This window comes from Ictalurus furcatus, chromosome 7 (assembly GCF_023375685.1).
Source record: "Ictalurus furcatus strain D&B chromosome 7, Billie_1.0, whole genome shotgun sequence".
Lineage (NCBI taxonomy): Eukaryota > Metazoa > Chordata > Actinopteri > Siluriformes > Ictaluridae > Ictalurus > Ictalurus furcatus.
In genome coordinates, this window is record NC_071261.1 from 21,133,974 (window position 1) to 21,206,062 (window position 72,089).

Consider the following 72,089-nt stretch of genomic DNA (forward strand, 5'->3'; position numbering starts at 1 on the left):
ATTATGGACTATAATCTTGCAGTATACAGTGAAAATAAAGTAAATTCTTAGGGTAATATAATCCGGGGACTGCTAATTCGTAAAACCCATACCAGCTAACTTTAACATGTAAAGTTATGAATGATTAAGGGTAGGGTGTGGGCCAGAGTCAGATCTAGTTTAAAAATGCAGAAAGAGAGTAAATCATCCTCCCATATAAGCTCAGAAATCCATTAAAAATCCTTCAAGAAAAGAACACTTTAGGGGACATATTGTAGTCAATGGAGCAATGAATTGGCTCAATATGAAACTTAGCCATGGTGTTTGCATTTGAGACATTTTTGATGACTGCATGACCATTTCCAATAGATTGACTGAGTCCTTAGACATGTCAAGTGGCACATGTAATTTCTGACTCAGGCATCTGCCACTAGGACACACATCAAATAAAGAGGCAGTGAATTATATAGTAACACACCAGTTAGTGATGCCCCCCATGTGAAAGAGAGAGAGCCAGAGAGAGAGAGAGAGAGAGCCATCAGTACTGTATTGCCATTCGCTCGGTCTCTCTTTCTCTCTTGCTTTCCCCATGAACACTTTGGCGAACAAATGCCAAATGATCACGCTTCTGTGAACACCATCTGCCAGCACATCCACTCAAAGCACTTCTCTCCTCCGCTCCCTTCTCTTTCCATCACTCTTTCTATTTATCTCCTTTCCTCTCGATCTCACCCTTTTTGTTACATGTTCCATTTCTTTATCCATCTGCTGCTCCTTACAATTTCCTTCATTTTAGACTCAGCCTCCCATCAATGGCATTCTCTGATTTTTGGCTTAACTGAATGTTGTTTAAGACTGTGTTATCAAGCCTCGGAAACACCACTCTCTTATTCATGCCTCTGTCTATAAACAGGCCTCTTAAACTTAAATAAGAAAAACTTGTTAAACCAAGATGGATGGAGATGCCGAAAGGCTGGCATCAGCACTCAGCTTTAAACAGCAAGTGTAACAAATGTCAGTGATAATTCCTCACATAGAGGAATAACAAGAAAGAAAAAAAAAAGAGATAGTAATGATCCTCATTCTTTTTCCTTAAATTGCAGGTTCATGCCAGGACATATTTGTTGGAGTTTTGTTGATAGGCTTGATTTTGGCTGCTGGGTCTCAGTGTGATCTTTCTAATCTGGTTGCAGCGCAGTGTTTCTCCAGACGAGGCTTGGCAATGGGCCTAACTGGCCTGGATCCCCATTCTTGATTGTTATAGACCAGTCTTCTGTTGCTCTCTGTTGCGGATTCTCCAATAGCAGTCCTTACTCTCTGACTCACAGGCTGTAAACAAGAGAAATAAAGCACTCAAACAAAGCCTGTTATATTTTTGTTATATGACATGCTTGCCAGTTATATGCTTTATTTTCCTCTTAAAACAAAGGGTTACACCTTTATTGACAAGGGTAAAAACTCAGCAAAATATATGACATGCAATCAAAGAGTATTTCCCTTGCATAAATGTCAAGTTCTTTGGTCCAATGTATGACCTGACAGGAATGTGAAAAGCGGTTTATAGATTTTCTATTGTTGCTGAGATGTGAGGAAGTAGTTATCATGTATTGGGCAAGTTTTATGGTGCAATAGCTATGAATAAGGGTTTTCAGTAACAGTTTCCTAAGGATAGAGCTACATGACATCTACATAATTCCTTTATGACAACTGACATAAATCTACATGACCCACATGTAAAGGCTTATTACAATAGGAATCAGCTGTCATAAAGATTGCTTTAGTCAATTTGGGCAGACAGATTTTTGTTTACATAAGATTGTGTTATGGATTGTGTTTTCTGGGCTGACTTTCCTACAGATGGATGACAAAGTAAAGAAAGAGAAAAAAATTTGGCTCTGTTTATGTGTGGGGTGTTTATTTTCCTGGCATGGTTTTGTGTCTACTCATCTCCTTAGAGGGAAGAGTCACTACAAATCAACACAAACTTTTTCTGACTGATCACCTTTATCCTATGATGAAACATTACTCTCCTGATGTGTGTGGTGTCTTCCAGAATGACCCCACCACCATCCATAGGGCACAAGAGCTCACTGAACAAGTCACTTTAATGAATATGAAAATGATGTAAACCATATTCTATGTCCTTAACACACAAAAGATCCAGAGACATGTAGAATCTATGACAACATGAATTTAAGCTGTTTTGGTGGCTCATGCTGGCCCAAAACCTTACTAAGACATTTTACATTGTTTTGTAGCTCAGTGTACTTCTGGTATATCCTAGTATATTTGAGCTTATAAGAATTTTTTTCATCTGTCAATGAAAATATATCACTTGACTCTTATATCAAAGCCTTATATCAAATTGATAACAAGATCAGAGCAGGCATTATTTTATGTCAGCTTTTGGCAAGGGATTACACATTTATTTAGTCCTATGAACACTGCACAGTGTTAGGGAGCATCACCCTTTGACCATCAATCATGATCCATTCTCTATCTCTCTCTCTGCTTTACAAAAAAATCAATATTTAAATATCTTGATCAGCTTTAATAACATGTTGATAATACAGTGCTGAGAATAACTTTTAAATGCATAATTCTGGGTAATGTAGTTGGTGCAAGGAGGGATGAGTCAATGTAATCTGATACTGCATGCTGAGAGAAGCAGTGTCTCACAGTAACTGGGAAGCCATGCTGCGTGAATGAATCACATAATTACATTAAACATAGGAGAGGCGAAACATCCTCTCTTTCCCTCTTCTCTTCCTTCCTCCAACAACCAAGGTAATATAATAACTTTTGAAATTATGAAAATGTCAACAACTCCAGTGAGATACCTGTTAACAGTGAAAAGCAAAACTTCCTATCTCAGACAACTACTTACCAACAGCTTGAGTTTGAAAAATAATTTCAAAAAAGGTATATTTTTATAGAAATGCATATGGCTGCGGTGCATTCAGATGAGCCTATACATAAGCAAGCATATATACGGATGACAAATTAAAGCCAAATTGTCACGATTTCCCCTCGTCCTAGCACTGTAGCAGGAAGCGTGCTCTGAAACCTAAAGCTTCTGGGTTTTCAGTGACAGTGACTTTGTTTTCTTTTAAAACTTGTGTTTTGTTATGGTTTATGTCCTGTCTCCACCCCTGTATTGTCATTGGTTGTTTCCTGTATGTGTCGTCATTAGTCTCAGCTGATTCGTGTTCACTCTGGATAACGTTTGTCATTTAAACCCCTCATGTCTTTTTGTACTTTGCGAAGTATTGCATGAGTTTTCCGTGTACCAAGCCTTGTTCATAGTTTTCAGCCTATTCTCGTCCTTGTTTCTTGAGTCCTGTTTAGCCTTGTTTATGCCCGTTTACCGATCGCCTGACCTATTGCTTGTTTTTGACCACGCTATTGTCTCATGGTTTGGATTTGTCTGCCTGCCTCTCTTTAATAAACCTCTTATCTGCATTTGCATCCTAACCTTAGCCTCCAATACATGACACAAATCCAACATATGAGAACACAGGTGCAGGTTTGTTTTATAAAACATATTTGAAGCAGGCAAGCCAGAAGGATCAGGCAGAAATCAGAATCCATAAAACAGACAGAAAGTCAGTCAAGCAGAAAATGAGCATAAAATATGTGAGATTAAATGAGTAAAGAACCATCACAGTGAGGAAGACTTAATAATGTTGCAGTGCAATCTGGTGTGAGATTTGGGGTTTTAACTGATGTGGAGACTGGCAGAGGATGTTGGGAAACAAAGTATGTTTGATTTTGATTGTATGTAGTTCCAAGAACAGGTACTGTATGTGACAACTGAGGTGCCATGAGCCACCAGAACTGCTTCAATGCACCTTGGCATTCTACAAGTCTCTGGAACTGTTCTGGAAAACTGTATTGAACACCAATCTTCCAAAAGATTTGGTGACTGTGAAAGCCATAGCATATAATTTACATAATTTTCATACTCATCAAACCATTTAGTGAGCCCTTATATCCTGTGGATGGGGCATAGGATAAGAGTAATGCTTTTGTTTAAGGTTTCTTTGCTGACTTGGACCCAAATAATGCCAGCAAAATGCCATCAACAACATAACAGAGCCATTGTTGTTGTCCCTCTTTAATTCATTGCCTGTCTGTATATATACTGTATGTGTGTATATGAATGTGAATATGGATATATACAGACTTACACATGAATACACCACACACGACTACTCTGCATCTCCACACTGAGATTTTAACTAAGTTAGATGCACACACACCGGTTCTCCCTGCTCTCGGTTCATTGTCCCACGCACTTTGTTACCCGTTCATAGACAGGCAGCTCCAGCCGCATTAGTGTGAAACTCCATTACGCCTTTAGCCAGCCACTCTTTCCCTGCCCTCTGATCAAAGCTGGAATTGGGAGGAGGAAATTGTGTGGCTCTGAGATTGATTAGTAGGCTTGACTGCAACCCACTAATCATTGCTGGCTGCAGTCTCAGCACTCTGTTTAATCTCCTGAGACCCAGCTGCTAACGGACAGTCATGTGGTTTGGAGAAACACTCACCTACACTCTCAGTCTCATCTCATCTTTGCCTCACATACACACCCTGCACACACTCGTCCTCCTCCATAAGCTTATTCCTGCCACATTGCTCATAGTTTTCTATAATCTCTGTTTCATTCATGAGCATCTTTCCTCTCCTGTTCAGCCTTCCACTTTTAATCTCTCTTCTCCACTTGGGTTTCTGGCAAAGAAGTAAGAATAGTACAGAACATACTGATTTGTTGCACTTTTTTGGAAGCCTCTCTCATTTTCAATTCTCTCTCTCTCTCTCTCTCTCTCTCTCTCTCTCTCTCTCTGTACAGAAAGAAATGCTTCTTTAATACAGTTCTGTATCTTCACATCCTTACTTATCCTTCTTCAACACTATCTTTCCTCACTTTAAGGTGTGAAACTGTGCTAACACACCACAGCCTGTATTTCTTTCCGTTCAATAACATTATGTGTATAATTTCCCAACTATCTCTGAAACTGATTTTGATCAGTATTTCCATAATCAAAAAATAATCCATAATAATTTATATTAATCTAAAAATATATATTAAGGCTTACAGAATCTCTCATAGCTCCCAAACTACACAATTATTCTTTATGTTTAATTCTTTAGTGTATACTAATCTAAACCATATACACTGGCCTGAGCCGTCAATGAGCTACAATCAACTAAAAACTCCATCCTCTTCCTCATTATATTCTTTTTTATCGTTCCTCTTTCTATACCTTTGGTAATTCTGGTACTGACAAGAACCTATGGAGTTAATTTTGTGGAAACAAATTACAAGCTGCACAAATGAAAATTACAATGTTAGTCAGTATTATATTATATTATATTATATTATATTATATTATATGATATGATATGATATGATATGATATTATATGATATTAAATTATATTATATTATATTATCCTTTACTTTTTGTTTGTGTGTTTTTTTTTTTTTAAGTCCAAATTTTGCTTCTGCCTTTTATTTAAAATTAAACTATACAGCTTAAATGTATTTTGGTCACCTGGAATTCACTAGCACAAATCCTCTGGCCACCACTAGCTCTTTACAACCTGTGACATTTCACCAAACAACAACCTGAACCTTCTGCTAAGCAACAGATATTGCTGGTCTGAATACATATCTTCTTTAGCTGTTTACAAACAACTAAACAGCACATTCTGTAAATATAACTGTATATCATAGCTAGTAACTAATACTAACTAAAATGTGATTGTATATTAATTTCATTATCTAGCTACCAAACACTAAAATATTTACAGTTGTCAATAATATGGGTTATTCTTTGGGGCAAGAAACATGAACAGAAAACTATTTGATGATAACTCCATATGTAGCATTCTAGGATGTGTGATATACTGCTGAGCTCTCTGCAAATCAAACAGCAGACTGTATTTCATCAATTTTGGCAAAAGAAACCCCTGTTTGGGTGGGGAATATTTCTCATTATCACACGATTATGTTTTACATTTGTTAATTTAATTTACTTCAATAATTGTTAAAGAAAATTTTGAGTTCATGTTAGTTGGATAGCTAGTTAGGTTAGTATAGAAACCTGGTGTGTGAGGGTGTGGAGGAAGACTCGGAAGGCAGGCGGATTTTTAGATGCCAGCTATATCATGCTTTCTCTCTCTCTCTCTCTCTCTCTCTCTCTCTCTCTCTCTCTCTGGCAGTAATAAGACACAGGTCACAATCATCACGTTACCTGTTGGTTTGACCCATCTCCTCTCCGTCCACAGCTGATGCTTGACCATGCCCCCACTGCCTCAGTTAGCTAACTGGCTAGCTGAAGCATTAGTAGCAGAGTAAACCATGTTAAATATTTATGTGATTAAACATTCATGTTAGGCTAAAGCTGGGGCTTCAGCTGCATGTTACTGCTCAGTGCAGATCAGTAGACCATGTTTGGTCAAAATTGTTTTTGAATCATCTTGGCTAAGCAAAAGATGTCATGTCACTACCACTTCCACTTGACAAAAAGATATTTGAGGTGGAAAACATCTTCTTAGACTCTCCCACACATTTAAAACTGGACAAATCTCAGAAGCAAAGCAACAAAAATAGAAAAATTCTAGAAGCAAAAATTTGCAAAGTATGTGTGGCGTTAAGTAGGGGGGAAGCAGGAAGAAATCTAAAGATGTAGCGGACTACACCACCCCGTTAAACAGGGAAATATTAATACTTATTTTATTAATTAAATCACCCACAAGTCATACAAGTTCTTTTGGTTTAAAGCAGAGGGCCAGAGACATGGATAGCAAAATACAAAAGCTTTATTTAATACAATAATCCAGCAATAACTTTAAAACATTAAAAGGATGTATGATCTGGGCAGAAAAATGCAAACATAAAACACATAAACAACACTGCAACAAGGGAGGCAAAGGCTTACCAGTGGCAGGTAGGCTAGCTGACGAGCACAAGGCTCCTATACTCACAAAATCTTACCACCTGGTACACAAGTCTCACCTTGCACACACAAGCACACATATGAGGTCAAGCGTGAATACACATCACTCAGTGACAGAAGTCCCACCACCGCACAAAGAGGCTGGCTAGCTGCCTGCCCTGGGCCTTGGCTCCAGCTCCTGCCGAGAAGGTTCACAAACTTAACGCCCTCCAAGTGCCGTTAGCGGGCAGAAAGCAACAGTGCCATAGAATGTTGTCCTGCAGGCTTAATCAGACCAGATGTTTCCTAGAACACCGATTATTCATCCTAAAAGTTAAACATAAACGATTGTTACGACATAACATTTTAAAAGTACACATCAATAGCGATGGTTTCACATACCTGAATATTTTAGCTACAGTCGTAAATCTAATTGCGCACCTCGTGAATAACAAAAGGCATCAATGTGACAATAAAGCACTGGAATGTGGAGGGAGAGAGTTGAGGGAATGGCAGCTGCCAGCCGATCACAGTAATAAACTGTCCATAGCGAAGCTATCGACCAGATTAATAAATCGATTACATCAAACCACGTATACGTATTAGTGTTAGTTAGTTAGCCAAGAAGCACATACCTCCAAAGTAGAAGGGATCAAAACTGCAATAAGCAGTCCTTAGGCAGTGAATAACAAACAAGTGGTGCTCTGAAGTTCAATTTTATATGCTCTCTAGGAACATGTGATTGGACAACCCATGTACCCAAAGGCATGGTACAATAATTACGGACAAATTGGTGCAATGCTCACTGTTTGTCCCACTACATATGCAAACGAAATAACAAAACAAGATTACAAGACTAAAAAAAACTACTGGCTGTGCATGTGAGACATCATCACTACCAATTGCATTGTTTGGACAGTTTGAACAAACCGCCACCATATCATTGGATTTTTTTGTTTGTTTGTTTGGGGTGGGCTCTTTGTTCACAACACTATACCAAACGCAATCATATAGTGTAATTAGACTGAAATACTCTGTGGAATTAATAATTTATAAGATAATGAGCATGTAGTATACTTCTCTCGCCGCAAACTATATACAGACAGTGATGTAATGATCAATATTTCTTTATATTCACACACGTTTGGACAACACACTCTAATGGATGTTATTTTCTGGACATTTGAGATGGCATTCATATTGTAGCTATGATTTATGAAGTATACATTGGTTAATATATACTGTAAATGACAGTAAACATAGAAAGGGGTAGAAAGGTTTCACCAGTGACCTCATGCATCACAATACTATATATATATATATATATATATATATATATATATATATATATATATATATATATATATATATATATTGTTTATTTAAAAGTTTTTCATCAGTTTTATTTGAAATTTCTATGCCCTTTTCACTTCTGAATGCTCCACAATCACTGATGCTATTTTAAGCCTTTCAGCCTATAAAATGCAGTAACTTGTTTTCCTTTTTTATTTTTTTGTGCTTTTATGGGCTGTGAATCTAATTCAAGGATTACGTATTAAGGCTAGAATTTAACGGGTCCGCATGCACTAAAAGTGAACACGAGTGCAGATGTCGAGTCAGCAGTTTGAGCAAGCTGTGCTACTTGTTTAATTGCTAGGCCTCTGCACCAAACTTCTAATGGATATTTTGGAGCAACGCCCAGACAAATACAACCGATGGGATCAGCTACAGTCAGACAGGAGAAGCATGATTTGGCCTTAGTCAACAGTGACGTCACATAAAGAGATCAATAAAGTTTGGACTACAAGAGGAAATGAATGCTGCTAGCTTCAAAGGCAGCAACCCACTTTGGTCGTGCTGATAGCAAATGAGACAGTAAATGTTGTGAATGAATATATGTGAAAGAGTATGCCAAAAGACAAAGTAGTCAAATTGACCTTTCCTCTGATTGTGATGAAGAATTCTGGAAATTTGGTCTTCATTTCCAGTGTTCGGGCAGTATGTTTTTCAGTTAATCTGCTTAATTCAGACTAATATTCTGGACAGATGTTTCATCTCACTGTGAAGCTACTGCTGTATACCCCATCTGTCTCAATTAGTTTGGGCTGAACTTGTGACAGAGCGTGTTATGCACTAGGTCAGAATAGTCAAACAACCTTCAAGTTGGGATATATGGAAATGATTCTGCAAGGCTAGAGCAATCAAACTACAGTAAATGCCATTAAGTAGGACATTAAGGCTGGACAGGCCTGAGTTACAGTATATACCTTGAAATGGTATCATAAATGCACAGATATAACATAATTTTAGACAGCTCAATTGAAGCCATTATTTAAACAATAACCATGTTAATCCGGCCTTGTAATGTCATGTATGAATGTTACATAGAGCAGTTAAAGCAGATTCATGTAAAAGAAATGGTTTGAACAATAAATCTAACTTTGTTGTTGTGAAAAATCACCTTCAAATGAGGGGCAGCAGTTTAATCATTTTAAGCTACAGAATGTAAAGAGGAGCATTTATCCTAGGCTGTCAGAACCAAGTTCAGGTTATCCACTCAGCATGAAGGCATTAGCATCTGAGCTCGTCCATTCACACCAGCATCAGCTTGGCAGAATAGGCAACAAGTCAACATACATACATTGTTTGAGGTGTAGAAGTTTGACTGTATTATTTCCCTTCTCTTTCTTTACTTTATAGCAAATACTGTATATATCAATTCACTGTGAATTATACTTTTATAACTGTATTTAACCCGATTATGACAATCCACAGTATGATTGTGCAGTTGAGAAGGTATCAGAGAGATAAAATACAGTAAAGGAAAGAGAGACAGTAACTGTGTCTTGGTGTGTATGTCTGTAAATACTATTACGTGGCTCATCGGACAGTCCCCTCCTCTATGGCTGGCTATAGCCTCTGGACATTAAGTCTATCTTTCCAATCTTGAATACAATAGCTGGAAAAAATTGTGTCCTCAGTCCCAGAAGATGTGCATATGTTTTCTGTAGGAAACATATTTTAAGAAGATTTCTAGTGTGGAGGTGGCTGGGAAAAACATTACCATGAAATTGCAACTCGAAAACTTTTAGATGCTAAAAATGTGTGAATTTCTGTGAAATATTGCTTCTGAGAATTCTGAGATTTTGATCATCTTCTGTTCATGTTTGATAGATTAGCGTTCTAAAACAACCCAAACTGAGCAAATCATATTTCTCTATAAATATATGAGAATGAGGGTGTGTGAGATAAGGCAGATTGGAGGCTTCCTGTAGGATTTTGGTGAGGTAGAGATGACAGGAATAGGAAGGGGCATTTAATAGATCTGAATGTTCTAACTTCAGTGCTTCTTCACATTTACTTTCTGTCATATGTATATATACTTGAACTGTTGGCCTCTAAAATATGGCAGGTCCTCCACTTTCTCTCAGACTCTCTCACACTTTTACCAAACAGCTAAACAGAGGGAGAGAGGTAAAGAAAGGACACAAGGGACAAAGTCACAGAGAGTCACAGACAGGGCAGGTAGTCTAACACAGTTCAGATGTGAGTTTGATAAGCAACTCACTGTCCTCTACTTAAAATTACAAATCTCCTAGAAGTTAAAAAAAAAAATTCCTTTTGGAAGGAAGATAAATGTCTATGTCAGATAGCAATTGATTATTTGTCAATCATGTGTCTAATTCAGACTTGTGATGGGAGTTAATCAATACTGGTAGTAAAATTAACTGTACAGAGCCACCCCTTGCTTAAAGTGTTTTTGATTTTTTTTTTTCCCTCTGTAATACCCTTCAAATGCACAGCAAGGGCAATGGTGCCTGTTATTTATTTATTTTTTTTCCTTTTCTTTTTCAGATTTATTAGAATATTTATGAAGAGTCAGAATGCTGAACGGGGTTGATTGCAATTACTTATTCAGGTGTATGGAAAGAGATCAGCAGCTTATTTGGCTGAAAGTATAGCAAAACATATTGATAATTTCAAGGTTGTATCTGACAATAATGTGATTTAAACATATAGAGCCATAATTTTTTACCCTCATTCAGATAATTTTTAATACCTTTATGCATTTTTCACATTTATAAGCAATATACTCACATACAGTATAGTCAGTGGCATGTAAAGAACAGATTTATATCATTCGTTCATGTTTGCGAAAACACATTAGATATAACCTTACAATTTCCTGTGTCTTAAAATGCCACAAAAATCTTAAAACTGTTAGAGTAATATATCTGTAATCACACTTTTTTTTTGTTTCCTATCATTGCCATGGATACCAAACAGGGACCTATGAATAGAACCAAAACTAGCAGATCATTGATGATCATTGCTCAAGTCACATAATCACCATTTTGAAAAGCACATTACTGCTGTATTTCAAATTGCTAGATTTCTAGCTGTCACCTAAGAGTCTGAGTTTTTCTGGTACATGTTAGCAAATGGTCATCTTGCTATAAATAATAATAGTGAGTAACAAAGTCACCATTTCTTTTTTCAAACAAAACTCTGGAATAAGTTTTACTATTATAAATTAACAGTTTTTGGCAAAATGTAATTTTATATACAAAACATCCTCTACATGATTGCCATTTCTTTGTAAACATGTATGGAGTCATCTCTCCCACTCATGATCATCTTGTGTTAACACATCTGATGTTATGCATGTAAATGCACATGGAATGCATTCCATTAAATCTTATTTGTGCTGTTTCTTTAAGGCATTCTTAAAGGCTATCTGGGAATATATATATATATATATATATATATATATATATATATATATATATATATATATATATATATATATATATATAAAGTAAGTATGAAATATTTTGGAAGACATTTTGATAAAAAGTGTTAATTTGTAAAGACTTTTGGGACACCCTTTGATATATGATTACTTTCAAGGATAACATTATGTGTTGGCAAACTGATTGTTTCTGAATTCATATTGTTCTGAATTCAGATTAGTAGCCATACTATTGCATTTTAATCAATCTGGTGGAAAAGAATTGTAAAAAATGGTCATAGTATATCATCTGTTCTAATAAACCTTCATACAAATAATATCCTGTCTAATGTACAGTAAATGCCTTTGCTTTGACTGTGCCTGAGGTCTCATGTGGTTTGTGTGTTTGACATTTGTGGTTAACAAAATACTCTCCCTGAAAGAACGCAGCAACACCTCAGCTAGCAGTGGGAGAAACATCGGCTTAGGTTGGCCTGTTGACTCCCTCACATCCTGTAAAGACGTGATGAGACTGCCAGGCCTCATCACATCTCCCATCATCGTTCTATCTACCTCTCCACCATCACTCTAACACTCACTCTCTCTCCCTTTTGTGGAGTCAGAGAGCTTTGCTTTCCTACCACTGCATTGCCACAGTCCTTGAGTGTGAACCCTGTATGCATACATGCATAACAATTCTTATCAAACATACAGCTTCCATTTGTAGCTCAAGTACAAATTTACCGTCAGTGTTCCATGGAGAGACGGTAACTTCACTGAGTGAACTGAGGTAAGTAAATAGGATTTACATAATTTATAAGATGTTCATATTAGCTAACATTTAAGGTACCTTAGAGGCTAAATATTAAGTACATTAAATTCAAAATGCATTTTAAGATACATCTTCTGTATGATTTGTTGCATTATTTTGTCTTTCAGTGTCTTTCAGTGTCTTTCAGTGTATAACACCATACATAGAAATTAAACAGTTTATTTTGTGATAAAATTAGCCTGTCAAATTTTAAAGAAGTCATTTTGTTCCGATAGTGTTTTCATATCATTTATAATAAGTCAGGAAAACTCCACCCTCTGTGTCTTATTCTATGTCCTCTGGATCTACTTTCTACACTAATCATGAAAGTAATGGAGAGACCTTTACTACTGGCTTCTTATGAAGCAAGGCCTTCTTTGCATATGGAATTACTGTGACATTTACACACTGGAAAGTAATTGGATCACACTGAGACATCAAATGGAGAGGAGGTCACCTGTTTATTCATAAGGACGACGGATGCACATCAATTCAGTGCACTGCACATCTATTCAGTTATTCTCACTGCTCACCTTTATTGTATAATGAAACTGATGGGATTTCACAAGGTACAAGGGCTCAGTGAATGGTTTGATGTGTATGAAAATGATGCAGATCATATGATATGGCCTTCACAGTCACCAGATTTCAACCCAACTGCACATATGTGGGAGATATTGAACCAGTGTTTTAGACAGCCTCTCCACCACCATCATCAAAACACCAAGGTGACTCCAAGGTGCCAGTGCATATGACTGCATCCAACATGGTTTAATGCCATTAAGTAACATTCAGCATTTTTCTTCCTAAGTTTAAACATGCAACATGTTACAAAATATTGCTTTCAGTGAGGAGATGCAAACTTTTTTCTCCCTTCATAGATGGTTAATTAATATTAATGAAAATGAGGCGTCTCCTTTATGAATATTAATGAAGAGTGGGAGGTATTAGTGAAAACAAGCTGTGCATTAGAGAGGCAGAAAAAGACATTCAACAAAAAAATGTATTAAAAATATATAGCCATGAGTTTTAGAGTCAACATTGCTTGAGAGTATTTTACAGACACTCAGGAAAAGAGTTCTTCAAGCGTTCAGGTTCAAGTTCGAATTATTGTCAAATGTTTCCAGAATTCAGAGTTAACAAGAAGCAAAGAAATTCTTGTGGTAAAGTGGTGTGCCCATACAGTTTTATATAAAGTGCATACAACAAACAGACAGAGACATTATACAAGACAGCAACATAAAAGGAGTTCACAGAAGTGGGAGAAAGGTTATTGCACAACTGAGACTGCACATGGAATGAGTATCACAAATTGAGTAATAGGTTTATGAGATAATTAATCATACTGTTTGTAACACTGCTTGTCCGATATGAAAACACTATGTAGTAGGGTTCTACATAGAACCAATAAGGTTTCCAGCAGTGGGAAAACCAAATAACTCTTAAGCACTGTACATTTTCTAAGAGAACAGGCCCTTTAATATGAAAGAATAATAAAATGGGATATTGAACTATGTAAAACTGCTTAAACTGAATATTGCATCATAACATAATCACAGCATCTCTCTCTGTTTCTGGTTTGGCTGATCAAAGGCCCAATTGTTGGTTTTGTTGTTCTTGTTGTTTTTTTCCTGCTGTTTACATCAGTGGTCTTCTCTAAGTCATGAGAGACATTTTGTTCTCAGACTGTAACACCATGGCTGGACTAATGTCAGCTAAATCCCTACAGTAGCTCAGAGAGTTACAGTCAAACAAACAGACACAGGTCTTACTGCCTTAGGCATGAAGAAAGCAGTCCAGAGTCCCACACTTTCACATACCCTTATTGATGAAGGCATGAAGAAAATATTCCAAAGAGAAACTCAAGAAGTTAGCATGCAGCGTTAGAGGTATGAGGTCTCGTATCTGTTTAACTAAATGAAATTATTAGCCAAGCTTCCTTAAGTTTAAATTAGGTCAGTTAAGGTAGGGCAGTGTATATATATATATATATATATATATATATATATATATATATATATATATATATATATATATATATATATATGTGTGTGTGTGTGTGTGTGTGTGTGTGTACATTAGCATAAATCTATGCCCACAACCTGCCTTGTGTCAACAGTTCATGCTGCTGGTGGTGGTATAATGGTGTGGGGAATGTTTTCTTTGTGCACATTGGGCTTCTTAATACCAATTGAACATTGTGTGAATGCTACAGTCTATTTGAGTATATTTGCTGTCCACATGCATCTGTTTATGGCAACAGTTTACTAATCTTATAATGGCTACTTCCAGCATGACCTTGAACCATATCACAAAGACATCTTAAACTGGTTCCATGAACATGACAATGGGTTCCGTGTAAATCAGTGGCCTCCCCAGTCACCAGATCTCCTATAGAGTACCTTTGGGTAGAATGGGAGATGTGATGCAATCATGTAAACATGAAACAGCATCTCAAAGGAATGTTTCCAACATCTTCCATGAAGATCTGAAGCTGTTCCAAGATAAATAACACATTATCATGTACATCATCATTAGAAGAAATTGTGTGACAGTTTAGACAGGTACTGTGAAATGAAACTGAATTTTGGGCTTTTCTTTAAATGAATTCACTACTGTAGATCAAGCTTCTCAAAATGTGAGAAATCTTACAAATGTGGAAATAAAATTCCACTTCTAACCAAAATGATGCCAGAATGTTATGCTTTTTTCATTAGGTATGTGAGGGGTGCCATTAAAGTCCTGTATATACAGTATCTTTCCCTTCATGAATTTACATGTGAAGTGTTTTCAGCACTTCAGCCAAAAAAGGAAATATCATATAATCTAATAAAACCATATATAGCACTAATTAGTAAATATTTTTGCCTCATGCACTTCTAAACAAATCAAATTCAATATATTGTTTACCCCTCTACATTTCAAATAATATTAAATAACAGAAAGTGTATCTTGCAGCTTTTCTGGATGGAAAATGCATGAATTCATATAACATGTTGATAATCTATGTAACTAATAAACACTATTAAACTTCTAATTAGAGATTGAATGTTTAGTTGCCCATCTGCAATGTCATAATCCATTACAACATAAAATCCCTATTTCTCAAAATTCCCAGTACTATGGATACTACTGTAATTGGTGCTTTTTTTTTTTACTATAATATAACTGCCTTGGGTCACACTTATTCACAAGGGTAATTACATTCCTCCGTCACATATTGCATCAAAATTCCTCATATAGACTCACAAGCTTTAATTACATCAGAGCTTGCTGAGAGCGCAGGGGGAAAATACCAGCATGTGCATGCTTTCTTTCAATCAATTATGACCTTGTACTCACAATTAGACTTACGTAGTATGCATATAAAAGTAATTAAATTGATGTTAAAAAAGCAACACTGTTTAGATAATCTAAACTGGACATGCCACATACAGTGAACAAATCTATATCTATAAACTGTTGAGGACCTGTCAGGTGACTGACATCAATCAGCATGTCAGTACATTTGAAATGATATGTCAAAGGTTTAAGGTTGTTGATGCTAAGTAGATCACCTATAGTCTACTAGCTCGTCCCAATCCTACAGTACTATAATTTCAGATTCAGTTCATACACTGTAGGCTCTATTGGTACATGGTATGACACCGTTGAAAGATCATTTGTTATGTTGTTGAGAATTAGTTAATAGACTGCTTCAGGAATTTCAGCATGGTCTGTGAATTCTGTCTCTTGTTCCACAACCTCGGGATGTGCTCGGGAGTGGGGTTGTTATTTTTGTTTGTACCTGCCTGTGATACTGAGTCAAGGTCTTCTTGATAAGATGTAAGAAAAATGTGTGTGCTTGCAACTCTACAGTACCTATCATGTAATATAGTCACATATACACACAGGTACTGAAGCATTTTACAAACTGCATAATTTCACAGTTCAAGTGTTGATATGAGCACCATGCACTGCAGCTTCCTCTTACTTTGTAACACATTCAAGGGAGATGAGACTTAGGCGAGGACAAAGAAGGAGAAAAAGAGTGTTATTTCATGGTTGGAAAAGGTCTTGAGGATATAACTTTAAAAAGGTGGATGAAATAGAAATAGAACATGGTAGACATCAGTTCATTTCCAAAAGGGTTTCATGAAGCCACTATTTGTTATGGTCTTGTGAAACCTGTACTTTTCTTTAAATAAATCCATACCAGGAAACTATTTTGATTTGTATAGGTGTCTCTCATGGGCATTATGAACAAATAACGCGTTGCAGTATATCTATCAAACATCACAGCACTGCATACTGCATATCAGAAAGCTGAAAATGCAAAGACAATATTCCACTCCAGAACAATACCTAAACCCATTTATGCCACACTGCTATATTCTTTATATGGCCATTTTGTTTTTGGATGGAGCTGTATATCAACACTATGTCCTGATCATTGGTTATTTCACAGCTACAGCCCGAGCCTTGAACACTTGTGTTCACCATTTAAGAGCATACACACTGACTCAGTGCAGGTTATGTTAGACAGATAGGCCCATAAAGATGTTTATGATACACAGAACCAGGAGCTGCATGCTGAAAATGTCAGAATTAGGTCAAATCCCTTTGTAAAAGGATTTTGATGGATTGTTAAAGTCTTATGAGGGAAAGTGTCCTTCTGCAACACAGAAGGTGTGAATTGATATGTTTGATTGTTGAATGAGATATGTGCTGCTCTAAATTCAGAATAAAGCCTGCCACAGCCTTTCACAAACATATTCAAGCTCCAAACCTTGACAGCAGAAATTATTCACGGTATAATACTGTACCAGGTTAATGTGTTCTACCTAGTGATTATACTGAGCATAGAAAGTCACAATTATTGGGAATCAGCTGTACAGCCAATCATGTGGCAGCAGCACAATCCACAACATGCAGATACAAGTCAAGAGCTTCAGTTAATGTTCACATCAAACATCAGAATGGGGAAAAATTGTGATCTCAGTGACCTTAACCGTGACATGGTTGTTGGTAACAGGCTAATTTGAGTATTTCAGAAACTGCAGTAACTCTAATAACTTCTCTTTACATCTGTGGTAAAGAAAGCATCTCAGAATGCACAACAGAACAGACAAAATGCTCACCATAACCAGACAGCTGAAGACTTGAAAAAAAAATCAGAAGCCTACCTGGTTTCAGTAGACCTGTGCCCACTGCTGTCTCAGATTCTTGTTCTTGGCTGACAGGAGCCTATGATCCTTAGATTTGGCATGTTGCACATTCTGATATCCTTTTCTGCTCACCACAGATGTAAAGAGTGCTTATTCGAGTTACTGTAGCCTTCCTGTCAGTTCAAACCAGACTGGCCATTCTCATCTGTTGGACCATTGCAGAGGAGATTATGATATGAATGTATTATATAGGAGGGGTGCACGGTGGCTTAGTGGTTAGCACGTTCGCTCCAGGTACTCCGGTTTCCTCCCCCAGTCCAAAGACATGCATGGTAGGCTGATTGGCATGTTCAAAGTGTCTGTAGTGTATGAATGGGTGTGTGAATGTGTATGTGATTGTGCCGTGCGATGGATTGGCACCCTGTTCAGGGTGTACCCCGCCTTGTGCCGATGCTCCCTGGGATAGGCTCCAGGTTTCCCTGTGACCCTGAAGAAAGGATAAGCGGTATAGAAGATGGATGGATGGATGGATCGATGTATTATATAGTATGTATGGTACTGAATTTGATTACAATCACCATTCAGAATCATAACGTTTTATTTAACAGGTCTACACCTACAAGGAATTTGTCTTAGAGGGCACATATACTAACACACTACTTACTAAACAATAGTGACATTTTAGAGAAGTAAACAGAAAACATGAAACAATTAACTATTTATGTAGTAAAAGTAGTAAACGATTTGCTTTTTTATTTCTTTACCATTTAACAACAATTAAATACACAATAATTTAACTTTATAGTCTACATCCTCCCAGACTGCTTATGAAAAATGCATGTAAAAAGGTAATTATGTTCATTACATGCTATTAATAGAAGGTGAAGTCTGGGGGAAAAGTTTTACACTGACTCTGCCTTTGTCCCCATCCACCTAGTGGGAATTAAACAAGTCAGAGTAAATCCTACCAGTTAGACCCTTTCTCTTCACCACAAGCAGTGGCAGGACACAGAGGCTCCAGAACAACATTAAAGCTGCCCATGGACCATGCAGTTTCAATTACCAAAGAGAATCAAAGGGCTGAAAGGAATTGAAATTAATTCCTCCATTTTAAAAATCAACATCCCCCTGGGTGCCACAAGCAGAATCTAATCCTAGAATCGAATCTGTTCTTTGCACATACATCCAAACAATGGGGATATATTTGTGCATGCTTGAGTCAAGAATATATGTTTTGCTTTGTTTTTGTTTTGTTTTTCTTGCTGTATGAACAGGAGCAGGTTGCTTCATTATGGTGACACATAGAGCTGCAAAGTGCCAGTGGGTATGGTTAGAAAGAACATTTGCCTCAGTGTCATACATACAGAATTAACACACAATTGTCAGCACGAAGATGAACGTGCTCAAATCAGAAGACACACACACACACACACACACACATACATACATACATACATACATACATACATACATACACACACACACACACACACACACACACACACACATATATATATATATATGTGTGTGTGTGTGTGTGTGTGTGTGTGTGTGTGTGTGAGAGAGAGAGAGAGAGTGTGTACTGGTGTCGATGACCAGATAATAGATTTATGTGCGGCTAAAGAGATTAATGTATATGCTTTAAAGTGCACTAGCAGATCATTCTTTGCTGTAAACAGCTTTGGAGGAAATCAGCGCGTTAAATGGAAAATGGGTTTATTAATCTAAGCAGCTTAGTTCAGGTTGGGTTCGTCCGGCAAATTAAGTTTGCAGGATTTCACAGGAAATAAACACGGGGTGGTATAAAGCAGGCAGTGGAGATGAGAGCGTGTCAGCAAAAATACTTTTATATTTTTTTATTATATGTTTTATATTCTACCAACTTGTTAAGATGATCCTGTATCCACCACATGATTATGAACAAACTCATGTTTCAGACATATGCTTCAAAGAATCTTTTGTGGCTTGGGTTTAAGAGATGTGTGTACTTGATTTTAGAAGAAAATTTAAACATCTAGCCTGCATTCTGTTGGCACAAATAAGATCTTTGTGGAATGATTTCACATGCATGGTTAAAGAGAGCATGGATAGCATATGAAGAGAGAGAGAGAGAGAGAGAGAGAATTGAAAATGAGAGAGGCTTCTAAAAAAGTGCAACAAATCAGTATGTTCTGTACTATTCTTACTTCTTTGCCAGAAACCCAAGTGGAGAAGAGAGATTAAAAGTGGAAGGCTGAAAAGGAGAGGAAAGATGCTCATGAATGAAACAGAGATTATAGAAAACTATGAGCAATGTGGCAGGAATAAGTTTATGTATGAGGATGAGTGTGTGCAGGGTGTGTATGTGAAAGCAAAGATGAGATGAGACTGAGAGTGTAGGTGTGTATGTGTGTGTGTGAGTGTGTGAGAGAGAATGAACAAGAAAGCAAAGACCAGATAGAGAGTGTTTGGTGGTTTGGTTTGGAGTGTGTTAAGGTTGAGGCTTCAGGCTGATCTCTCACCCAGTATGACACTCATAAATGATGGAACACACCCTACCACAGCCCTCCACGCTTTCCAGCACTTTCTCTTCTCTACAGCTCCATCTCCTCCGTCTGTTTCTATTTTTTGCCTTTAATGCACTCTTAAGTTAGAGATCCATACCTCAGTATCTGTTACATAGATTGGTCTCTTTTTCTTAGCCTTTCTAAAGTTTGCTGAATGGACTTTTATACTTTAATTGGACAATGCTTCAGCTTGATGGAGGACAATCACCCCAAACACAAAAATAATAAATAAATTAAAAAAAACCTTGGTGTATTTATTTATTTATTCATTTATTTATTTAATCAATTTAGTCAACTCACCCAAACCCCTCTGAGCATACTGAAGCATTTACTGACAAAAAAAAAAAAAAACCTCCCAAAATAAGCCAGAACTGAAAATGTTTGCATTACAGGCTTATCAGAGCATTGTCATGGAAGGCTTTGCTGGCAAGTAATAATGCCAAATTTTATATAAAGGACTATGTTTCCTAAATTCTTATGATAAGAATTTGCAATAATTTGCATATTTAATATATTTTCTCACAATTTGTATAAAGTCCAACAATATTTATTTATGTAATTTATGTAAACATAAAAAGAAAAAAATGTTTCCGCCCTACCCCATTGTATTCCTGCAAAACAAATACGTTTTGTTTAATGAAAGCATGCATTCAAATAATGAATTATTGGCTTTGTCTTATTTTCCATTTCTCATTTCCATTCTTAACACAAAAATAGGAAGTACAAAAAGGAATAATGTAAAATGTTTAATGATGGTAGGACATACACCAACATTTCTCCAACATTTCTTGGCTCAAGTGGATACAAAGAATGAGCTTCCACAAGTTTTGTAAATACAAAAAGTTAAGTATATGACAACCTTCCAAAAATTTCAGGGGCCAGATTGATAAATGAGATGTGTATTTTTTATGCTGTGCTGTCATGTCATCTTCATTGAACATGACGCTCAGGAGTCTTTGAAAATAATACATAATATACATATTCCAGAAATAATGGGAAACCAAAGATCGTGTCTAAGATGGCAAACATAATGTTGCCATGCTTCTGCCACAACCATCTGAACTTCTTGGTATTAACAGATAAAGTGTAAAATATAAATCTAAAAATGTTGTAGTATATATATATATATATATATATATATATATATATATATATATATATATATATATATATATATATATATTATATAAATATATTTTTTATTCAATATATTTATATATATTTTTTATTTAATACTATATATTTTTTATTTAATAGCCAAGGGAATAAATCAGTAAATTAAGAAAACAAGTTTTTATTTTCAGCTTTTAATTTCAAAGCAGATATGGATTGAACAAAAGATAGACAGATTGCTTCCTCAAATTGTCCTGATTTGTTCTTGAGAAGACATTCATGTCCATACAAACGAACTAAAGGTAACATTTTTTTTTCATATAACCATATAATTTCCTTCAAGTCCAATCAGTACAGAATCAAAACAGCAAACTGAGTCATACTGACACACAATTACTCATTAGCTAGAGATGATGATATACATAGTGTTTTCTTTACAAAGGAATAACATATTTTTTTTTTTTTACTAAGAGAAAGACTAGACCTCAAAGTGCCCTCATGAGTCTTTTCTTTGTTCTTTTCTCTCTCTCTGCCAAAGTAGTCAATATGTTGATAAACTCCCTAATTCCCTATTTTCACACTTCACCCTTGTTTGATGCATCTGTAGATGATGGAATTGTGGCACTGCAGACAGAAATGATTGATGCTGGTGATGTTGCTAAATCATCCTTGAACAGTAATACATTGCCTCAGCTACCTCCCTGATAATGCTGCACGTTTATGAAAGTACTGAAATTCATATTGATTGGTGCCATTCCCTGGTCCTCAAACTCACACACTTCACAACATCTGATGAATTCCCTCATGATCAATTCCTCTGAGAATTTTTAAATTAATTTTTCAATTACAACAGAGACAGATTTTTCTTGAAATAAACAAATCAGTCAAAAGTATGAAGTGAAAGATAGGAGACAGACAGACAGACAGACAAACAGACAGAGCAACTACAGTCTCAAGTAGAGACTGTTGTGATTAAAAAAAAATAAAAATAAAAAATAAAAATAAAAAAAAAGGTTGGTTCTATTTCCAAAATGAAAAATAAACTAGTAGTATCACAACCCTGACCAGGCAGTTACTTAGGATGTTTATAGGTAGGTAGGTAGGTAGGTAGGTTTGTTTGGTTTTTGTTGGTGATAAACATTCTTTTGTCTCTAAATGGACCAGATTTTCTTTCTGTGTTTGATGGTTGCTTGCTGCTTTTGTCTAATGTTTTCTGATAGTTCATCATAGCTCCCTTTATTTATTTTTTATATTTTCAGTACTGGTTTGAGAGAATTCACTTCCCTTGACAGATTCAAGAATTATATTAATTCTATTCTGTATACTTCCATTTGATGCTTGTGTTGCTCCCCCTGTCTTCTGTTGTCGTCCAGAATTGTATAAAGCTAGCTTTGCTTTCACTTGATTGCTCTCCTTTCTGCTGCTGGTACTGAACCGAGTGGCCTTTACTGTGGTGTGTGTGTGTGTGTGTGTGTGTGTGTGTGTGTGTGTGCAAGAAAACCCTCTGCTTTGTCATACATTTTAATTAACATCCTCATCAAAGTGCATCTTATCCGCTTTGGGATAAGTTGTTGTATATGTTGTCAGGTTCTGTACATCTCTCTCTTGTCCTACAGAGGAACTCTACTGAGCTGGCACATGCAGGCAGAGCTGACCTTCTCATTCAGAGTTATTTTCCTTTTAAGCTGCTACTTTTAAAAAGTGATTAGTGACTAGCAATTTCCTTATTCGAATCATATATTAAAGTCATACCTTCTTTGACATTTATTGTCTGACTGTATTTTTGTGGTGAAACTATTACTTTGGCCATATATATATATATATATATATATATATATATATATATATATATATATATATATATTTATACTACCAGACAAAAGTTTGGAGACACTGAAATATTTCTCATGATCTTAAAAATACTTTGATCTGAAGATGTATGATTAAATGTCTGCAATCGATGTTGTAGTCAAAAATATAATTGTGCCAATATATTAATTTCTTTTCTTAGAAAGCTAACATTTTATTTCCAAAAAAAATAAATAAATAAATGGATGACTTGTAATATTCCAAAAAGCAGCCAATACGTGTCCAGCCTAGGTGGGAACTCATTTAATACTGTTTAAAAAGTATCTCAGGGATTCCTCAAGAAATTAGTTGAGAAAATGCCAAGAATACATTTATGGAAATTCTATGTAAAAAAGGTGTCTACTTTGAAGATGCTAAAATATTAAATTATTTTCATTTATTTTGGATTTTTTTATCACAACATAATTCACATAGTTCCATTTGTGTTATTCCAGAGTTTTGATGACTTTATTATTATTGTAAAATGTGGGGGGAAATATATAAATAAGGAATGAGTGTGTCAAAACTTCTGACGAGTCGAGTATGTGTATATATATATATATATATATATATATATATATATATATATATATATATATATATATATATATATATATATATATACTCAAAATATGAGTATGAATATGAAGCACTTGGATTTCATTGGATTTTAGTATGACTTAAGCCCTAAGAAAAGTTACAAACACTATCCTTCACCTTCATCACTTGCGAATTAATTGTGTATATTTAGAAGTGTGAAATCATGTTGCTTACTACAGTGTCCCCAACACTACCTGAGTTTTATTTTCATATATTCTCATTTATATGTATAGATGTATAGATTTGCATGTATAGATTCTCATCATAATCATCGTAAAGCCTTAAAACAGTAAGGAATCATTTGAGCACAATCTCTGTGTAATGTAACTCATTATCAAAATCCAATTAGAGTTCAACAGTGAATGACAATAGAGACAGAGGAGAGAAAAGCTTTATTATGTGTGTATTAGGTCCTCTGTGGCAGATCGACGGAAATGAAAACTTTTTAGTGTCATTACTCTGTTAATTAATAGAGCAGGCTTTATTTTCAGTGATGTTAATAGACCCATATTCCTTTTATTCTAAACGTCATCCTACCAAAAATAGTTTTCATTTGTACTTGGAGAAGAAGCTATCTGGAGTAAACTGCAGAGTAAAAATATTGGTGAAATAATTTTAATAGAAATTAAATCATTATTTCATGGAACTCTGACAGTATGGTGTGTAGTTGTGGTCCTAAAGAGCTGAAGAAAATTGTCACGATTTTCTGAGTGCCCTATAAAATCAAAAACATATTACAAATGCACACACATAATCATTTAAACAGTAGAGAACAGTTTGATCCATTTTACATTTTTGAAAGCAAGGCAATGGACTTGAACAGTATTGAAGAAATACACACAAGTATTAACTCATCTCCTTATTCCACTAGCTGATTTCTGAGAAGTGCTTTCGTCCAATGTGGAAAAGATCCAGAAACTCTGCTGGCGATCATTACTGCTGAGGATCTCAGAGCATGTTGGAGATGAAAGTCATACAGCCTGAGAAAAACAATTGACTTTTATTTCACTATATTCTCTTCTTTACTTTAGTATCTTGAGGTTATTGCAGAAGTATGTATACAAATTTAGAAAACATATTCTGGTAATACTTTCAACGATTCCTATATTCTTATGTTCTGCTGGGAAACCTTGGTTCTTGGCATTCATGTGTATGTTACTTTGACGCGTACCACCTACCTAAACATTGTTGCAGACCAAGTACACCCCTTCATAGCAACGGTATTTGCTAATGGCAGTGGCATTTTTCAGCAGGATAATGTGCCCTGACACACTGCAAAAATTGTTCAGGAATGGTTTGAGGAACATGACAAAGTGTTCAAGGTGTTGACTTGGCCTCTAAATTCCTCAGATGTCAATTAAATCGAGCATCTCTGGGATATGCTGGACAAACAAGTCAGATCCATGGAGGCCTCACCTCACAACTTACAGGTCTTAAAGGATCTGCTGCTAATGACTTAGTGCCAGATACCACAGCACACCTTCAGATGTCTTGTGGAGTACATGCCTCAACGGGTCAGAGCTGTTTTGGTGGCACAAGAGAGACCTACACAATATTAGGCAGGTGGTTATGTTGTGACTAATCACTGTACAGCATACATAGTGCCTTATAATATTTAGCATCAATTGTGTACATGAACATAAGTAGTTATAGTGGCATGCATAAGACTTTAAAAAAGCATGAAAATATATGACTACATTATATCACTACTGAGTTTTTATGTTCTCCCCGTGCTTCAGGGGTTTCCTCTAGGTACTCCAGTTTCTTCCCTCACTCCAAAGACATGTACTGTTTGGCATTTCCAAATTGTCCACAGAGTGTGTTATTGCGTCTTGCGATGTGTTGGCACCCTGACCAGGGTGTGCCCTGAGTTCCCTAGAATAGTTTCAGGCTCCCCTTGACCATGTGTAGGATAAGCAGTATGGAAAATGGATGAATGGAAGGACACTCCATTGTCAGTGCTTTATAACATAAAATAGGATAAACATTATGATAGAAATACATCATTATTTAATAACAAAATGACTGGCAAATTACTGTGGTTTAAAAGGAATAAAACCCTTTGGACATACTGTTATTGTAAAATAAACATCTTTTGTGGTAGTAATGATCACAGTACCCCATAATTGATTATTTCCCTATAACAGCACATCCTGTTGAGCTTTATTAATAAATTAAGGAATTCCTTAAACTTACTTAACTGGACAGGCAGACATAAAAAAAATAAAAAATTAAAAAAAAATCATGTAAGCTATTGTAACACCTTAGCCCACAAACAGCTCCTTCCGCCACCAGCGCGAGCCATCACCTGAGTTCTAGTTCACTTCCGATTTTCTGCTTTATAAGCCATTCTGCTACCACTTCCCATTGGGAAGTATTGTTAGCGTTATTCTGCCATACCAAGCCATGTTACAGACGCTGTATCTTTGTGCCCTGACATTTTGCCTGTTTTGTGTTTTCTGTCGTTTGACTCTCGTATTGGATTTGTTTGCTGATTATCTGCCTCTGTGTTATTATCATGCTTCCCTCTTTCGACCACGACTCTGTCTGTCTGGATTGTTTGCTTTCTAACACACCTCCCGCTACGTACTTGTCACAGCTATATAACAGGATATACATACCTTAATAATGCATTATGCATATATAATTAATAAGGATGCATAAATGTTTCAAGCCTTTTTAGAAAATAATAAATTATTACATTATCCTGAATAAAGAAAAAATCTAATTATGTGCATCACATTTAAGCTTTAGCAATTGAATTGAACTGAAAATGAATTGTATTTTGGAATAAGCATGAAAAGATCACTACACTACTTCCCTCCCCGAACTTTCACAATCATCCACTTTCCTACTTGTGACTTCTTCATGAGTAGTGCTAAATGATATCTCAATTCGAGCAGGCAGAGCTCTGTCATTGTTCACAATTGGTCATTCCCAGCTGAAATGCCAGTGGTGTCATGTTGCCCCAAAAGCAGTCTCTCGTCAATGCACAATGGGCTGCAAGGTTATACTACAGCTCTGCACAGCTAATTACGCCCTCTCACTTCCTCTAGCTGCTGAATTATAAATGACAAGCTATCAGAAGACAACATTCATAATTAGCATCTTGCAAACAAGTCTTTTTTTCATTTATCTGCTTTTGTCACAACTAAATTGTGTGTGAGTTTTGTTTGGGCTTTGGTAGAACACTTATTTTGCTTTCATGTTTTGTGTTTCATTTTTAATTTTGGAGTTGGAGAAATGTCTTAACATTCTTTGGCTGTGAGTCGAACTTCTCTTATTCTCTCTCTCTCTCTCTCTCTCTCTCTCACACACACACACACACACACACACACACACACACACACACACACACACACACACACACACACTTGGAAGAAAAGACAGAACTGGGAGGGTGAGGAGAGACAGCAATCTGTCAGGGCCACAGGTTACACTGTGCCATCTGCCATAGCATGTGATTATTGGAGCATGGGCAGTTTGCATTGTTTTAGCTGCCGCTTCCACTTCTTTCCATCAGTTAAATATCAGAATGTAGTGCACTTTTGTACATTACAATGCAGAATGTAAGCCTCATATCTGTACAAGGTTTCTGTACTAAGAATTGCTTGTTTTAACAATTCCAATTATGTGTTGCTCTAATGAGCACATAAGTTTATAAGCATGTATGAATCAATCAGACAAAGACATCTTGATTCGATATAGATCTGTATGTACAGCCTCAAAGGATATAGATCTGTATGTAGAACAGAATGTTGCCTTAATTCCTGTCATTGATTCCTGCCATTATTTTTCTATAATGGCAAAGTGGGGAAAAAAAACCTTGCAGTAATAGCAACCCAGCACCTTTAGCTTCAGGCCTGCAACCATACTGAATGAATGCTTCCAAAATGTTATGCTGCACAGGATGTGTGTGTGTGTGTGTGTGTAGCAAGACCCATGCTGTATTGCCAGAGGCAACTGCCAGAGCTGTGGGTAGAAGCATCACTCTGAAGTCACTAATGTAAAGCCTAATCTCATTCTACTCTCTGTTATCAACAAACTGATTCAGTTCTACCTAGCCAAGGGATTCTTACAGCGCTGCCGGCCATGGCTATGAACAACCAAACCTTTCCTAAACACTTCACAGACACTGGGCTGGGATGAATCTTTCATCAAACCATCAAAATGTTGCAGGAATTACAGTACTGCTGTATATTAAACAAAGTGAGAAAAGAGAAAATCTGAAAAAAAAAAAAAAAAAAAAGAAAAAAGTGTAAGTCATAAAACTCTCATTAAAAGCATTCAAAGTAAAGAAATCAGACTTTGAACTAAGGTAGCCAGTGAAAGAGACTGTTGAACTAAGGGTACTTTTACACCTATTAGTCATTTTTGTGAGCCTGAGTCAAAGTGAATTGAATACTTTAGATTTGTTTTTGAAATTACTTAGTCTGGTTTAGATTCACACAAATTAAACAAATCGAAAAGCAAACCAACACTAACTAAGGGGCATGTAGGGCTGAAAAAGTTCTCATAAAATGCTTTCATTCATTAGTCACAAACATCCATCCATCCATTTTCCATACAGGGCACAAGGCAGGGAACACCCTGGATGGGGGGCCAGCCCATCGCAAGGCACAGATTAACACTCTACAGACAATGTGGAAATGCCAATCAATCTACAACTCATGTCTTTGGACTAGTGGAGGAAATTGAAGTAGCCAGACGAAACTCCCGAAGGACGCGGAGAAAATGCAAACTCCATGAACATAGGGCGAAGGTGGGATTCATACCCCCAACCGAAGTGTGAGGCAAACGTGCTAACCGTTAAGCCACCATGCCCCCAGTCAGGAACATGCTGATGGAAAAAGGTAAACAAAACTTTGCCATTTCATGCTTGGACCACTAACTAGTTAAAAACATTTTGTGTATTGCATCCAACATTTATTTTCTCAAAACTCAAGAACACACTGTATTTCTGCAGCAGTACAGCTCTGTGCTTTGGCTCCGTGTGCATATAAAACATTGCATCTACAGAAAAATGTAGGCCAGAAGCCAGCATACACTGCATGTTTGGTTCACTTGCTGCAGTTGGGTTACTTCAGGGTTGAATTTTTTCTTCTCACTGCAATCGAACCATGAGTTCAACTGGAACTGAACCAAGATTGAAAGGTTCAAAAGATGTACCATTGATGGTATGACAGCGACAAGTACAGTTTAGTGCATTTAGGTCTTGGAGTGGGATTTTATAGATTTTTACATTGTATTGCATTGGATTGCATTTCCATTGAATGCTGGGGGCACTTCTGGCTTCCGGTTGATTGGGTACGCTGGCGCGTTTTGGCTGGCGCTCCTCTCACCGTCTGTGTGTTTGTTTGTTTTAAGCTAACATGGGTCCTGTAATCCTGCTGTTTTCAGTTATTAAGTCATTCTCTACACTTGCAATGTGACGGGACAAGTGTTGGGTAAGTTACTCAGAAAAAGTAATCCACCACAAATGACTAATTACTAATTACTACTTTAAAATTGTAATCTGATTACTTTACTGTTTACTGCATGTAAAAAGTAATCAGATTACTAACTACTTTACTTTCATGCTACTTTAAAAACCTATCAAACCTACAAAAATACACTACAAAGTGAAACTCATAGTTTTATCAGTACTTTTAACACTTGTCAATGTATGACATGACCAGAAAAAGTTGGATTTATCATAAAACCTGCCTCGTGTGTTGTCACTGTTTGTAGGACTACCAGACCAATAAAATATAAAACTTTTCTAACTAGGCTCATTTGGAGTCAAGGGAGGCACAAGCTAAGCTGTCATTGTTTGGGTTATAGTTACAAGTATAGAGTTGCAATCAAAATTATTCAAGCCCCCGAATAGAATCCCTCACAACAACACAAATATGCAAAAGAGGTATTGTCTCAAGCACACCTGATGCAACTAATCAAGGGCTTCATTAGTTGCACCAGGTGTGCTTGAGCTGGAACACATGAAATACCTGAACTGGCTTGGAGCAGAAAATTCATTAAATATATGACGGGGCAGAAAAGGAAACTATCAATGGCTGCAACCAGATTTCTGATAAGGCAGGTTGTGAAAAACCCTCGAGTGACTGCAAAAAAAACCTGCAGCAAGATTTGGTGGCAATAGGCACTGAGGTTTCAGTGAACACAGAATGGTGTATACTAATCACAGAACGTTTCCATGCCAGAACTCCAAGATGTACATCATTAATGACCCAAAAGCACGAGAAAATTGAATCAAAATCATATAAGTAAGACACGGAAGTTTTGGGATTCTGTTCTGTGGAGCGAGGAAGAAAACTGGAACTTTTTGGCACGATGGATCAGCAGTATGTCTGGAGAAAGAAGAATGAAGAAATAACACTCTGTCCACAGTCAAGCATGGTGGTGGCTCTGTGATGCTCTGGGGCTGCTTTGCATCCCCTGGCACTGGAAACCTGTAGCACGTGGAAGGCAAGATGGATTCATTGAAGTATCAGGAAATCCTAGGAGAAAACATCATGCTGTCTGTGAGGAAGCTGAAACTTGGGCGTCACTGGATCTTCCAACAGGACAATGATCCAAAGCATACCTCAAATTCCACCAAGGCTTGGTTGCAGAAAGATGGTTGTACTGTCCTGGAAGATTCTACAGAGCCATCACGGTCACCTGACTTGAGCCCCATAGAAAATCTTTGGTGGGATTTGAAGAAGGCGGTTGCCGCACACAAACCCAAGAATATTACTGAACTGGAGGCCATTGCTCATGAGGAATGGACTAAGATTCATCATGAACGCTGCCAGACACTGGTGTCTGGCTATGCATCTCATTTGCACCAGGTCATAACAGCAACAGGGTGCTCTACTAAGTACTAAAGATTCTTGCCATGAAGGGATTGAATAATTTTGAAACTGGAGAAATCATTATAAGTTGCATTTTCAGTTGAATTTGGGGAAACCACTTAACTATTTCAATTGCTTTTGTTTGATTTGTTCATTGCAAACAGCTGAAAGTCTGTAAATTTTGACAATTAACCTGATTTTCAATGGAATTGCATAATTTTGATTGTAACTGTATTATCTTTCCTTATGCTCTGCTCATATCATGTTCATGTAAACTGAAACTCATATAGACATTTATACACCTTGTTTTCCTGCTCAGCAACAGAGGATGTTAGTGTTTCGGTTTCCCCTTTACTGGTTGAAAAATAAATAAATAAATTGGTGTATATCCATTTTATCCATATCTGCATATATCCATATCCTCACATTGACTGTGAGCTACAATTTGGCAGAATTGAGAGCTGTCAGCCAATAAGACATGAGTGTTTCCACGTATTTTCCTGTAAACCCTGTCTGATTGGTTTCGCCTCTGTTCACTGAAGATATACAATTTCAGGCGGTATCCATTTACTGACGTTTAGATACGTAATGACAAACCACTCCAAGTGGACAATTATTTGGGGCTAAATTAAAAATCTTTGGGGCAAAACGTGATTTATTTTAAAATCACGTTCATGAATTTTACTAAATATTGTTTTCTTAACAATAAATTTGTTAAGAAAGTAACAAGTAACGTAATTTTATTGAAATCAGTAACTATAATCAAATTACATTCATTTAAAATGTAATGCATTACATTACTGCATTATGAGAAAAAGTAATTAGATTACAGTAACGCGTTACTTTGTAACGCATTACACACAACTCTGGCAGGACTATTACATACACCTTGGATTTTTTGCTTTTATCTTTCTGAGTTCTCTGGAGGACTCTGTAGCTTAATTGGAGGAGTTTCCCCTGTGGTGGTACTGAAAACATACGCTGCCTTGGGGCTGCTGTGGTCCAGGATTCACGGAGCATGGCTTTAAGGTACAGTGCACACCAGCTGTTGAACTTAAAACAGAACTATCCTTTGCAAAATTATGCTTATGAACTCAGTCGAAATGCTGGCCTGTTGAGACAAAGGCGGTATATACATCAGAGTTTTGGACGCAGTTACAGCCTTTCTTCTTCTTCTAACATCAGTGTTCCTATGAGTCGGTGAAAGACTAAAAGAGTGTCTCAAACTGGTGTGGTCCTCAATAATTTATCATCACTTGCCCGATCGGAGCTGCCTTCTGCGGTGTCCCAGAGCGCGGTAAATGTTGCGTTATTTAGTGCACGTTCCGTAAACAACAAGGCTCTGCTTTTATCAGACATCACTGCAGATAGAAAACTGGATTTACTGCTCTTAACCAAACATGGCACAAACAAAATGATGGACTTCTCTTTAACCAGATTATTCTAGCGGGTTATGGGCTGTTTGATCTCCTGCGACTCACTGGCAGAGGTGGGGGGATCACTGTAGTACACAAACTGCAATTTAACATCAGCACTGTGTGTGTACCACAGTTTAAATCATTTGAATACTCTGTGTTGAGTCTTTCCACCTTTAAAGCAACTATCATCGCTACCGTCTGTTCACCACCAAAGGCAAATGAAGCTTTTTTGTCTGAGTTTGCTGACTTGTTGTCAATGCTATGTTTTAAATTAAAGAGAATACTTACTTGGGGGGATTTTAATATACACATTGACCAAAATGACTGTGTGATGAAAAAAAAACTTTTTATTTTTACCGGATAGTTTTAATCTTACACAGTTTATTAATGGCCCAACACACAACAAAGGTCATACTCTAGACCTTCTGATTGCAAATGATTCATTTGTATCTCAGCTGTCTTCTGTTGATATTGGTCTTTCTGGCCATTTGGCAATCTTTTTTAATCTGGAACTGCCTCTTTTTGTACATCATCTTTATGCACTGTTAATTTTCATAAATGGATATCAATTAATCCAACAGATATTGCAGACTCTGTCATTTCCTCTCTTTATGGTCTCTCATCAGCTCCTCTTGAAGATAATATTTTACAGTTGAATAATGTTCTCGCCTCTAATCTGGACTCCTTTGCAATGTTACTGTTGCTCGTTCTGCTCCTTGGTATAATGACAACCTGCACTCTAAGAAGGCAGCTTGATGGAAAATGGAGCGCAAGTGGTGTGACTCTGGCTTGAATGTATTTTTTCAAACTTGGAAAGACAGTTTGGGGGAATATAGAGCTGCAATTGAGTCTACAAGATCTGCCTATTTTTTCAGATTATTGAGAATAATTAAAGCAATCCCAGGCATCTCTTCTGTACTATAAACAGACTCCTCAAAGTTAATGTTGGCACCTCTTTGCCTGTTTCAAATCAGTTATGTAATAATTTCCTTCATTTTTTCAGTTCTAAAATTGACAATGTTCATAAACTAATCCATTCTACATCTGTTTCCCCTTCAACACTCTGCTTGTCTAGTTTCTCTGGCACATCTTTCACTAATTTTACTCAAATTGACTCAGACTTGCTTACTAGGGAGGTATCACATATAAAAGCCACCATTTGCATGCTTGATCCCCTCCCTACAAGCGTATTTAAATTTTGTTTTAACTCATTGTGCCCAGCTGTTCTCAGCATTATAAACGACTCTCTGCACACTGGTGTTGTACCAGCAGCATTGAAAACCCCAGTTCCAAAAAAGCACAATGTTGATCTGGACAATTTAAACAATTTTCGCCCCATATTTAGCCTTCCCTGTTTGGCAAAAATTTTAGAACATGTTGTGGCTTTGCAGCTGCACAATCACCATACTGTTAGTAATCTTTTTGAGCCCCTTCAGTCTGGTTTTTGTAAACTTCATAGTACAGAGAGAGCTTTGGCCAAGGTTACCAATGATCTGTCAATAGCCTCAGATTCTGGTTCTCTCTCCATCCTTACTCTTCTTGATCTTAGCAATGCTTTTGATACGATCAATCACAACCTCTTACTCAACTGACTTGAAACAGTGTTTGGTAATTCTGAAACTGTTATAACCTGGTTTAGATCTTATCTCTCTGATTGCCACCAGTTGGTGTCACTCTGTTCCTACTGGTATCCCTCATGGTTAAATTTTAGGCTCATTACTTTTTAGCATTTATATATTTCCTCTTGGATTGCTCTTAAGATCACTCCGGCTTAATTATCACTTCTATGCAGATGATACTCAGATTTATATTCACTCTAAGCCTGGTCAAAATGTGGATGTTTATTTTCTCTCACATTGAATTTCTGAGATAAAAAGATGGATGACCCAAAACTTTTTGTGTCTTAATAGTGATAAGACTAATGTTTTGTTTATTGGCTCTCCTCATCTGCTTTGTAAAGCTGGTTCCCTGATGTTAAACGTAGAAGGCTCTGTTTTAGAGTTCCAAACTAAATAAAAAAAAATGTAGGAGTGTGATTCAAGTTTGTCTTTTGGCCCACACGTGCAGTATGCTGTCAAGAATATCTTTTTTCATCTCAGAAATATTGCTAGACATCGCCCTATGCTAACGTTTCCTGTGAATGAAAGGCTTATCAACACTTTTGTTTTTTTCTCATATTGATTACTGCAATGCACTTCTTGCTGGGTTTCCTAAAACCACACAAAATAAATTGTGTGCAAAATTCTGTTGCTAGGATCCTGACTGGTGTCAGGAGAAATTAACACATCACTCCAATACTGAAGTCCTTGCACTGGCTCCTGGTCAGGTTTTGTGTTGATTTTAAAATCCTTATGCTCATATATAAGGCACTGCATGGTCTGGCCCCTCAGTATCTGTCTGTGCTTTTAACTTTACATGATCCTAATCGTCATTTGCTCCCCTCTCAATCTGGTTTACTGGCTGTCCCACAGACTCCTGTGCGATCTGTAGGGGACAGGGCTTTCTTGTCCTATGCTCCTAGACTCTGGAATGCACTCCCTGCTCATATCAGAGATGCACAGAATTTAAGCATTTTCAAATCTAACCTAAAAACTCATTTTTTTTAGGTTAGCTTTTTCTTGATGGTTTTAAACATTTTGTATTCGTCTGTGTTTTTTTGTATGCTTTGTGCTTTTATCTGTTTATTTTTATTTTCTTTGTATTTTTTATTGTGTAAAGTGCCTTAAGAAGCTGCTTTAAAGGCACTATATAAAATAAAGTTTATTATTATTATTATTATTATTATTATTATTATTATTATTATTATTGCCATTAGGGACAAAGCAAATTGCTAATGCAGTAGATGTGCTCTTGTAGCAGAGGAGAGGCAGGGAAAATCTGAGGCTATAGCAGTGGTCACAACACAAACAGAGGAAGAGCGAGAGAGAGAGAGAGAGAGGGGTGAGCTATAGGAGTGTTCTCTCCCTCTGACATCTGGACTGTGGTAATAACATGATACGCAATGCCACAGCAGCAAACCAACCATTAACATCTGTCTTTTGGCATGTTAATAGTAGTCATCAGAGACAATTTTCAGTGGCTATTCTCAATGAGTTGTGGGCATGTGTGTGTGTATGTGTGAGTTTGTGTGGTCCACAGAGGTGAGCAATGATGCATAGACTTCAAGAAGGAAATGGGCTTAGCATCTGTTGCAGCTGCTATAATGTTATGTGTCCTTATATGCTGTCCTTAAACAAAAAAACAAAAATTCACTCAATCACACAGAACACCATTCTTTAGCTGATTTATAGGCTTCATTTAGGCTGAGTTTCACCAGTAAATGGGTTTATTACGATTACATATTGCGTTTTGGAGAAGTAGCAACTGAAATCTAAACATATGTGCTACTCCTTGGAACAAAATTAGAGATGAATAGTGATGGAAAGAATGGATAGGTGCAGGCAAGAGGAAAGCACTAAATAATAAACTTTCTCCTGGAGCCATTTCTAAAAGGAAAAAGAAGTTCATTTGACTTGGAAGAAGGCATGCATTTGTATTTCGTAAATTACTCTTTGAACACTGTCTGTCCTTTTTTGGGTACCAGGAACAAGTACAACTGTAACTGATTTGATTTCTTATATTCCATATGGCAAAGCTTTTGCTGTGATGTAGAACGGAGCTTTGTCTTTTTTTTTGCACTGCATGTGTGATTGAGTTTAAATTATATTATATTAATTGCGGCCTCACTGAGTAACACAGTTTAAGCCTTCATCCTGATCATACACATATATAAAGGCTTAAAACAAATACTGAATAAACTTTCATTATTGATGCCAAGTTGGCTTCACTTTTAAGCAGATTTCAGGCTGCTGTATGTGTGAATTTGTAGCTCACTGCATTTTTGATAAGTCACATAAATCACATAATGGTGATTACATGAGCAAAGCGGAAAAAAAAATAAATAACAAAGATAAGGTGAGCCTCTGGACTTCAGGAATATTTATTATTACTTTACAATAGTTTATTAAAAACTCATCTTTATTTATAAAAAAAAAAAATAGTGACATGTATGCTTAATGTATTAAGAATTGGCAATATTAACATCATCATCATATAGAGATGTGTGAGAGGAATAAGTTTGTTTGACATCTAAATATTCTATATTCAAATTCCACCTAATTTCTTCTTTTTTTCCCCAAGAGAATGTATGTGGAAATTACATGTCAAAGACATGTTTTTTTTTTTTTTTTCTTTCTTATTTAATTTGTGTCACTCAGATGCAAACAAGCCTTTTTAGGAGTGTGACAACATTGGTAACAGATATTTAAAATCGTCATTTTGAGCTTTAATTATGGACAAGTGCTCCAAGGTATCTCTAATGGTGCTTTCCACTGAATTCTGGGGATGTGTAGCTCAGCAAATTACCCATAATCCTAATTTTGTCATTTCCACCACCAAACGAGCGTGCGGTACTGAATTTGCTTAATTTTCTTGCCCAGTTACCACATGAGCTGAGCTGAGATAATAAGGGTGGAGCTAAAAAAATAGTGCAGACCATTGAATTGATCAAACACAGTCACACAGATGTCCTGATTAATGTCTCTGGCTGGAATTGCTTTTTTAACAGCACACAAATCTTCAGTAGGCTAATATTTAGAATAGTATCTTGTGAAGTTTCCCATGCTTTTGTTGGATTTAAGAATCCAGCGAATTAAATCATTTAATCAGTTTTAAACAACAATTCAATATTCATGTGGTTTAGTTTATTTATTTTTATTTACCCACAGTAAAGTTTTTTTGTTTGATTGTTTGTTTGTTTGTTTTTTATTATCACTATTTAGCTTGATCTTATATTTCTTCTTCATGATTCAAGCAACAAAATCTGCCATTTTCTTATTAGGGCAATTCCCAAATGGCTTTCTGTTCACTATGTTTGCACCTCATATGTGAAATACAGTAACATAATGAAGGCTAACATCCTAACTGCCCTCACGAAAATGGTAGAATGACATTTAAGATTCAGAGCCATAAAATATACTTATGTACGTTTGTGTGTGTGTGTGTGTGTGTGTGTTGTAACATCATATGGTAAGCTTTGTACTCCTCTCTATTTTCATGAAAGATTAGTATACTTTGGCACACTTGGCTGTGTTCGGTGTGTGGGCAGCCATTAAGTGAAGGTCTGCTCCTCATTACTTTCACTACACATTATTGTCACTAGAAACTATTGTCACACTTGTGTTTGGAAGAGTGATGCCATTAAACTGTGTCTCATGCTTACTAGTTCACTTTGTCAGGGAGAAATCTGGCACAAGTGGCGTTTGATGAGAAAGTGCCATACAATATATATGCAGATATGCAGGAAAAAGAAATGCCACATTCATTAATGTGAATGTGAGTCACTGCACTGTGCATTTAGCATTCATTTATTAATCTTTAGTATCTGCCTAGTCAGGGTCAAGGTGGTTTAAATTAGGTTACAAGTTTCAAAAGTTGAATTAGAATATATTGTAAGCAGGTATAAGTAAAACTAATAACTGCTTAAGTAGGATAAAAAAAACAGTCCTGCACTCTACAGTACTCTCAAGTGATTAGAGCCAGAATTCAAACAATGCTGACTGTGTTGGTATTTCCACTTCTGAGATTTTTGAAGTTCTTCTTGGGGCTTAGTGGTAGAGCTCATGTTTGAATAATAATAATAATGATAATAATAATAATAATAATAATAATAATAATAATAATAATAATAATAATAATAATAATAATCCATGCCCACTTCGGGTTTAAATCTGAATACATATGAAAATTTGGAGCACTATATTGATATAGACACAGATAGCAGCATTGTTTTAGACCACTAGTGTATCTGTATCTGTATACATGTGTGTATAGATGTATCTGTGGCTGAGAGGGCATTACTTTGGTACATGTTGTTGAGCAATTCATTATGCCTTCCAGAAGATTTACTTCATGTGGTACATTTCAAGATGACCAAGTGACTAATTTTCAGTAAAACGATACATTTTTTTCCCCTGCTGGGCACTAAGCTTAATATGAACATTTTCTCAAATAAAAAAGTATTGAGCCAATCAAAGAGGCAGAACATGTCTTCCAGGTCTTGCCCTTAACTTAGATCTAAATGTTAAGCTGAATGGATGGGGCATGATATGATATTATCCTTATACACAGACAGCATGTCCCTTCTGAAAAGATTTTGAGAACAGCTAAAAGCCATAAGCTAAAGGCTTACTGAGCACATGACCCTGGGTGCTGGCCTTTGAGTACGAGATAAGACAGGCTGAACGTGATAACCACATGAGTCAGATGAATATGAGTCATAGGAAATGGTGAGTGAATCAAATGATTTGGATTTTCAAGACTAGAGAGAAACAGCATAGGGATGTACTGAACAGCAATATGTATACAAACAATTATAAATATGCATAATCATATGCCTAGACTGTTTTCTCAATCTGGCATGCCATTTTCTGTTTATGTTTTAGTGACACTGTCTGTAACATTCTCTAGCAAGCGGCCTCAAATAAATACAGTGATAAATAATCCTAAAAGACCACAACAGTTACTCCCTACTCTTTTGTAGTTTGGGTAGAAGTTGTTTTCTGCAATATTTTGGCGATTCTTTGCTTGCCAGAGCAAAGCAACTCATCCAATGTAGTGATGTCCCACCTACTCTTGGCATCTGCTAGGTCACAGAGAGAGTGTTGGACAGTTTGTGTTGGCCTACAAGCAGCTGCCAAAGTGGCTGGCAGTCTGAAAAAAAATTTCTGTTGATTTTCATTGTTGGATCATATCTCATTATTGCAAACAGCCAATTCTTAAATAGACATAACTGTAGATATTAAAGAAAATGGTGCAATCTCAGATTGTATACATACTCTATACATACTGTGTGTATGTATGTATGTATGTATGTATGTATGTATGCAAAAATATAGTATATCATTAAATGATGGCATGGTGGCACAGTTCCACGTTACTGTTTGCATGGGGCTTCACAGGTTTTCTCTATATCCATGTTCTCCTGGTTCTATGTTTTCCATCCATCTACCAAAAGTATTCCGGTAGGTGGACTGACTATGCTAAATTTCCAGTAGATGTGAATATACAGTACGTGTGCTTGGTGTCCTGTGATGGATTAACCATCCACTATGACCCTGACCAGGATAAAGTGGTTACTGAACATGAATGAATTATTCACTGCAGCCCATCTGTTTCAAAACATGATTTGCATATACAGTAATCTGCATACACATGTGCAAATATTTATTAGCAATGCATTTTATTGAAACCTGTAACCATCAAAACCATACTGCATAAACCCTCACTAGCATATTTCTCACTACCACAGCAGAATAAAGTTCCTGCCACACTCCTGACAACACTTGTCATTCCCTATTCCTCCACAGGGGTGAAAACACGCTGTATCTCTGGACCTCAATCTGTCACAAGCTTATACACATGTCCTCCATAAATGGAGCATCTTCAAGTGACAGTAATGAGAACATTTCTTGGCCGTATTTTTTGTTTTGCATTTTTTTCCACTGCTTTCTTTGCTTTTTTATGAGCCTCAGTCCTTGCGGCATCTCCTGACAGAATGGAGAATGCATTCTCCAGTGCTGTTTCATTTTTTGTTATGCGGCCACTGGCAGGCTATTGTTCTGCACTTCTTGGCCTGATGTGTGCTTGATGATATAACAGTCTGGGTTAAGCATCACCTACACAGAGAACAGCAGTGTGGTGCAAATCAAGGATGAGCAATGGTCCTGAATTCACTCCACACACACTGGCTTGGGTTGAAAAAAATAACTTTAAAATGACAAGCAATTTTTGTTACACTGAAGTAACTTACATCATATACGGTTTTTAATAAAGTACAGACATGATCCTGCTATTTTTTTTTTTTTCAAAACTGCCAGTAAAATACAATGTATGTGAAAAAACAATGCAGCATAATGCTAAACATAACACTACTGCAGACAATCTAGGATAATTGGCTTTTGTACTATTATATATGTACTTATATATGTCTTAAACAAGATGTACATGTGGCTAAATTGTGAATAAATCCCAGAATTACACACAAAATAAAAAGACAGAAATAAATGTGACAGTTTATGTTAGAAGATGGTTACCCATAACAACCACCTTCAGGTTGAAAAACCACAGCTGACAGTTTCTCATTAGTTGATGCATGTGCTTAGCATTGCCAGCACAGAGAAAGCAATTAAATCCTTGTCATCACATGATATGATTCTGAAAAGGTGATATAAAATAAGAGGTAGCATATGTTTAGAGCATTTCATTTGTGACCTAAACACTAAATTTAACATGTTCCTTTATTATGTATTTTATAAGTGCCTGTTCAGAAAGCTGCCTTGGTTAGATTTTGATTTGGATTCAAATGAGATCTTAACTGTTTATGCACAGTTGGAGAAGAAAAATTCATTCCTTTTTACTGTTTACTCGGGAACTTTGAACACACACACGCACACACACACACACACACACACACACACATTTGTATTATTGTGCTTGTAAGGACTACCCATTGCTACACTTAAATATAACCCTAACCACGCTATCATAAACCAAAAAGAAACCGTTGGACCTTTTAACATTTTGTCTGTTTGTTTTTTAATAAAAGCTTTTTAATAGAAAACGTTTTTAAAAAGCCAGTTTCCTTGTGTAGTCCAGCCACATGTTCCCAAGTCAAAACTCTCATATGCACCTATCCATATGGGCAAAATATAATAACACACACACACACACATACACACACACACACATATAAGGCAGCCATGGAATTGAGCAGTGGACCATGGACACCCCTGCGACGTAATACCTTAGCCTAATTTATTGTTTGTATGCCCGGGTTTTGTCAAGTGAGCATTAGGCCTAATTGGAAATGGAATCTTAATGAAACATTGATTAAAAAATGGCTGAGGACCCAGACTTGACCAAGTAACACAAAGTAATCATGCCTTATTTGGTTTGCTGACAGTTTTTGTAGAAAACAAGATGGATCTTTTAACGCTTTCCCCAGGCTAAAGAAGGTCGACAAATGTTAATCGCAAACACATTGGCCAAACTGATGGGATGATATGTGAAGGGCTAGATGAATCAGAGAAATAAGTCAAAGAACAACAGGATGACACAGGGAACCACGTTCCAAATAAACCTCAACTACATTAACAATTGCAGGTGTTTTTTTTTTTCTTCAAATGAAGTGCTCACTGGAAAATTGTACTCATGTAAGTGTTCTTCCTGAATACTACTGACTTAATTAAATAAGCCATGGCAACAAAATCATTATTGGGTTCAAAAAGCTGTGGCTAAGTAGAACATACATAGAAATAAGACAACAGAATAAAAATAAGGCTTTCCATTACAGTTATACAGAACAACCATAGAGTAGTATTGCACTTCTTCTTCTTCTTCTTCTTCTTCTTCTTCTTCTTCTTCTCTCTCTCTCTCTCTCTCTCTCTCTCTCTCTCTCTCTCTCTCTCTCTCTCTCTCTCTCTCTCTCTCTCTCTCTCTCTCTCTCTCTCTCTCTCTCTCTCTCTCTCTCTCTCTCTATGTCAGGTTTTGTTTGTGCAACTGTGCTACATGCATAATCAGAGACCAGAGAAGTACATTGTTAACGCTGACCTTTATTCCAGGCTTGACATGAACATGTACAGATGTCATATGGAGACATATTGACATAATATCATTACCATAGCAGTTCAATCAATGTTCAGATCTGCTGCCATAGTGAGAGTCCCATCTTCCCATTCCTGATTCAATTATTCTCAAATGTGCAGGTGACCCCAGAGAACAATTTTGCCCTCTCTCTCTCTCTCTCTCTCTCTCTCTCTCTCTCTATTTCTCTCTCTTTTCCATTTCAAGGTTTAACTTGATTCAATTCCAGATCGAGATTGTACCCTTGACCTCCCAAGCTGCCTCCATTAATAGCGTCTGCTGAAGCGTTTAATAGGTTTCAGAAGCTCTAAGTAGGCAGCAGACAGACTTCTGTGAGTAAATGCCTGTTATTTTTGTCAGCCATTTTGTGTGCCAGATCTAGTTGTTAAGCCTTTATCATCCTGACGTGTAAAGTGATCCCTGTGAGAGACATGCCACCCACTGACCCAAGGCCAGACACAAAAAAGGCTAAACACTGACACAAAAAATACTCGAATAAGTATAGATCAAGCCTGCTCACTGAACTAAATGTTCAACTAAACTAGTTTCAACAGGAGACATAAATGGCTTAATAATATGCTAGTAATATACCAATGCTGTGCTAATATTCTAACATTTAGGAGGATAATAATGAAGAAAGTGGACAGTCTGTCAGTAGGCATGAGTGACTTAATCCTTTGTTGCAGATGGGAAACTTGTGGGGATCCTTTGTCAGTTCTCTCATACTGTGAAAGACCTAATACAGCCCATATGTTAAGTCTTACAAAGTCTCAATAAAAGTTGACATTTCAACCAAACTGTCATTTTTGTCATTTATAAACTAGTGTTAGGTCAGAAAAAAACCCCAAAATATCAGCATCTAACCAGAAGCCTGCTGATTTGTGGCATATAATAGATTGTAATGGCTGTTTAGAATCCCCAGGCTTATGTGAAAAATTATGAAACATTCTTGGCCAAGTATCAAGTGTAAATACTTTCCAAATGTTTTTTCCTTATTAAGCAAGTCAATGTCTGTGCCATATGCAGTGTAACAGACTTTTGGTTGATTGCAGTTGTGTCTAGAGGCAATACTACATTTTTCTGACCAGGGTCAGGGCTAAAACTGTACAGGAATCTGGCAAGCAGCAGAAACAGCACATGAAACACCCTACTTTCTTAATTAAAAGTGTTTTTAGGAGGTTTGGGAGAGAAACTCTCTCCTCCTTTCTTGAAATGCTGAAGATGGATTTTGTGTGCTAATATTTTGAAATGTTACTGGGAGTCACATTCAGACAAGTCATGCTTAAATTTATAGGATACATGTTATTTTAGTATTCATTTTTTTACTATCCTAACAAGCTGCACTACCATAGTTCAGCAATAAAAATGGACACATTTCCCAATCCACTAAACAAATTAGCATTGTGTCTCAAATCACATACTTATGTACTATTCAAGACCATTGCTTAGCACTAACATGATTATTCCCTACTATGGTTCAAGGTTGAATTTTAAAACCTATCTTGTGGCTTCAAGCCTACTGAAAGGTCTGCATACCTGCCTTCTGGCAATTCTAGATTAGACAATACTTTTGAAGTATTGAAGTGAGGTCAGAGTTTTCAATTTGAGATGCAGCTCATGACAATAATCACCACGACAATGGAAATGTTTAAAGAGAGTTTAAAGAGCTTATCAGTGTGTTTAGCATCACTGTGCATAAAATCAATAAACATTTTACAGTTAGACTTTGAAGCCTGAAGAACTGCTCTGACGTGCCATTTAAGGAATGTCACTATTAAATCTTCCAGATGTACATAAGATTAGCGCAAGTGTGTAAACTATGCCGCTCACATTGGCACTGCTTCTTCATGTGTCAAATACAAACCAGACCCTTGCATTGGGCTGTATCATACCACCCCATCATGGATTATTATCTGCAATAACACATCACTTCCCCCTAGACTGGTAAGTCAGTGCAAGCAAATGCAATAAACATTTATTTGTTTGTTTGGTCAATTACATTACACATATGTATGTTACTGACATAATAGCTGTACTAACAGTAGTATTAATCTGGAATTTAATATAATGTAGGATGATCAAAGCTTGGTGTAACAGAAAATTCCTAATGTCCATTTGGGGCCATTTGCCCAAAACGTTTGGGAGCCCCTGGTTTAACCCTTACCCTTTTACATACAGTAAGGGTATCTGGGAGACACTGTGATCCATCAGCATTTCTCCTGTGTGTGACATTGCATCAGTCATCAGAAATTACATAAATCGTATGCTATGGCCTTACATCAGGCTTTATGTAACACATCAGATGTTGCTGTGGCTGAATTCTAGCAAACAGCCAAAAGTGATGAAAAGGTGAGTTTTCTGCCTATAATAATACTTTGACTACTTTTCTTTAAGAAACCATAAATATATTTCACCATCGTGACCTGGATGTATTTTTTATTTTTTTTTGCATTCTAAATAACATATATAGTGCCAGCAAAATACAGTTCCTGAGGTTGAGTCTCAGTCTGTGTGCACTGCAAAGCAGGGAGGAAACGCAAACGTCATCATAATTTAGTGGCGTTTTTGCTGAACAACAAACTGCATCTCAGAGAAATGCTGTTCCTATATGAGAGTGCTCATATCCACTGCCTGAACTAATGTTACTTCAGATAGTAAGCACAAACTCAATGGGCCTGAAACCAATTGCACCACAGTAGGAATCTCTGCACTTCTTCTGAAAGAAATTTGTAAAAAAAAAAAAAAAATTATCCTGGTGTGTTCTATGTTCTTAATTAACATTTGGCATTAATGTTAATCTTAGTATACTACCATATGGATTGTCAGGTTAAATAATTATAACAATGGTATTAGAAATATTGTTTTAATTAGATATTAAGTAAATATGAAATTGAATTGAATTACAATTTTACAATACAGTTATATATTAATTTTAATGTTCGACCTCCTAAATTAGAGGTAAGAAATAATAATAATATACCAGATAATAATATATCAGAACCTCGTCTTAGTAGGAAAGAGTGGAATCTAAAAAAAAACTATATAAACAGCTCTACCCTGCTCACATTGTTTTTGTGGTTCACAAAGCAAAACAGTGATGACAAATGTTTTCCCTTTTGAGACAATAGTCCAAATCCTTTTGAGGTGTCATTTTAAATAAATAATAGAGCCTGAGAGTTGAAACGGGGTTATATAACATTAACTCTATAACATAACCTCTATAACATTTAAAGCAAGTTTTCAAATATATTGTACTGGTCAGTGTATTGCCTTTTTATTTATTGGTTTGTTTCAGAAGTTACAATACAATGGTAAAATGCAGCACTTGCTTCATCTTGCAATTGCCACAAATATGAATAATTTAAAATAAATGTATAAATGCAAAGGTTCAAGTAAGGACTTACTTGTGGGGAACGGGGCCAAACCTGTCAGATTAGTTTTGCATCTATGTAAAATTCCTTACTTTTATAATACTTTTTTATAATAAAAAGTGGTGAAAAAATTGTGTCCAAAACTGTGTGTAAAGGTTTTTCACTGCAAATTAATTTCCAATTCCCATATTATTATTATTTTATTATTATTATTTATTTTTATTTATTTATTTTTATTTTAAAAAATAAAATAAAAATCCACATGAAAATGGCAATTTTAGTTCATGGAAAAATGAAAACATATTCAGCTGTTTATATGACACATATGACAGCTGTCTGGCCAGTGTTATTAGCCAGCTGGAATTGCAGTGTGTTCTGTCAGGCATGTAAGTATTACAAGGACTGTGCAGTAATTGGAAGACCTCTGACATTGTCTTAGTGTGTTCTGACATGGCATGGGTCTGCCCTTTATCACTAATTCCACCCATGTTTGTGTGGTCAAACATTCAGGGTGAGAAACTATACAATGTTTATTTAAATTAAATGTTAGTGATTCCAGTTGAAATCACAAACTCATTGACATACACTCAGTGCCAAGTTTACTAATTCGACTTCCCTTGGAGCTACAGTATACTAATTGAACACTGTATCAGCCATATAGGTCATTTGGTAGGTGTGCAGCTACTGACTGTAGACCTGTTACTATGCACAATTTATCAATCACTTCCACCTCGTCCATAATGGAAAGGGAGGTAGCACTATTATTTGATTGTTAGTAATAATTTAATGACTTTTTCTTTCAATTATTTATAAATAACTGTTTAGACCTCAACTCCAGTCTTGAAGTCCTGCTGCTACATTTCATTTTAGTTTAACCCCCTATATTTGCTTCATTTTCTTCTACCAAATTGCCCAAGGCCCCTCCTCAAGAAGAACAGGTCAGCCAAATCGAGATATCCACATGAAGCCTGTTACCTGTAAAAATACACAAAATCAACAAATCCCTAAAAAAAAAAAGTCATTGAAATGCTTCACTTTGTAAGAAATTGCTGCATCATGACAAGCAGCAGACTAATGCTCGTGTGTCTAAACAGATCGATAGCCATCTTGCCTAATCACAAGTGTTTGTGATTTCAGTTGCAGACATGGTGTACCTTCCCAGCACCCTCATATATAAACCCGTTTAGGTCTGCATCGTGCATGCCAATGATTCCATTTGATCCTAAACAAACAGCAAACCAAACTCGGAACACATAAAGGCAGAGACTCTCCACTCTAGGGGAGTGAGCGAGAGAGAGACAGAGTCGACCCTACTTCTGTCAAACAATAGAATCGATTCTAAACTTGACCTGAGAAGAATGCATGATCGATTCCTTGGAAGTTTGCTTCTCCGAGTCACGAATTCACTGCAGAGGGGAGTGAAAGGATGGACAGAGGGAATAGATATAGTATGGGAGGAAGGAATCCAGATAAACAAGGGGTGTGACACTATTCCTACAGCTTTCTCTAATGCTGGTTTACTTCCCCTCAGACTCCTACTATCTCCTGACTGTATATCTTGCTTTTACATCAAGATTCCAGATTACCTTTTTCCCCCTTCAAGACTAGGCTTGCTTTCTGGGCAGACTGCCAATAAGTGGGTCTCTGACCATTTCCAATCTCTCAGTAGCTCCTCTGCATCTTCTAACCCCGGTCCTCCCTTCAGCTCAGGAGAGAAACTCTCTATTACTCCTCCATCTGATCTACCCCTCAATCTCTCCTTTTCTCATCACCGTTTCTCCTGCTAATCTCATCTTTCATCAGCCGTTAGAGCCTAGCCATGCAGATTCACTTATTAATCAAACTGACAGCAAAGCACATACACAGGACTACTGAGGCTCTACAGGATGCACAATATCTTGTACACGCAGCATCCCCAAATGAATTTGTGCCCCACATTACATTATGAGGGGGGGGAAAAGTTCATGCTTAGTATTACAGAGCATATGTAGATTACTGGTTCAATGCCCTTTTGGGTCAGGTTTGTATCTTTTCTTATTCATTCAAGGACTGAGAATGACCTAAAAAAAAAAAAAAGATACCTAATCGAATATTCCACTTTTCCACTACACTGAATCTTCTGCCAGAACATGGCTGAAAAAGACTGTCCTGTCATGTTAAATCATGCTAATGTCTCTTGGGGAAAGAGGCTAACAAGGGAGGATACTCTGAGGGAATAGAAGCCTAAACCCCCTTTTCATCCTGCCTAACCCTGCTTCACAACCTTCACTCCCTATGAACCTCATATAGACAGTGGCTGGAACTGAAAAGTATATCCTGCAGTAACTTGGGTGAGGGGGGAGGAGAGAAGACAGCCGTGTTCTTTGAACCACGGGTTTTGGCAAGAGGGTTGAAAGAGCATTTTTATTATTGTTGTTATGCTCTTTGGGCATGCAATGAAATATACAAAGGTTATAACTAATGTCCTCTAGGGGGGAAAAGTACAAAAAGGAAGTGAAATGCTTGTGGGGTTGAAGGTTAGAAGGATAGAGGTGTCAGCAGTAGAGGTTGCCCTTTGAAAAGAAAATGAGTAGTTCAGGTAACAACATCACCATGTTTCTGGGAACAAAAAAATAAATAAAATAATTTTAAAAAATCCAGACATTCTAGGAAGGTATGTAAGGAATAACACAGATCAGACTGCTGTAATACAAAAATGATTGGTGTGACGGTGGTGTGATTTGCCCTGATATAAAGTGGCCGAAGAGGATAATTTTTGCTTAACAACGCAGTCTGAAGTATTACAATTTCAATGTAACTATTACAATTTCAATTTAATTCCTTCATGAATAACACATAACACTTGTTTACCTGTGGAATGTCCACAAGACAAGTTAGTTACTTACAGTCATTCTCTCACCAGACTGTATCTTTTTTATCAAAAGATAAAACAACAACTTGTCATGTGACTTAGAAACTGGAAAGCACAAACTCCTCTGTCCTTAAGACTCTCCCATGACTCTTAAAACATCCCTTAAAAAGATACTCTTAAAATGATGTTTGTTCATTAAACAAAAAGATGTGTAAAATTACACATCTATTCATGTGAAGCCTCTGCCATACAAGTCTATGTGAATAAGCTGTTCCTATATGAATAACATATAAGAACAGGTGCATTAATATATATTACAGCCAGCACTACTGTCAGAGCTTCTGTTTTTGAGAATTAATCAACATATTCTAACCAATTAGATATGAGAATTCAACAGCATAGTAGTTTAATCAATGCTTTAACACATTTGAATGATTAACTCTCAGTGACTATCAATCCCTGCCAGGCATCTGTTATATATTGTCCTTTATGTCATTCCTTTAATGTAAAAAATATATATATATATATATATATATATATATATATATATATATATATATATATATATATATATATATATATATGATTCTGTTAATCCAGGCTGTTGTTCTCTTCTCCTGATATTGAGGAAAAAGAAATCTGAAAGCCGTTGAGATCCATAGACATCCATCCACAAAACAACAGAGCTGCTTTCAAATATCCTCTAGATAACTATGGCTAATTCCTCCATAAGATGCAGGCAGTGGAGATAGCAGGCATCACATGCTTTTCTATCTAAGCTGCAGCTTGGCAAACACAATCAAAATGGCCAAGGTTATAAAATAGAGAAGAACAATGCATTTGAAACCCACGGTTTCCTCCTATTTGGATTTTCTGAGCCTCACATACAATTCTATGTTTGGCAGCTGACCTGCTTATGTGATAACAGATTGAATTAGAACAAATCAGTGAGGGATGTTGGGCTTCTGGTGAAAAGGGAAGGAACTTCTGGGATCAGGGTTTAGGAGAGGCTATCCAAGCACATCCTGACCCCTACTTCAGCCAAGTCAAACTTGGAATGATGTTCAAAAGCTTGGCATATGTTCCAACTGTTTCAAAACCTGAACTTTCTATTTTCCCCAGCCTTCTCATTTTTGTTAAATAGCATGCATGCATTCAGTCCATTTCCCCTCCTTCCCAAAATGTGATGTGGATATAAGCTAAGCTCTTCAAAGCCCCACTATACACCATAGACCCATCACCACTCAGGATTTCAGCTTCTATACTGCCTATTAATGTATTGATTATAATCATAGTATTGAATATAAACTCAATTCTCTTTTACTGAACAGCACAAAAAGGTGCACAGAGGCTAGCCTGCACTGATTCAAGCACCCCAACCACCTCTACTGGTAAATTAATTTGCATTCAGAGATGAATTTATTATTATTAAACCAAAGTTCTTACTAGCATATAAACTTAAACTCAAATAGGGTTTTTGTTTGTATAAAATTGTCACTAAAATAAAGAGCAAAAAAACAATCCACTATTTTTAAGAAGTTGACAGAAAGGGACTCTTTGCCATTCACACACATTACATATCTCACACTGCATTGTGTTTTCTGATGTTTTACTGTAAACCTATGTTCTAATGCACTGCTCTAAGTGGCCAATTATTTACCATACACTCATGTAAAAATAATAAAACAGTGTCTGCACTTTGTTGCCTTCAAATAACAGAAAGCTTTTTCAACCGCCATAACTCACACATATACTTTTAAATGATATTAACTAATTATAATGCTCCAAAACATGACCATGAATGGTCTAATGAGGTATGACAATTACTATCCTGCATAATTTGGAGGCAGGATGTCCTTTAAGGAACATTAGGAGCACATTCTGTGATCAGTGGGTGCAAGCTTGTTTAGCTTAATTAAAATCTGTAATTACAGGTCTTTCTAACCCTTGTCCCTATCACAAACAAATCCAAGTAGAATCAGTTTTGGGGGAACACGTAACTATCTAAACAACCCTCAAAGAACCCCTGAAGAACTGTACTTGTACCTTTTCTATTCCTTAGAGTTTAGTTGCTAAATAATTCATAGTAGATACAGAGTGATATTCTTTAAGATGAATATTTATCCACATGATCTCATGTGAAAGGTTCCAAAGGTGAGGTTAAGAGTGAAGTCAGCATGCGTAGCTTTTCTCATAGTTTTGGTATGAAATCAAGGGAAATCCAACCACAACACCTTTACTTGTTTATTCATTTAGTCATTCATCTTATCCCAAGAACACTGGGTGCGTTGTTGGAATACACCCTGGAATGATGGACGCCAGGCCATTGCAGGGCATAACACACACTGTTAGAGCCAATTAAATGTGACAGCTAGTTTATGTGTATATATATATATATATATATATATATATATATATATATATATATATATATATATATATATGTATGTATATATATGTATATATATGTATATATATGTATATATATATATATATATATATATATATATATATATATATATAAAATTTAGGTATTGATTTGAAAGAGCAGCCAATTAAAAGTATTCTTTTGTATTTTGTTAATACCGCATACTGACACTTATTTGTAATAAAGTTGTACTTGTTTACAGACTTGTAGCCTCGCGCACTGAGGATTAACAACTTCTTCTTCTGCATAATAGATACAAGGAAAGGTAATTTTGGACCTTGTTTCTAAACATGCATTCACACTTTCATTCATAACTAGGGGCAATTAAAGCAGCCAGTACACCAACTGACACTTTTGGGAGGTGGGGAAGAAACCAGAGAAGCCTCATGTGGAAATGAAGAGAACATGTGAATCTGCAAATAGACAGTAACCCAAGCTCAGCATTGATCATACCGCCCTCTCCTCCTCATAATTTCTCATGAGATCACATTTGAATAATTAGCTTGGACTTTAATGGGCTAAACAAATTCAGTTAGGTTGAAAATTTGCAGTTGAAGAAAAAAAAATCATGTGATTATGAAAAATTTAAGTCACAAATATTCAGGTTGTAGAAATTCTGGTTGTGGAAGTTTATGGAAAATATCTCAAGTCAAGTCAAGTGGCTTTTATTGTCATTTCAACCATATACAGCTGATACAGTACACAGTGAAATTAAACAACCTTCCTCCAGGACCATTGTGCTACATAAAACAACACACTAACCACATGAGATGACACAGAACTAAATAAAACCTACGCATTTCTACATAAAGTGCACGTGCAAATGTGTGCAAACAACAAAATACAGTACAGTAACTTCTAAAACAGCACAACGGGCACAGTAAGTGACAGAGTAGTGCTGACCAGTACACAGTTCTAGTGTGGAAGTGTCCGATATAACAGGTAGTGCAGATTGCAAAAGAATAACAATGTAATAAGAATGCTGTGAATGTAAACATACATACTGTGACATAGTATTCAACAGATTAGCTTATACCATATATGGACATAGCAGTTATTGTGGTAGCAGCCAGGTAAAGAGAATAGTGGTGACATAAATATCTTATTTTTTAAGTACATTAGCAGCAAAACTGCATGTTGTCATTACAGAAATGTGTAAAAATTGCAAGGGGAGTGGGATGGTGTTCAGCTCAGTATGCTTGTTTGTGTGTGTGTGTCAGTCCTGTCTCTGAGTATTGAGGAGTCTGATGGCTTGGGGGAAGAAACTGTTACACAGTCTGGCCATGAGGGCCCGAATGCTTCGGTACCTTTTTCCAGATGGCAGGAGTGTGAAGAGTTTGGGTGAGGGGTGTGTGGGGTCATCCCCAATGCTGGTGGCTTTGTGGATACAGTGTGTGGTGTAAATGTCTTAAGAGATCAACAAGCCTCTATCCAATGCAGTTGAAACCTATAATTCACACCTGATAATTTAAAAATGGTTTGCTGTTGAATGTATTTTTATATTATTATTATTTTTTTAATACATTTTTGACACACAACGTGCTACCACAATGTTACATGGAGTTACAACAGATTCAGTTTCAACAGACTGCATCACGATTTTCACACCTATCTCATTCATAAATATTATTTAAGTATTATATATTTAATCATCAGTGATATATTTTACATTTGCTATATTTACAGGGAAATAATTCCATGGTCAACACTACCACCATTCAAATGTATTATACATTTTATAGATAGATAGATAGATAGATAGATAGATAGATAGATAGATACAATGCCCTCCAGTAACATTGGCACCCTTGGTAAATATGAGCAAAGAAGGCTGTGAAAAATGATCAAATCACAAAAATACTCTGCTCTCATGGATATCAAACAAATGCAAACACAACATAGGTTTAGCAAAAAAAAAAAAAAAAAAAAAATCTTAGTTAAATATAGGTGTGTGACAATTATTGGCACCCCTTTGAATTCATATGAGAAAAATATATTTGAAGTATATTCCCATTGATATTTGAAATGATATTTGATATTTTTTTTAATACTGACTAGGAACTAGGACTAGGTCAGTTTTAATACTGACTAGGGTGACTAGGAACAGGAAATTGTTCAACAATGACTGTTTCACAGGGTTATAAATATGAGGTAACACAAATTCCCTTAGTCAGTCATAACAATTGGTGAGACCAAGGAATATAGCTGTGATGTGTGGAAAAAGGTTGTTGAACTTCACAAAAGGGGAGGTGGCTATAAGAAAATAGCACAAGCAATAATTGTTTGATATCCGTGAGCGCAGGGTATTTTTGTGATTTTTTTTTAACAAAAGATCAAAAGGTTAAACAATAAAGACAATTTTTCACAGCCTTCTTTGCTCATATTTTCCAAGGGTGCCAATATTAGTGGAGGGCACTGTAACTCTTCTAATTACATTGATTGGTTTAAAATGCAGAACTACAACCATAATTGCATGAATACTGCATTATTTATGTACAGTACAAGACAGGACTGTACATTCAGTCTGGCTGTGAAAAAAGTTCCTATTTGTTGTATATACGTATCTCAATGTAAGTATCTTTTCAAGTCCTAGTGGTGTTTTTCAAGTCTCATTATGTTTTCATTGTTATAGGAATTTACAGTCAATTCTGCAACAGCAAATCTTGTCTATAGAATAAAAATATAATAAAAATAAAAATTTCTGGAATCATATAAAAACTGCATAAGTACTAGCATGAACTGTTGCATCATGTCTAAAAGGATTTAGCCTGGAACAAGACCAAAAGTTAACATATTTTGATAATAGTGCCTAAAAGCAAGCAAAGGAAAAATAAAGTCTTTGAAAGTCAGCCACGGTTATAATTCATGTGACATTTACCAATATTTTTTCTGCCCCTTCTGTAAAGGCCTTTCAACCTATTATTTGTCCAGCCTGTAAGCCCTCAACCTTATCTCTGAAGATTACTAAGGTTATTTGTCATGAATATTTAATACTGTAAGCTGTGAAGATCTGCTGGTGGACAAATTGTTTGAAGATGTATAATACCTTCTATTAATACATCTAGATATGAAGAAATTATTGGTTCTTCAGATTTTTACAATGAACAAAGATTAACATTTCATGAATGCTAGATCATCAATAATTGTAGAAAACTATGAATAAGTATATGACGTGTCATTTATAAACATTTGTTAGTTGACAAATTCTGAGTAATTAAGGATTCATTCATATCTATTAATGATTTATTAATTAAAGTTTTTAAGAAATTTGCCAGACTTTTTTTTGACTGCTGGACCATAAAATGAACACAGAAAATACAGAAAGGGAAAATATCAGAAGTTATTGCATGTATTACAATAAACAAAATGAGGTTTAGTTTTCATGAAATGCTCATTGCTGTACACATAAAATTGACATCTGCTTCTCCTTTGCTTTTTAAACCAATATTAGAGTTGTTAAATAAATAGTACTGAATTACAACATATCTGCAAATAATAATACCTTTTTAATGAATTCTTAACCATATTTAATTAAATAGAATTTAAATTTAAGCAAAATGATGTCACTGTCCTGATTGGCTGCCTGGGGCTGAGGTTCTGTTAAATGAAAGGACAATGTAGAAATATGGCATCTCATTCATGGAGATTTCCAAGGTCAGGAATTTGTTGACCTCAAGGGCCATTATGATGCTTGTGTTCAAGTCTTTTATAGCACTACAATAGCACCAAATGTTCTTTTAATAGTTCTTTGGAAGGGACAAATTTGATCATATGCAGTCCATGGTCTGTTCATATATTAAAAAGGAATTTTAGCAAGGAAGCGTTGAACTTTAAATGTTTCCAAATTCTTACAGTCCTTCACATTCTTAAGGGTTCTTTGTGAGACACTCTCTGATAGGGGAACTGTAGGATTCTACATAGAACCATTATGAGTTTCCCCAAACTGCCCACAAGGATAAGAATATCTGACAGTTTTGTCTTTGTGGGGACATTTGGCTGGTTCCAGTTAGGTAAACTTTTTTAAATGTATTTATTTATTTTTTTTTACTTTTACAAAAACTGTAATTTTATTAAAAAAAAACTAAAAGTCAAAAAGTTTCCATCAAACAGAGTGTGCACTCTGTTATATGGTAGAATTCACGTTAGATCAGTAGTCTTAGTCCTTCAGGAAATTCAAGGAAAGCTTTAACTTCTTTATCAAACCCTTACCTCTTTTTTTGGCTTCTTTAATTCCTTTATTTCAGCTCTGTGGAAACTTTGGTCTATGTAACCTTCAGGGGAAAAAGGCTCACACTCTGATTCCTGATTGAAAGCACTGGTGATCCATGGCCTGCAGGTTGAAGCAGGTCTCTCTGAAAAGGGCCGTGATCTGAAGGGATCATCTGATTGGAGGATTAAGGGTGCTGAAGGTTACATGCTGGCCTAAGGTCAGTAAGAAACGTTTTAATGAACACCTTGTCTCCAGCCATGTCTGTGGAACCAAGCCAAGTGGCACCAAACACTAATTATCTAATAACCTTTCTGCTTGGGTCAAAGGGTCACTACCTCCACAATTTAATTTAAGAAGTAGTGGAAAGGAAGAGTGAACTTTTAAGTCCAGTTCTTTGCATCTAAATTTTGCCACAATATGACTGTTGCAAGTAACTTTTTCTGTTGTAGTAGTAAACCCTTGGCAAATGGAATAATAATAAAAAAAAAACAATCAGCAGATTCTTAATTTATTAACATGCATAGTATTGATCTGTGATGAGCTTTTAGTTTTGGAAGGAATTAAACTCTAAATATGTTAAAATCTTTAACACATTTGCAATGCCTATTCTCAGTCTCTCACACTCTGTCTAGAAATTTTAGCTCTAATTGTGTGAATTTGAATTGTGCACCACTCAACACAACTGGAAGTGGCATCTCTGATTATTAGCTGACTGTTCACACCCTTTCAGTGTCTTACATGAAGTAACATGTAACATGAAAAAAACATTTTTTTTTTTAGAAAATAATTATTCTTATTAGTTTTCTCAAAATACCAACATGATCTTAAGGGAAACCATGAATAGCAGGGGCAGTTTTGTAGGAATTCATGTACATAGTAAGAAAAGGCTCTGCTAAACCCCCTGAACATACCCAGAATTCCATGTGTTGTTTCAGGATTTTATAGCTATGCAAATAATTAAATATTTGCTTAGTAGTGATGCTACTTGTTTGAACCTTTTCTCTTCCACTGTCATCTTAATGCTTAGTTATTAACTATTAACTTTTATATTATTGTCATTTGTTAAGCATTATAATTGGGCTCTGGTTAGTTGAGTTTATCATGTACTTCTAAATATAGCACTTGTTTGTGAAACAAAGTGTCACTGTCCGATAAAAAAAAACAACATGTAACTGCATTTTTGATGGTTTTCACTTGCTCCTCTATCTAACCCATATAGTGGTTGACATTTGCATGATCAATGGAAAGCTGACAAATCATGTAATTTATCTAACTAGTAAGTCTATTGGCTCTTAATCAAAACTGCATTTGACTTGAGATTACACCAGATACTGTAGAAGTCAGTGCAAATCTGATTAAACATGGCCAGAGTAGGTACAGAGCCTGAAGTGTGCACTTTATTAACACTTACTGTGATAATCCCTCAACAAGAGCACAACACTTGTTTGTGAAAGGCTCAAAAGGACAAAAGACTTGCTTGTTAATTAAGTTACTAAAACCTGCATTTACCTCCTCCATTTTCTTTATCCTGTCTCATGAAGTTTAAGAAGAAAAAAAATCAGCTGCCCCTTGTGGATAAAGTTCATATATCACACAAATTGTTAGCCAATTAGCTATTTTTTTTATAGGCTACACTTTTCAGCACATCAACACCAAAAAAAGAAAGGTGCTTCATTTCCAGAATAGTAAAATTAATGCTTGAATAGTTTTTCACATTTGTTATACAAGGCAATAAATTTGTCTCAGGAACATGCTTCTGTATATATAACTGTTAAATAATTAATATAACTTCAACTTTGAGTTTAATATTAATCACATTTACCATTATTGTATAAACTAAACATTAATTGTTTGAAAAGCAGTTTGTGTTAATTTGTGTTTAATGAATGATTGGCCCTTAATTACTTTGTTTGAGTAATGCAAGCAGGTAATTTGTAGTGATTTAATAATTGGTTGATAGATTATAAATGTTATTTAACTGTTTGTAAAAGTTAATACATGCATAGTACATTGTTTCCACTTCAGGGTACTGCATTGTAATCCATTAATGCATTATAAATAAATATTAAACATATTATTGAGAGCAATTGCATTTTTTTTTTACTGGTTTAATATTCTTCTCATTTAAGAACAGCAGGTAGATACATACCACTTTCATCCTTTTAATTCACTCTTAAATTAAATCATGATGGTGAGCTATCATTTATCTACAGTAATAATGATATAATATTGCATTGTACAATTGCAGATTTTTCACAGTTGTGTACCAATTGTGTGCTTTGACCTGTATGTAATGAAGGCTTGTAAAGTCTGGATTACAGCATACAGTATCGCACAAAAGTGAGTACACCCCTCACATTTTTGTAAATATTTGATTATATCTTTTCATGTGACAACACTGAAGTAATGACACTTTGCTACAATATAAAGTAGTGAGTGTACAGCTTGTATAACAGTGTAAATTTGCTGTCCTCTCAAAATAACTCAACACACAGCCATTAATGTCTAAACCACTGGCAACAAAAGTGAGTACACCCCTAAGTGAAAATGTCCAAATTGGGCCCAAAGTGTCAATATTTTGTGTGGCCACCATTATTTTCCAGCACTGCCTTAACCCTCTTGGGCATGGAGTTCACCAGAGCTTCACAGGTTGCCACTGGAGTCCTCTTCCACAGCTCCAAGATGACCACCGCCTTGCTAAAGAAGCTGAGGGTGAAGGTGATGTACTGGCCAAGCATGTCTCCAGACCTAAACCCTATTGAGCATCTGTGGGTCATCTTCAAATGGAAGGTGGAGGAGCACAAGGTCTCTAACATCCACCAGCTCCGTGATGTCGTCATGGAGGAGTGGAAGAGGACTCCAGTGGCAAGCTGTGAAGCTCTGGTGAACTCTATGCCCAAGAGGGTTAAGGCAGTGCTGGAAAATAATGGTGGCCACACAAAATATTGACACTTTGGGCCCAATTTGGACATTTTCACTTAGTGGTGTACTCACATTTCTTGCCAGCCGTTTAGACATTAATGGCTGTGTGTTGAGTTATTTTGAGGGGACAGCAAATTTACACCGTTATACAAGCTGTACACTCATTACTTTACATTGTAGCAAAGTGTCATTTCTTCAGTGTTGTCACATGAAAATATATAATCAAATATTTACAAAAATGTGAGGGGTGTACTCACTTTTGTGAGATAATGTATTATATGATAATATTTTACAAACTGACTTTTTTAACTAAATTGTATTTGCAGACATATTTTTAAAAGGAATAACTTTTTAAATTTTACTTTAATATTTAATATTCAATGTGAGTGAATATGTATAGACAGAGATTAGTTTGTTTAGTTTGTTATATTCAGTTGTCTTTCCACCACATTTTTTATTGTGGCTTAATATCAGTTTTTGTACAAGGCAATTATGTTGTACTCTATGTACAGAGCATGAAATATAGGCCAAATATGTTTTGTTTTTATATATCAGTCAGTGTTATGTAAAGCATATATTATTATTTTCAACTATTGTAATTAGGACTGTTAATATGTAAGCCATGTTAGGAACATCTGTATACCTGTTCATTCATGCTTTTTTCCAATCAGCCAATCATGTGGCATCAGTACAGTGCCTACAATTATGCAGATACAGGTCAAGAACTTCAGTTATTGTTTACATCATATATCAGAATGGGGAAAAATGTGATCTCAGTGATGTTGACCCTGGCATGGTTGTTGGTGCCAGATGTTTGAGTATTTCAGAAACTGCTGATCTCATGCACAACAGTCTCTAGATTTTAAAATAAACAGCATCCAGTGGGCAAAAATTTCTTGTGGATGAGACAGGTCAGGTGAGAATTGTCACACTGGTTCAAGCTGACAGAAAGGGTATGGTAACTCAAATAACCACTCTTTACCACTGTGGTGAGCTGAAAAGTATCTCAGTATGCTTCAGAGGAGCCTTTAGGCAAATAGGGTACAACAGCAAAAGACCACACTGGGTTCCAGTACTGTCAGCCAGGAACACGAATCTGAGACTACAATTTTACTGAAACTGGACAGACTGAACAATTGAAATAATAATAATAATAATAATAATAATTATTATTATTATTATTATTATTATTATTATTATTATTATTATTATTATTTCAATTTTTCAGTATAAATATAAAAATTGTATATTTGTAGTTTGTTTTTTGTTTGTTTTTTTCAAATTAGAAACATTTGATTGTATTTAAAAAAATATATTTTTTAACAAATGTGTGTATATATATAAACCAAGAAATGCATCTTTGAATCATGTTTTATACATTAATGTTTAATCATATAATTATTTTTTTTAAATTCTGAATGTATTACTATTTTTTATTAGTTTACTGTATGATTTGTTGACCATTAGTGGTGGTAGCATTTCATTTAGTTGGGAGAAAAACAGCCTTTATCTCCTCTGCTAACCAAATTTTAAGAGAGAGGCTGGAAAGGCCTCCTTTATCTTAGTTTAGCAGAGCCCTTAAGACTAGCTGAGAAAATGGTTGCTTAATCACAGGTGTACGTTTGATACTACATGTTTGATTCAGGCTTACAACTCAAATCTTTGATGCCAGCGTAGGTCGCTTAGTAGCTATTAAGCCTAAGTAAGCTATGTAAGTTGCTCTGATATGAGGAGAGGAAAAAAAACACTACATCCCTTTGGTGCCATTATCACCTCTTTTCTTCAAGACAGTTACGATTAACAAGAATAAAGGAAGACAGATGGATCTGTTGGCATGTTAGGCTCAGTTGAGGCAAATGTGTGTTCATCTGGCTTAAATGCAGTGCACTACAGCCAGCTTAGCTGGTAATCCGCTAATGTATGTTTATTCCGTTATATTCTGTTGCACTCAGACTACATGCTGGGCAATGAGAGGCTCTTGAAGAAAGGACATCAAACAGCCAATAGATGTGTGGAGATTTGTAAAGCCCCCTGGGTCCCCACATGTAAGGTTGATGTGAAAATAATCATAATCGTTTGTCAGTCAGTAGGAATGGACTCGCATGCCTATGTTCTAACCAACATGTATGCTTACTCTCTTCCTTGCTCTGTCATACACATACAAATACACATACACGTACACACACACACACACTCCTTTCCATTCATTCACTTACTCTCACATCCTTTTGATGTTTTGAAACCAAGAAGCAGTTGGTAATTAAAGCTTTGAGGGGATAATGTCGGCCTGAACATGTGTCTGTATGAGACACAAAGGCAGCCAATTAAAATTTAAAATGGATTCCACTCTTGGTCTTTCATAGATCCTCTTCCTGGGGAAAGAGGTGACAGGGATGACAGTGGTAATACACAAGAGTGTCTATGAAAGACCTAAGAGTCAGACTATAAAAAAACAGCATATGACCTTTGTAGAGTGTCAGAACTGCAGCCCTGAATCCCATCATCGCAGTATTGTTGAAACAGGTGACTCTCACTAGCGAGCTGGTAGCTGATGGCAATGTTGAAATGAAATCTCATTAACTGAGAAGGAATAAAAGCCCAACATATTTTGTCATTTCCAATAAGAAGTGTACTGCAGTAGGACTTGTTTAAGCTAAGGACTAGTTTTTAATAGCTAAAATGTACTAATTACAAATAATGCAGTAATGCTGGTAAAAACATTAAACATTTGAACATGTAAAATGGATATCAATATTAATAGATATGTATGATAGTAATTGGTGCAATTGATTAATGAATAAATATGTAAATCTTATAAGTAATACTCTGCATGTTTTTCAAATCAATGGAACTAATTAAAAATTATAGCTGCAAGCAGCAATTATCAGGGCTCAAGCCGTTTAGGGCCCTTAAAGACGTTAAAAAATATTACCTAACATTGTGCAATCCTATAAGCACCTAAGTCAAGAAAAAACAAGATAATTTTAAGAAATTTCATCCTTCATTAACATTGTCTATTAACTGCTGAACATTGATTGACCAATTGCGGCCATGTTTTTCAAGATTCACAATTGTCCCCATATACTCTGATTGGACCTTGGACAAGGACAATTCTTGCACGATTAATTTATCAAGTCTATTTGGACCAATGGTTCCAAATTTAGTGCCAATTCCATGTTTAGTTCTGTTGTCGCGCCACCAATTGGTCATACTCAGTATTTTTTTACTTCTCTCCTCAGTTTGAGCCTATAAGTTTGGTGAAAATATCACATTCCCTTCAAGAGTTATAGCTGTTTAAGTAAAAGTGGCCACGCCCACTTCAAAAGTTTTGATGTGCCCTTGCAAAGTTAAATCAAAAGTTATCATTTTTTAAATAATTATTGATCTAAGGCATCAAAAAAATTGTGCTGCAATATGATTATTTCAATTGAGCAAGAAACCTAGGACTAGGTTTTTAAAACAATCTCAAATATTTAACAAACGATTTAATTGACAGCAGTGGCGTAGAGGCAAAGTTGTTCAGTATGAGGAGATTTAATGTATGATACAAAGAATATGCGTATGTCTGAAACACTGGATGATATACAATCATTTACACACCATTCATACAGCCGTTTTCAGTTTTTTTATAGCTCCATCAAGTGGCCAAACTCCATCACCATCATGTGACCTCAGACGGAGTCCTTACATAAGTATACCAAGTTTGGTGAAAATATCTCATTCCGTTCAAAAGTTATAGCCGTTTAAGTAAAAGTGCCATGCCCACTTCAAGCGTTTTGATGTGCCCTTGCGATGGTAAATCAAAATTAAATATTTTTTTTTGATAATTGTTGATATAAGAAGTCCAAAGAATTGTCCTGCTATACTTTTATTTCAGTTGAACGAAAAACCTATGACTATTTTACAAAAGTAGGTTTTTCACATTATCTGAAATATTTAACGAATGGTTTGACAGACACCAATGATCCTTGAGGCAACATACAACCATTAACACCTACAAAAATCGTGATAGTGCCACCTAGTCACCAATTTCTTAAAACTTTGCACAAACCTCTTAGACCAAGAGTTAAATAGTCCAACCAAAGTTAAAAGTCCACCAAGTTTCGTTCCTATCAATCATTGTTACCCTTGTCTAATAGCTGCTGAAATCTCATTGCCCAATGGCGGCCGTGTTTTTCATCATATATTAAATGTCCTCCTAAATAATGATGGCACCTGAAACAAAGACACTATATGTAAATATTGAAGTCAATCGGATTAACCGTTCCATAGTTAAAGCCAATTTCATATTGTTTGGTATTATCGCGCCACCATGTGGCAAAACCCTGCGTTTTTTTTTTTATGCAATCATAGAATGACCTTATATATAAGTATGCCAAGTTTGGTGGATATCTTATTTCGTCAAGAGTTATAGCCTCTTATGTAAAAGTGGTGATGTCTACTTCCAATATTTTCGCATACCATAGCTACCTCAAGAAACTTTTTTTGATAATTATTGATAAAGAGACTCCATAGAATCATTTGGCACTGGTTTGGACCTGATGAAAAACCTAGGACTAGTTCACAAAAGTAGGTTTTAGAAAAAATTCAAGGTGGCGGAACAGTTTTAATTACAGAAATGAAAGTGGATATTTATTTTATTCATCTGGTCCCAAGGATTCCAGAGATACAAGACACTTGAGTCTGTGACAAATGGTTCAACAGTTATGGCCATTTGTATTAAAATGCTCACTATAGCGCCAGCATCTGGCTGATCTGGCCAAAACTTTGCGACACTGTAGTACCCTGGGGGACTACGTTCCCTCAGAGCTCTCTATGACTTACGGTTTGGTCTACACGATCAGTTTTAATGCAGAATACTAATAAAAATCCTTAAAATTACAATGGGATTTCAGCCCTTCGGGCTTGAACCCCTAAAAATCCTTACAATTACACTAGGGTTTCAGCCCTTCGGGCTTGAACCCCTAAACATGTACAGCATTATTAATATTACATAAGTCCATCCATGCATTTATGTACTACTTATTCTACACAGGGTCATGGGGAGCCTGAAGCATATCCCTGGGAACTCTGGGCACAAGGCAGGGGACACCCTGGACAGGGTGCCAACCCATTGCAGGACACAATCGGACACACCTTCACACTATGGACAATTTGGAAATTCCAATCAGCCTACAGTGCAAGTCTCTGGACTAGGGGAGGAATCCGGAGTATCCGGGAATCTGGGAATCGAATCCCCAACCCTGGAGGTGTGAGGCAAACGTGCTAACCTCTAAGTCACCGCGCACCCTATGTACTTGTTATACTGTAAAATAAATAGCTACCAAGTATTCTTTATTAGCACAATATTGGCATCCATTATAATTCATAATTACATGCTGGTATTGATGTATTGCATGGCATAATGGTCTGGTTCTTTACATTTAACCAAGATAAGGAAGCTATTAAAATACAAAGGGCATTAAAATGTATGATGAGATGTTTGAAGCCTCTTCCATTAGAGGAGAAATATGATGAGGAAACACCAGTATTTGTTAATATATTTGTCTATATTCACCTTTAGAAGATCCATGTGTTTATCAGACCCTGAAACCCAGCTTGAGCTGTGTGAGAATGTATTGATGCATTTATTTACAAATCAAACTCATTGAATCAGTATTGAAAGGCATTCAGGGGCTGTTGAGAGGCCCATTTGTGGTAAACATCTCATTTCCTAAAGTTCTCAGAGATGGAATAAATAACACGGGTGTCGTCTTTATGCGAGCTCATCGCCATCCTGCGCAGCTAAGCTCTTGGCGGCCCTGCTCACTCAAAGGCCCATTCAGCAGTATTTATGGCATGACAGCAGGTGTCATTGAGAAAGAGACCGACACTCACCGAGAGTGAGGAGGGGACATGGAGAGATTATAGAACAGAAGACTTTTAAACTAAAATAGGGGGAAATATTCCAACAGTTTCAGAGAGGTGAGTGTTCAGTGAACACTTACATAGACTACACAGCTGTTTAATTCAGTCAAGTTGACTTCCACTTTTGAGCTAATGTTTTGCTTGTGCTGTCTGACAGTGCTACCAAATATCATGTGTTGAATATAAATCTGGGGCTATAAATAATAACAGCTTCATCTGTTTTACTGTGTTGTCCTAGTCCATGGAGTTAGAAATAAGCACCCAAAAAACATAGAAATCACTGACCGTATACCAAATATATGAATCGATACAAGGTTGTTTTGCATAGCATATTACTTAATATTGTATTTATATCCACATAATTCTCTCATAAATCTCATATCTGCTCTGGTTATCATTTAATCTCTGCTTTATTCTATACTGCTATACTAAATATACTATTACCTAAGAAATGATTTCTCCTCCCTACAACCAAAATACAAAAAGAAAGGCAAGAAAAAAAGTCCAAAGTCTGGGCTGAACTGATAATGTGCAGGCCCATAGCAAGTGGAACATTGCCAGTCTCCCTGATCCCCAATCAGTAAGAAGTAAACACTCCGCTGAGAATATTGCAACAACATGAAGGAAGTCTTTGCTAATCAACCTGCCAAACAGGCAGGGATATAATTTTGAAATTAAAGCTGAAAACACACTCTGCTTTCCTTAAACACGGGGGTCGGGGGGGGGGATAATTAAATAAAAAATATCAATCATTAAACATTTTAACTGAAAGCAGTTAATGATCATTGATTGACAATAATTAGCAATGTAACATTTTGGCATGACATCATGATTTAACAAAGAAGTCCATGTTTTAAAAAGACTGTCTCACTGAAACCGGCCCCAGGTGATGTGTCTGTAAAAAATGACTACTGCATCTTCTCTCAGTGGTGTGCTTTTGCTTCTTTGGCACACAAAGCTTGAACAGAAGAGGACAGGGAGAGATGGGTCTGACAGAGCCAGTGTATAACAACCAAGAAAAAAAAACATATAGCAAAAGCGGAAAAGAGATAAACAAGATGGGGAGGTAAAAGACAGCCTAGCTCTATCAGCATCTAACAGCATGCAGAGGTGGACAGGATCTCTTTCACTGGTAATACTCAAGAATGATATTTTCTGATGACAAAAAATAGATGCACTGAGCCCCTAAAGGGTCACAATGGGATTTATTTTTTATATATAATTTTACATTCCCTCACAATAATTTTTGCATTCCATCGCAACATTTTTGCATTCCACTGCAATAGTTTTCAGTTATCTTGCACTATTTAGTCTGTTCCTTAGATATAGTTTTGTGTTACCTTGCAATAATATTTGTGTTCCCTTTACAATAGATTCCTGTTACCTCGCAATACATTCAGGTTGTTGTGTTATACACGCAGCACTGTCCTGTACCCCTATTGCTGCATTTACTGAATTTGACTTTGAAGCTGGCTGAATATAGTGATATATTGTCATTAAAGAACTTTTGTAAGCATGAGGATGCAGCCAATTATATTCATGATCAGTTACAACACTGCTGACAGCTTCACAGGTACAAATGGAAGTGCAAAGAATAGGTCTACACGTGAGAAAGGAAAACGTGTCTTTAATAATCACTGAGCTGAATCCAAAAGGGGTATTACTGAGGAAACAAAGTTGTCAAAACTGACACAAAGGAAACACAAAACTATTGCGAGAGAAAACAATAATTATTAGTGTTGGGTGCGAGTCCACCTTTGTCGAATTCAAGTCAAGACAAAGTCCCTAACCAACTGAGTCCATGTCCAAGTCCAAAAGGGGCAAAGTGGGACTCCAGTCCGAGTCCTTGCTTTGAGACAATGTTTATTGTAAAAAGTGCTATACAAATAAATAAAATTGAGTCCTTATTGGCAGAGTCCAAGTTAAGTCTGCCTGAGTCCAAAAAGTATTTAAACTGAAAAAAGATTTGAAATTACAATTGTAAACTCAGGACTGAGCTGTTACATTTTAAATTTTAACCTTCACAAACTAATGGCAACATAAAAGTAACAAAAAATACCTCTAATACATCTTGCCATTGTCATTTAATATTTTTATTTCATGTAATACAATAACAAAACAGGTTGATTTGTATTTTCATACACTTGTAATATAATGAAAGTTTTACATATACCTCTACATCCCTTTATTTTCCATTGAAACCATTTTTTTTTTTACAGGAAACTAATTGAGGTGCTGATGACACTATATTGTGTCCTCCAGATAGAGACTGGAATCACCAAATGCTAATGTTTAGGGGTGGGCGATATGACTACAATCTTACTTCATGATAACGATACGTTTTCTCAGGTAGGTCTATCAGTAGTATTCAAGTAAGAAATACTACGGAAATTGAATAAAGCAATTAAATGTAAAATAAAATAGACTTCACTGTATGAACAAGTCTGAGTTTGTTCCTAATTGTCCGGTATCGAGTACCCCAACTACCCCAAATACCCCAAGAATTATTGCGAAGGAATGCAAAAGTAATAATAATGGAAAAAAGAAATCAATGTTATGCTTTTGGGGCTCAATATAAATGTGAGAAATGGGAAACATTTTAGAAAGAGCCTTTAGGTTAGACACATGAGAAAACATGATTTTTTAAAATGTGATTGAATAATAGCCTGTTAAACATTACACAATTTTATTTCCATGTAAAAGAAATGCTAAGTGGCCTGTAATTGCACAGCTAATGCTCATGAAATGATGTTATAGTTTTTATCTTCAGTGTATCGTTAATGGTAGTAGTGCTAAATTGAGATCGACAACTAGAGTCTGAGCTTGAATCTCTTTATAGATATATACACTTGTGTTTTCTCTGTTAATTCAGTGCAGTCCTAACCAATCAATGCTTATGTTAGGTGACATCCAGATTTGAACAGTTAGCACCCTCTTCCATGCTTGTTCAGATGTCCTTTGACAATGTGTGAGCAGCACTTTGAAGTTGTGCAAATGAATGTGCATGTGCCAAAGCTGCCAAGTCTCTGTCTCACTTTTTGTGCAAAAAAAGGGAAAGAATATGGACCAGGTAGAAAATGAACATGATTATTTAGAGAAAATTGGGGGAAAGACAAGCTTCTCAGGTCTACAGAGAATCAAGATTGTAAATTACAGCATAAAAGTTTTCTTAATGCTTGCATTAGACTTTATCTTGTGCTTCATCGTCCATGACTAACCAGATTCCTTCAGTATGATCAGTCGTGACAATACCTGTCATAAATATATGGCTCACAGGTGATGATATTTAATTTGGTGTCTAGCTCACCAGTTCTAGAATGAAATCAGTTAGGCTAGCCTGAATGCCTGACTGCCTCATATGATCATATTTTTTAAGAGACAAAAGCTGAAGTAATTTGGTTGACATTTCTATGTCAACGAGGCCTTCTTATGGTGTACCTGTACATGATGTTCATTCTTCATGATTCAAATACTATAGGAGAGGGGTATTCCAGGTACAATTCATAAAAATCCTTTCTTGCAAAGATATGGATAAACAACTAAAATGGCTGAATGGTGATAACAGTTGCATTATAAAGCTTAACCACTGATGATAAGTTTATAGCTATTAATAAGACTAATCAATTTGAAGAGGTTATGTTTTTGTTTGTTTTGTAGTGGTGCTTCATGTTACCAGCACCACAGACTGTAAACAGATTATATACTTGAAGCAGGGAGAATAAATGTACACATTTGTATTTAACCATTCTGTTTCCATTGTCAACTTTATTTTTATACAAGCCATGGCACCATTTTACTAATCAGAGGAGAGAGCATAACTGAAATGAAATAAATAAATAAATAAATAAATCTGTGAAAATCCCCCCCCCCCCCTTCTGACTCAATGTGTCTAGCTCTATAGCTAGTCCGCTGAGCTGCCTTCAGCTAAATAATTTACATAAAATTCATGTATTTCAATATGCAGCAATAAAGGATCTGCTACAGAAGCCATACTGGTTTATGTTTTGAAATCTGGAATGACAGAACTAAGCCGGTTTTAAATGGTTCTGCTACAGTATATTTTTCAGTACAGTCCACTAAAATATGTTGCTCGGTCCACATCCGTCAATCAATGACCCATGCTATTGATGCTTTTACATTTGTGTGCGTGGTGTTATGGGAAGGGTCCACAGTCCCTTATCAGCAATGCCTAGATTCACTGAATCTGGCTGTACCCCTCCTTTCTTCTACATCCTTCTCTGTCCTATAATTCTCCCTTTACATCTCTGACTCTGCTCCTCTCTTATTCTCTACCATTATCTTTCGCTCCCTCCCTTTACCTCTGAGCTCCATCTCTGCTGGCTGAACATGTAAGCCAAAGATTTAACGGTGCTAAGATGACAATTCTTTCATCCTATGTCCCTCAGACTGAATTAGTGAGCTGTGTTTTGATACATATGTGTCTTGAAGGTGCAATGAAAACCATAGAACACTGTAAATATAAAATGCATTATACAAAGAAAGTACGCATTAAGACTTTATGCAACTTAAATATAAAAAAGTGAAGTGCTATCAATTGAATCTGAGTGAAACCCTGTCACACACATACATATATAAGCACAGAAGTTCAGACTGGAGATAATGACATAGTCTCTCACACACAAACACAAACACACAAACACATACACACACACACACACACACACACACACACACTGCATCAAAGTAGGAGCCAAAGAGAGACACTTTGTAAAAATATGCTGTGGCAAAAAGCCCCTGTAGAGCCATTCATTGGCTAATCACAGCCCTCCCTATTGGCTGGTTGGCTGCATGCATGCCTCCACTCTCCCTGGAGATAAAAATGTAGCCACAGTGCCCTCTGTTGGAGAGTGCTACCATTCCACCGAAAGCACAGTTTTCAAACAGGATCAAACAACACAATGAGAAAAGCAATCGCATATGTGCATGGTGTTTGTGTACCTGAAATTGCATTTCTATATACACATGCATCAATGTGCTATTTGTCAATTTGTCACACATTTCCATAATCCATCTTTTCCAAAATAAACACAATGCATGGTGAAAAAGCATTAGCATAAGTTTAAATTGCTTGCTATTTAAAGAATTCACTCACTAACCAACTGACTTACAGGTTGAATAACAAAATTTCCTTTGGGTACCTTTCATTTTATAACCCTACATATTATTCATAAATCAAAACACAGACTCCAGTCATTGAGAGGGATGGCCTTGGACCACAGGGATCATCTCTGGTTGAAAACCCAGCACCAGATGCCACATACAGGTATATTCATTCATATATTTTCGGTAAGCACTTTATCCTGCTCAGGGTAGTGGTGGATATGGGGAATATCCCGCTAACACAGGCCGTGATGAGGAAATACTGCCTAGAGCCAAGAAGTGAGCTGAGAAAATCTCCATGGACCAAACATACCCAGGGAACTATCTGCTTTAGAAACTCTTCTTATGTAAATGGTACAACTCTATAAGAACCAGTACCACATGACACCTGGACAGGTTTTTCCCTAACAGTGGTCGCTCTTCTCAACAAGGCATTCACAACAATTAAGCTTGCCTTCACCAGACACTGGTTGTGGTTTCAGTATTGTATTATTGTGTTATTGTATTGTATGTGGATTTGGTTTTGTATTTATTGTTTATAGTACAGAATTTGTGTCTGTATTTGTGTTGGTCTGTACATTTGTATGTTTGCACCCCTGTTGCACACCGCTGTTGTATTTGTACATTTGTACACTTGTACATTATTATGCTTCTTTGATGGGATACCACTCTGTCACAGGTCACCATCTACACACATTCACACACTCACTCACATTTCAGTGTAGCCAATCAGTGTAGCAATTTTTGGCAGGTGGGAGGAAACTAGAGAACAGTGAGTAAACTCACATGGACCCGGGGAGAACATGCTCTACACAGGAGTAAATGCCACCCCAAAAGTTTATTGGCAGCATCTAAACAACATTTAATGAATGCATTCTTATCTTCCTTGTGACTTGAAGGATGCTCACATATGCACTTTTTCCATTAACCCTTTTCATACTGATCTGAGAAGCCTGTATTGTTAACAGTGTCACTTGGGGAATCAGTTCCTAAATCAGTGCATGTACAATGTTCAACTATAGTCCCATAGCTTGCTGCTTGTGTTAGTTAAAAGTGTACCTCAGATGGTCCTCAGAATTATTTTGGGCTCTCATCAAGGAAGCTCGATTTTCCCAGATGGATATTCAGTAAGAGTCAATCAGGAAACAAGCAGGGATAATGACTGAAGATTATTAAGATGTACACCCATGGTCTAACACACACTCCTTGGGTGTACAGTTTCTGTCTCAAACATTCCAAATGTTAAAAACAAGTGCCTTGGCGTTTAGCACAGAATGGTTTCCTACTTTTTCACCCCAACACTTTATAGACAATTTGACCTTAATTTAAACACATGGATTTTAAAGCAGATGTGTAATTTAGGCATGCAACATTATTACGTTTAAACAGATTCATATAACTTTAATATTGAGCTGCTAGAATGTTATGTGAGGGAAAGCAGGTTGACTAATAGTGCTGATTGATATTTGGGTATGAATAAAGGTTCCGTGAAATACGTTAGTTAATCTTAGTTAAAAGTCTAGAGTAAAAACAGGATATGAAAGGTTTTAACAAGTAGGAGTTACTCCTAGGAGTAAATCTTAAGCATAAAGCATAAGAGTTGAATTGCTGTAAAGTGATCAACCACATGCCATTTCAGTAGTGCAATTAGAGCAGTGCTGAAAAGTGCTTCCTCCTCCACCTCATCATCATCATCATCATTATCACCAACATCATCATCATTATAATGGAGTGGCATGGTGATGCAGCAGGTAGCATACATGATTCTGAGCTCAGGGTAATGTCTGCATGGAGTTTCTATGTTCTCCCTATGTGGGTTTCATCCGTGTTCCCTGGTTTCCTTCTACCTCCCAAAACCATGCCAGTAGGTTTACTGACTATGCTAAATTGTCACTAGGTGTGAATATGTGTAATTCCCTGGATGGGATAAGCCCAGACCCTGCCCAGAATAAAGCTTTATGTTATTGATGAACATGAGTGAATGAATGAATAATTATAATGATAATAATAAATGCAAATACACTATTGATTCACAACACAAATATATTCATATGAAGTATGGGAAAAAATCCATTTAATAAGCTTCCATGTCAGATAATGGATTTAATGCCACTTCCACCAAGGACATCCAATTACAGATGCTTTATATTTATTAAGAGCTGTCTTTGAGATTTGGCCTGCTTATGACATCTAATTGTTCTTTATTTAAACACAAACCCTACTAGATCCAAATACAAACCTTATAGTTGAGATGAACGAAAGAAAGGACAGTATAAAGGGCAGATTTGATATCGATATGACTAGTAAGGACAAACAAACAATTTGCTGGGAGATGGTTGAGGTGAATAATGCCTTGAATCCAGCTGTTTTGTGCACTGCAGATGCACACTACAATAATCACAAGAAGCCACACAGAAATGAAACAGTATTAATTCCACATGCATGTCTAACAGCTCTCTGCACTGAAAACGTACTTGTATATCAGCATTGGTTTTGCTATGATCAGAGGTAGACTCGTGCACTTGGCGAATTGTTTATTTCATAACTGGTTACTCCAGTAGGGTTGTTCCAAGTATAAAGATGGCTGTATAGTATAAGTATAAAGATATTCGTTCTTTTTCAGTGCAACATTTCACTACTCCTAACAGTCTGAGACACCTCTAAAGAACTTCTAAATACTCTCTCATGATTCTCTTAAGGCCAAAGAATGCTTGTACCCCATTCTCCCATTCTTAGGGGTATGTATAGGAGCTAAGTTCCTGTCTTTGAAGAATTCTTTGGCATTAAGACCAAAATTTAACTCTAATATGTTTTTTTTTATTATTTATTTTTTTTATGGATGATCTTAGACTTGCATTCATTCTGCTAAAGTGGCAACATTTGAAATGTATATGCAATTTATGAATGACCAAACAGTCAGTAACTGAACATCCTATTCATTGTTTCTTTATTAATTCAGGAAAGGAACTCTATGCAGGTGCTTCTCACAGAGAAAGCAGCTAAACAAAAGTAGATGAGATGGGCTATAATGATGCAAAGCCCATAAGGGAAAGCTACATGGATTTAAACATCTTGCTTGAGCATCTAACAACAGTGGTCAGCAAAAGCATAGCTGTAATTACACTTGCCATTTTTAGGTTCTAAGTAAACATAATTTGCTCCCTCTACCTGGAATCAAATCAGATATCAGTTTCTTACATGAAGTGCTTACTCATGGAATAAGTGTTTTTTACTGAATACTTTTTAAGAAGATAGTGCAATATTTCTATAACCTGGTATAAATAATCCTGGAGCTTGTGAGCTTTCATTCTGCTCCACAGATGCAGGCACATAACACTGAAGCTTTGTGCATCTGTACTGTGTCAAAATAAAGGGGAAAAAACTGCAAACTAAAAAAACAACATCTGTCAATGAGAATACTGTCATTGTTCTGTAAATGTAACACATAAAGTGAGGGGAAATAAGTATTTGGACACTAATGTTTTTGTTATTTTATATACTTCTACTGCATATATCCACTTCATATGTAATGTCTTTTCACTTTGTACTTATGAATATGAACAAAAACTAAGCATTTATAACGATGAAAAAATGTATGTTCAAAAAACAAAATTGATAGGATACAAAG